We start from the raw sequence: 72,089 nt of genomic DNA, 5'->3' as shown, positions 1-72,089 counted from the left end.
AATGAAATAGAATATGAAAAAGTCCTCTGCAAAAAATAAATGGTGTGAATATATTAAACAATATGAAGAAAAGGAAGTAAGAAGAAGGAAGAAAAGGGCAGTAAGGAGGAATTGGTCTTCATCTGAGGGTATATGATATGGTAAATTCTTTTCCCAAGAGCCCAGAGGAAGAAGAATTGCAGAAGTCAGGTGAAATACATTTATTGTCATCAATGATGGATTTAATTATATAGATTTCATTATATTTGTGTATAATAAGTACAATATAACTATAGCGTGATTATCTTATTCAGCAGTGTCAGTGCTAACCCAAAGGCTGTCATCACCTTTAATGTTTAGAGTAGGCAGATTTTACCTACATATAAGTGCTTTGGGAGAAAGGGTAATACTGGGCTCTACATGATGTGATTTAGTCTCCTGGATGGCCTGACACTTTACTGTGGTTTCCATAAGGATGGATGGATGGATGGATAATGAATGAATGATAGAAGGAAGGAAGGGAGGGAGGGAGGGAGGGAGGAAGGAAGGGAGGGAAGAAGGAAGGGAGGAAGAAAGAAATAACATTTTCCAGTACACTAATGGCCTTATTTGCTGAGTGCTTTTAATAGAAGAAGGGGTTCACATTTTTAAAAGTACAAGATCCTCCGAGTGTATCATCTCCTTTATCCTCACACAAACCTTTATTTTACAAAGACCAAAAGTGACATCCTGGGATGGTTAAACAACTTGTCCAAAATCACATAAGCTGTTGGCAAAGTTGGGATTTGCAAGTAGGACTTAAAATCTGAAAATGTATCCCCATAATGTGCTTCTTCATAATTGCCTAAAAATCGGGGGGGAGCAGACTTCTCAAATTCAGTTAGCATTTTTCAAGTTCCCATGGTGCTTGGTGTGAAAACTAGGTGTTAGGGAAAGCAGAGGAAAAACAACTAAAAATAAGATGACCATATTTCCTAGTTGTCTGGGGCATTCTGTCTGGGACAGTCCCTAAGTCATCTTGGCAATATTATTAATAATATCCATTTTCAGTCTCAAAATATCTTGGTTTGGACCCTACATAAAAACCACTAATTATGAGCTGGACAGTTTATAATCCAACTAGGGGTAATAGACCAGATATCCCTAAAAAGATAAATAGATAGATAGATAGATAGATAGATAGATAGATAGATAGATAGATAGATAGATAGATAGAAGATACATACATACATACAAATATAGATATTGTAGACATATATATGTATTTTATATCTAATATATATTAGAAATATATTTTTATAAAATTATGTATCATATATAACCATATATAATATATATCGTAGGAAGGAAGGTTATATATATTTTATTTTTATACAATTTTATTTAATTTTATATAATTGTTGTATGTATACAATTTTTTTTCCAGTTGAGTCCTTCTCCTAAGTCACTGATTAGTCAAATTTAAATGGGTATGTCTCCTGCAAGAAAAGGGGTTTCTGGGGACTTCCCTGGTGGCGCAGTGGTTGAGAATCTGCCTGCCAATGCAGGGGACACGGGTTCGAGCCCTGGTCTGGGAAGATCCCACATGCCGCGAAGCAACTGGGCCCGTGAGCCACAATTACTGAGCCTGCGCATCTGGAGCCTGTGCTCCGCAACAAGAGGCCGCAATAGTGAGAGGCCCGCGCACCGCGATGAAGAGTGGCCCCCACTTGCCGCAACTAGAGAAAGCCCTCGCACAGAAACGAAGACCCAACACAGCCATAAATAAATAAATAAATAAATAAAAATTAAAAAAAAAAAGAAAGAAAAGGGGTTTCTGAAGAATTTGTCAGTTCACACATCCTTCCCAAGCTCACCAAATATCCCCATACCTGCTCACACTTTCTCATACGATAGTGACAAGGGAAGAAAATAGTGTGACTTGAGACAGCACCACGACAAGGAAGGCAAAGGATCTGGATTTTTACCTTTTAGCTTAAAACCCCTCTTTGCCTGTAACTGGACTGCAGCCTTAGCCATAGACCTGGGTGTCTGGAGGATGGCTGTGCACATGCAGGCTTTTCTCCCGTGTGCCTTGACCTCCACCCAGGCTGCCCACCTGGCCTTCCTGGGTCTTCATCGTCTTCCTGACCACCGGAATTAATTCCGCACAAAGCATCACTTAACGCTGCCCCATTTTTCTGTTCAAAAGCCTTTTGTATTTCCTCACTGCTTCTAGCTAAAACCGCAGTTTCCCAGCGTGAGCTCTACCATATGCACTCATAGAAGACGAGGATGAACGGAAGGAGAGCACGGCTTAGGTACTAAGTGACTGTGTGAATTTGCCTAAGGTATTAACACCTCTAGGTCTCAGCTTCCCAGGTCTAAGTGTGAGGTTGGAATAAATGGATTCTAAGAAGATTTCCAATACTAACACATTGTTCAGGATGTGCCCTGCTTCTCCTTGGCGTCTCTGATCTAAATAAAAGTTGTTTTCTTTCTATCCCACAGAATATTTTAGTAAATCCCTCCTCTCTGTTTTTGCTCAGGCTGATGTCCCTGTTGGGGATGCCCTTTCCCTTACTGCCTCCTGTTCTGTTACCTCCCCTGCTCCAAAATGCGCTCAGCACCTAGATCTGTGGTGCCAACCTCATCGGAGGATGTGAACCATTTTTGCCAATCTCCACTTGACTAAAACCCTTGTGTATCCCTGTGTACCCTAGCAGATGCTGAGCTGCCTCAGCCCCTGATTTAGACTGAAGATAGCTCACCCCAAAGCTAGCTCCATTCCATGTATCTCTTACTCCATATTTCTTGGCTGATCCTTCCACCGTGGTCTGCCCATGAGTATATTTCCAGCACCGCCTCTCCCATGAGTGGTGCGGTCCCAAGTCCAACAGTCTGTTCTACATCTACCTGGGTATCTAAGAGATGCCTCAGACCAACACGCCTCCCCCAACTTCCCCCAACCCCGCTCCTCCTTGAGATTCTCCCAAACTTATAGGTAGGCTCTTACCTACCTCATGCCGCAGATTCCTAAATCCCTCTTTCCCTCACCCTTGGCATCTATCTACTCCACAAGCAAATTCTGTTGGAGAATACTTCGAAAAGATATTGCAAATGTAATCACTTCTCACCATCTCCACTGCTACCACCTGAAGCCAAAACACCAAAATCTCTTGCCTGGACAGTTGGTTACCCTGTGCCTGTTTTGTTTTGCAACAGTGCAATTTCCACATAACAGTTATAGGTGATCTTTTAAAATTTTCAGCGCGGTCCACAAAGAGCCTATCAGCCCTATAAGGTGTGTGCCTGGTTGTTTCTGCCACCTCGTGCTTGACCACTAATCCCCTTGTCCACTCTGCCACCAACAACCTGCCCTTCTTTCTGCTCCTTAAACGCTGCAAGCACATTACTGCCTCAGGGCTTTTGCACTTGCCGTATGTGCTGTTCCTATGGCTACCCCCTTCTCAGTTATGTGAATACTTAGCTGTCTCAGCATTCCTGGCTACACTGAAAACTCCTTCTTGAAGACCACCTTCCCGTTGGCTTAATTTGAAGTGGTCTCAACCCCTTCCTGTATCTCCTGATCACATTACCCTGTTTTATTTCCTTCATAAGCTTATTCATATCTGGATTTTTGGTGGTTGTTCTTTATTTTTTTCTCTTTTCTCTAATGCAAGTTTTATGAAGATAGGGACCTATTCCGTCATATTCATCCTTGTATTTCCAGTGTTTCACAGAGCCCTTGACATCTAGCAGGTGTTTAAGTAATTATTGGGTGAATAAATGAATGATGAATGAATGACCCACAGTGGAATCTGTCCAAGCTATAATGAAACTATCAGATCACTTGTTTGTCCACGGAGCCTTGCCTGACCAATGAGCCCAGAGTCATTTCATCATATCTAAAGTGCCCTAAACAGTTTCTCTCTGTGCCTCTTATAAGGTATTCTCTTGGTTATCGAGCTACTGTCTCCTATCTTACCCTCTTCACTCTGTTTTGGGGATGCTAGGGCTGGGACTCTGAAAACCACATTTCTGCTTTGCCAGGGGCCCTCTGCTCAGTTCTGCCAACAGTGGGCCCTAGAGGGAGACTGGGAGGATGGAGTAGATGGAAGGAACTGCTTTCTTCTGACTTGCTTCCCATTGCTCTCAACTTCACCCCAGTGATGGTTTTCCACCCTTGCAGAAGCAGTTGATTCCATTATCAGTACCCCTTCCCTCCCTCATACCCCCTACACATTGCTAGGATTGGCGTCCTTGTGCCTTCTCCTTAGAGGTCTGAATCTCAGCTCTTTGCAGGGCCTTCTCTGAATCCCATAGCACCCCTGTTAGCTGGGCTGCCCTCCCTCCTCAGAGGGCCCTACTCTGCAAGGCCCCTCTTCCACACTCCTGGGTTCTAACAGCCCCTTTCTCTTTCTTTAGTTTCCCCAGCCTGGAGGGGTGGGGAGTGGTATTTGCTTCCTGAAGTTAGAATCTCTAACTTAACTCAGCAGCCACTTTTGCCTTCGTTATTCAATTCCTGTCTCACTAAGTCCCTATATTAAATTCCGAATGCTAAAATAACTGCTGTGTTTTTTTATTTTCCTGAGTGGATACTGGCTGATAGAGGGCTATACGATCCATTGCCTTGCACCATTTCAATATTCATTCAGGGCATGTTGGCTCAGAGGGATTAGAATCTTTTTGCGGGGCAGGAATCCTCCCTCACTTAGCCCTGTACCTACCACCTATGAGCCATGGTGTCTTACACATTGCAAAGGGCCAATGCATGTTTGATAATTGACCCGTGGTAGTTTCAGAGGTAGATGAGTTCATCCTTCTGTTTTAAGAAGTAACATTTTTAAACCTTCTGGAGAGAAGATATCTTAATCTTCAAGCCCTCCAGGATAGGAAATTCTTCAAATGTTTATTTTCATTGTAAAATGTGTGCTTGTTAAACCCTGCCAGAATATATTTGCCGTCAAGAAGTACTTCCCACGTAGGCCCAGCAGTAAGGACTCAGACAAAGGAGAAATGCTTGGATCTGAGAAAAATGGTGATTTTGAAAATAGATGATGGCACTTGTCCCCCAAATAGGTCTTTGCTGTTTTCCAAATAACCCAATTATTTGACTGATCTCAAGTTTAGTTCTCTCTTTCTCTTCTCCACCCGCTTTCTTTGTGTGTGTAGAGAAAGCCTACTTGTTCAATACATGTGAAATATTTCTTATAAATACACCTGACTGAAATTAGCTCTCCCGGCCAAAATTAAAGGTGTATTAAAATATTTTTAACAAGGCATACTATTCGGGAACTGTGCGGTGTGCCATTCCTGCCTACGTTAGCTCTGAACAGCTAGCGTCCCTCAAGCCTGGCACTCAAACAGCAAGTGGCTTAGCGACACCAGCAGGCGGGGGTTGGCATTTAGCATCTGGTATGGAAAGTGCCAGAAGCGAGCTCTCTGCAGTGTGGACCCAATGCTGCAGCTCCCCCGTAATGTGCATGTGGTCCAGCCTCAATGACTAGACTGTTTTCTTCCTTCCCCTTGTTAGCACTTAGTCTTATGCTTGATCTAGTAGAGCCACATCCTGAACCACAGCCCTCTTGGCTATATCCCTGAATGCCTACTAGTTATTATAATCCCCATACTTTGGTACAAGATAGCATCCCCTTCAGCCCCTGTGCACCCTCTCCTCACTACCACCCCCAGACTGGCCTCCATCCTCCCAGAATTTTCTATGACATGCTGAATACTGACACATGGGCTCTTGGCTACTTCCTTTTTGCCTGGTGTGTTCCTGGGGCTCTGTTTCTGATTCTGACCTTCTTGCTTTCCTCTTCTTCTCCTAATGTCTCTGTAAGGTCCAATTGCCAAGCTCATGCCGGGAAAGCTCCTATAGATCACCACACTAATTAGAAAAAAGCTCCCCACTCTCTCTACCATCTCACAGGGAGTGCTGGATTCTTCTAGTGGCCTCGAACAGACTCCCTGCCCTGAAATGCACTAGCCGCTTCCTCCAAGAAATTTTGGTCTCACAATTTTGTTTAGAATGATTAGTTATTTTGTCTTCCAAAATTTTATTTTCTATCAAAGAATTGCCCCATTCTTACTTTAAAGTAACAGCACTTATTTCTATATATGATGTATGAAATTGGCATCTTATTTTATCATTATATCTTAATAAATAAGAATACAACAAAGTATTCTTCTTTCCTAGGTTGTAGCGTTTTATTATAGGTCTATCATTTTGTGGCTGTTTTCCAATAATGACAACAACAATAATTTTAATGTAAACATTTATGTCATTACATGAAGTGCTATTACATCTTTAGTGCTCTTTACATATTAACTCATATAATTCACAAAAAAATCATATGGAATAGGTTTTATTATTTTTTATCTTTTTATTTTTAATTTAATTTATTATTTTATACAGCAGGTTCTTATTAGTCATCCATTTTATACACATCAGTGTATACATGTCAATCCCAATCTCCCAATTCATCACACCACCACCCTCCGCCGCTTTCCCACTTTGGTGTCCATATGTTTTTTCTCTGCATCTGTGTATCTATTTCTGCCCTGCAAACTGGTTCATCTGTACCATTTTTCTAGGTTCCACATATATGCGTTAATATACGATATTTGTTTTTCCCTTTCTGACTTACTTCACTCTGTATGACAGTCTCTAGATCCATCCACATCTCTACAAATGACCCAATTTCGTTCCTTTTTATGGCTGAGTAATATTCCATTGTATACATGTACCACTTCTTCTTTATCCATTCGTCTGTCGATGGGCATTTAGGTTGCTTCCATGACCTGGCTATTGTAAATAGTGCTGCAGTGAACATTGGGATGCATGTGTCTTGTTGAATTATGGTTTTCTCTGGGTATATGCCCAGTAGTGGGATTGCTGGGTCATATGATAATTCTATTTTTAGTTTCTTAAGGAACCTCCATACTGTTCTCCATAGTTGCTGTATCAATTTACATTCCCACCAACAGTGCAAGAGGGTGCCCTTTTCTCCACACCCTCTCCAGAATTTGTTGTTTGTAGATTTTCTGATGATACCCATTCTAACCGGTGTGAGGTGATACCTCATTGTAGTTTTTTTTTTTTTTTTTAAACATCTTTATTGAAGTATAATTGCCTTACAATAGTGTGTTAGCTTCTGCTTTATAACAAAGTGAATCAGTTATACATATACAATATGTTCCCATTTCTCTTCCCTCTTGCATCTCCCTCCCTCCCACCCTCCCCATCCCACCCCTCTAGGTGGTCACAAAGCACCAAGCTGATCTCCCTGTGCTATGTGGCTGCTTCCCACTAGTTATCTATTTTACAATTGGTAGTGTACATATGTCCATGACACTCTCTTACCCTGTCCCATCTCACCCCACCCCCTCCCCATATCCTCAAGTCCATTCTCTAGTAGGTCTGTGTCTTTATTCCCGTCTTGCCACTAGGTTCTTCATGGCCTTTTTTTTTTTCCTTAGATTCCGTATATATGTGTTAGCATACTGTATTTGTTTTTCTCTTTCTGACTTACTTCTAGGTCAAAAAGTGTCATGTACCACAATGTTCATTGCAGCTCTATTTACAATAGCCAGGACCTGGAAGCAACCTAAATGTCCATCGACAGATGAATGGATAAAGAAGATGTGGCTCATTGTAGTTTTGATTTGCATTTCTCGAACAATTAGTGATGTTCAGCAGCTTTTCATGTGCCTCTTGGCCACCTGTATGTGTTCTTTGGAGAAATGTCTATTTAGGTCTTCTGTCCATTTTTGGATTGGGTTGTTTGTTTTTTTAATATTGAGCTGCATGAGTTGTTTATATATTTTGGAGATTAATCCTTTGTCCGTTGATTCTTTTGCAAATATTTTCTCCCATTCTGAGGGTTGTCTTTTCGTCTTGTTTATGGTTTCCTTTGCTGTGCAAAAGCTTTTAAGTTTCATTAGGTCCCATTTGTTTATTTTTGTTTTTATTTCCATTACTCTAGGAGATGGATCAAAAAAGATCTTGCTGTGATTTATGTCAAAGAGTGTTCTTCCTATGTTTTCCTCTAAGAGTTTTATAGTGTCCAGTCTTACATTTAGGTCTCTAATCCATTTTGAGTTAATTTTTGTGTATGGTGTTAGGAAGTGTTCTAATTTCATTCTTCTACATGTAGCTGTCCAGTTTTCCCAGCACCACTTATTGAAGAGACTGTCTTTTCTCCATTGTATATCCTTGCCTCCTTTGTCATAGATTAGTTGACCATAGATGCGTGGGTTTATCTCTGGGCTTTCTATCCTGTTCCATTGATCTATATTTCTGTTTTTGTGCCAGTACCATATAGTCTTCATTAGTGTAGCTTTGTAGTATAGTCTGAAGTCAGGGAGTCTGATTCCTCCAGCTACGTTTTTTTCCCTCAAGACTGCTTTGGCTATTCGGGGTCTTTTGTGTCTCCATACAAATTTTAAGATTTTCTGTTCTAGTTTTGTAAAAAATGCAATTGGTAATTTGACAGGGATTGCATTGAATCTGTAGATTGCTTTGGGTAGTATAGTCATTTCCACAATATTGATTCTTCCAATCCAAGAACATGTTGTATCTCTCCATCTGTTGGAATCATCTTTAATTCCTTTCATCAGTGTCTTATAGTTTTCTGCATACAGGTCTTTTGTCTCTCTAGGTAGGTTTATTCCTAGGTATTTTATTCTTTTAGTTGCAATGGTAAATGAGAGTGTTTCTTTAATTTCTCTTTCAGATTTTTCCTCATTCGTGTATAGGAATGTAAGAGATTTCTGTGCATTGATTTTGTATCCTGCTACTTTACCAGATTCATTGATTAGCTCTAGTAGCTTTCTGGTGGCATCTTTAGGATTCTCTATGTATAGTATCATGTCATCTGCAAACAGTGACAGCTTTACTTCTTCTTTTCCAATTTGTATTCCTTTTATTTCTTTTTCTTCTCTGATTGCCGTGGCTAGGACTTCCTAAACTATGTTGAATAATAGTGGTGAGAGCGGACATCCTTGTCCTCTTCCTGATCTTAGAGGAAACGCTTTCAGTTTTTCACCGTTGAGAATGATGTTTGCTGTGGGTTTGTCATATATGGCCTTTATTATGTTGAGGTAGGTTCCCTCTATGCCCACTTTCTGGAGTTTCTATCATAAATGGGTGTTGAATTTTGTCAAAAGCTTTTTCTGCATCTATTGAGATGATCATATGGTTTTTATTCTTCCATTTGTTAATATGGTGTATCACATTGATTGATTTGCATATACTGAGGAATCCCTGCATCCCTGGGATAAATCCCACTTGATCATGGTGTATGATCCTTTTAATGTGTTGTTGCATTCTGTTTGCTAGTATTTTGTTGAGGATTTTTGCATCTATATTCATCAGTGACATTGATCTGTAATTTTCTTTATTTGTAGTATCTTTGTCTGGTTTTGGTATCAGGGTGATGGTGACCTCATAGAATGAGTTTGGGAGTGTTCCTTCCTCTGCAATTTTTTGGATGAGTTTGAGAAGGATGGGTGTTAGCTCTTCTCTAAATGTTTGATAGAATTCGCCTGTGAAGCCATCTGGTTCTGGACTTTTGTTTGTTGGAAGATTTTTAACCACAGTTTCAATTTCATTACTTCTGATTGGTCTGTTCATATTTTCTATTTCTTCCTGGTTCAGTCTTGGAAGGTTACACCTTTCTAAGAATTTGTCCATTTCTTCAAGGTTGTCCATTTTATTGGCATAGAGTTGCTTGTAGTAGTCTCTTAGGATGCTTTGTATTTCTGTGGTGTCTGTTGTAACTTCTGCTTTTTCATTTCTAATTTTATTGATTTGAGTCATCTCCCTCTTATTCTTGATGAGTCTGGTGAATGGTTTATCTATTTTGTTTATCTTCTCTAAGAACCAGCTTTTAGTTTTATTGATCTTTGCTATTGTTTTCTTTGTTTCTATTTCATTTATTTCTGCTCTGATCTTGATGATTTCTTTCCTTCTGCTAACTTTGAGTTTTGTTTGTTCTTCCTTCTCTAGTTCCTTTAGGTGTAATGTTAGATTGTGTATTTGAGATTTTTCTTGTTTCTTGAGGTAAGCTTGTATAGCTATAAATTTCCCTCTTAGAACTCCTTTTGCTGCATTCCATAGGTTTTGGATCATCGTGTTTTCATTGTCATTTGTCTCTAGGTATTTTTTGATTTCCTCTTTGATTTCTTCAGGGATCTCTTGCTTACTTAGTAATGTATTGTTTAGCCTCCATGTGTTTGTGTTTTCTACATTTTTTTCCCTGTAATTGATTTCTAATCTCATAGCATTGTGGTCAGAAAAGATGCTTGATATGATTTCAATTTTCTTAAATTTACTGAGGCTTGATTTGTGACCTAAGATATGATCTATCCTGGAGAATGTTCTGTGTGCACTTGAGAAGTATAATATGCTGTTTTTGGATGGAATGTCCTATAAATATCAATTAAATCTATCTGGTCTATTGTGTCATTTAAAGCTTGTGTTTCCTTATTAATTTTCTGTTTGGATGATCTGTCCATTGGTGTAAGTGAGGTGTTAAAGTCCCCCAGTATTATTGTGTTACTGTCGATTTCCTCTTTTATAGCTGTTTGCAGTTGCTTTATGTATTGAGGTGCTCCTATGTTGGGTGCATATATATTTATAATTGTTATATCTTCCTCTTGGATTGATCCCTTGATCATTATGTAGTGTCCTTGCTTGTCTCTTGTAATTCTTTATTTTAACGTCTATTTTATCTGATATGAGTATTGCTACTCCAGCTCTCTTTTGATTTCCATTTGCATGGAATATCTTTTTCCATCCCTTCACTTTCAGTCTGTATGTGTCCCTATGCCTGAAGTGGGTCTCTTGTAGACAGCATATATATGGATCTTGTTTTTGTATCCATTCAGTGAGGCTGTGTCTTTTGGTTGGAGCATTTAATCCATTCACGTTTAAGGTAATTATCGATATGTATGTTCCTATTACCATTTTCTTAATTGTTTTGGGTTTGTTTTTGTAGGTCCTTTTCTTCTCTTGTGTTTCCCACTTAGAGAAGTTCCTTTAGCATTTGTTGTAGAGCTGGTTTGGTGATGCTGAATTCTCTTAGCTTTAGCTTGTCTGTAAAACTTTTGATTTCTCCATCGAATCTGAATGAGATCCTTGCTGGGTAGAGTAATCTTGGTTGTAGGTTCTTCCCTTTCATCACTTTAAGTATATCATGTCACTCCCTTCTGGCTTGTAGAGTTTCTGCTGAGAAATCAGTTGTTAACCTTATGGGAGTTCCCTGGTATGTTGTCGTTTTTCCCTTGCTGCTTTCAATAATTTTTCTTTGTCTTTAATTTTTGCCAATTTGATTACTACGTGTCTCGGCGTGTTTCTCCTTGGGTTTATCCTGTATGGGACTCTCTGCGTTTCCTGGACTTGGGTGGCTATTTCCTGTCCCATCTTAGGGAAGTTTTCGACTATAATCTCTTCAAATATTTTCTTGGGTCCTTTCTCTCTCTCTTCTCCTTCTGGGACCCCTATAATGTGAATGTTGCTGCATTTAATGTTGTCCCAGAGGTCTCTTAGGCTGTCTTCATTTCTTTTCATTCTTTTTTCTTTATTCTGTTCCACAGCAGTGAATTCCACCATTCTGTCTTCCAGGTCACTTATCCGTTCTTCTGCCTCAGTTATTCTGCTATTGATTCCTTCTAGTGTATTTTTCATTTCAGTTATTGTATTGTTCATCTCTGTTTGTTTGTTCCTTAATTTTTCTAGATATTTGTTAAATATCTCTTGCATCTTCTCGATCTTTGCCTCCATTCTTTTTCCGAGGTCCTGGATCACCTTCAGTATCATTATTCTGAATTCTCTTTCTGGAAGATTGCCTATCTCCATTTCATTTAGTTGTTTTTCTGGGGTTTTATCTTGTTCCTTCATCTGGTATATAGCCCTCTGCCTTTTCATCTTGTCTATCTTTCTGTGAATGTGGTTTTTGTTCCACAGGCTGCAGAATTGTAGTTCTTCTTGCTTCTGCTGTCTGCCCTCTGGTGGATGAGGCTATAAGAGGCTTGTGGAAGTTTCCTGATGGGAGGGATTGGTGGTGGGTAAAGATGGCTGTTGCTCTGGTGGGCAGAGCTCAGTAAAACTTTAATCTGCTTGTCTGCTGATGGGTGGGACTGGGTTCCCTCCCTGTTGGTTGTTTGGCCTGAGGTGACCCAACACTGGGGCCTAGCTCGGCTCTTTGGTGGAGCTAATGGTGGACTCTGGGAGGGCTCACACCAAGGAGTACTTCCCAGAACGTCTGCTGCCAGTGTCCTTGTCCTCTTGGTGAGGCACAGCCACCCCCTGCCTCTGCAGGGGACCTTCCAACACTAGCAGGTAGGTCTGGTTCAGTCTTTTATGGGGTCACTGCTCCTTCCCTTGGGTCCCAATGCACACACTACTTTGTGTGTGCCCTTAAAGTGTGGAATCTCTCTTTCCCCCAGTCCTGTCAAAGTCCTGTAATCAAATCCTGCTAGCCTTCAAAGTCTGGTTCTCTAGGAATTCCTCCTCCCATTGCCAGGCCCCCAGGTTGGGAAGCCTGACGTGGGGCTCAGAACCTTCACTCCAGTGGGTGGACTTCTGTGGTATAAGTGTTCTCCAGTTTGTGAGTCACCCACCCAGCAGTTATGGGATTTGATTTTATTGTGATTGCGTCCCTCCTACCATCTCATTGGGGCCTTTCCTTTGTCTTTGCATGTGGGGTATCTTTTTTGGTGAGTTCCAGCGTCTTCATGTCGATGACTGTTCAGCATTTAGTTGTGATTCCGGTGCTCTCGCAAGAGGGAGTGAGAGCATGTCCTTCTACTCCACCATCTTGAACCAATCTCCCGGTTTTATTATTTTGCCATTTTACACATAAGGAAACTGAGGTACAAAGTTTAAACAACTTGTTAAGTTTGCTGGTAAAGTAATAGAGCTGGTAATTGAATCCAGGTACTCCAAGTCCAGAGCTCAAGTTTGAACTTGAGCTTCTTGAGATGGGTGCATTGACTGAAGAAAAATTCACAACGTAAAAGTTTCAGGTTATGTTTTATTTGGGGACTTTACTGAGGACTATAGCCCAGGAGACAACCTCTCAGAGAGCTCTGGAGAACTGCTCCAAAGAGATAAGGGATGAGCCAGGATATACAGGAGTTTTTGCCGAAAAAGATTACTACTAATCACAAAAAATACAGCTCAAGTTAATGATTTTAGTGCCTTTCTATGTATGGGAGGATGCAACAGTCTGGGCTTATTAAAATCATTCCTTAGATATGCATCGTAACTATCTAGGGCCAGGATTCTCTTTTTCTCCATCCTGAATTCCTCTCAGGGTGCAGCACTGGGGGCAGCTGCAGTGGCTGATGGCTTGATGGCAGGCAACATTCTTCGTTTCCTGGAATGGCAGGCAGAAATTTTTTGTCTGCGGATGCAATACCTCTCCATTCCTTCTTCTCTCTTGATTTCCAGCAGGTTCCACCAAACAGAATAGTGAGGCTCCCCCCTGAATCCTTCCAGCCTGGTTAACTGCAAGGTTCTGGTATCTTACAGACCTGGACTCCAATCCCAGCTCTTTCATATGCAAGCTGTGTGATCCCGATAAATGACTTCTCCTCTCTGAGTCTTAATTTTTTCAACTGTCCCCTTTTCTTTTTTCTGACACCACTTTTGACACCAAATTGGCATCCAACAATTCCCTTCAATTCTGACACTGACTGCTTGGAGTTAGTGCAGATGTCACTGAGTTAAGGACTGCTTCTACTTCAAACACCAGTCACAAGTCCTGGGGACCACCTATACCTCTGATGAAGGTTCCCACAACACCCTCCTCAACTTCTATAATTTGCTAAATCAACTCACAGAACTCAGGAAAACCCTTTACTTACATTTACCAGTTTATTATAGAATATACAACTCAGGAAAAGCCAAATGTCAGAGATGCATAAGGCAAGGTTTGGGGGTGAGGGAGGGAAGGGTGGCACAAAGATTTCAGTCCTCCTCTCTGGGATGTTACCTTCCCAGCACCTCAACATGTTCACTAACCCAGACCTCCAAAATTTGTCTTTTCAGGGTTTTATGGAGGTTTCATTCATCCCCAGAGGTCAAGACGTACACTGAAAGTTCCAAATCTCTATTCATGGCTTAGTCCTTCTAGCGTCCAGTACCCCCATCCTGAGGCTACCAAGACATCCCAGCCAGGAGTCAGCTCATTAACAAACCAAAGACACTTTATCATTCTGGAAATTCCAGAGCTTTAGGAGCACAGTGTCAAGAACCAGGAACAAAGACCAAACGTGTAATTTTTTTTTAATGTTAGCACAATTGCAAAAGAGACAAAAGAGTATCCATCTTATGGATTTAAATTAGGTAGACTGATATACAATTGATGCCTTTGGTACACTGAAAGCCTTTAAACAATGGGAATCATCCATATTTTTCCTCAAGTAGTCCTAAGGGCTGCTCCTTTTCTTTACTTTCCCTGTTGGACATGTTTTAGTGACTTATTTGAGAATCTTTAGTACATTGAGCATGACATGTTCAAATAGCCTGTGATTCCTTGTCAAAGGTAATATGTCTCTCAAGCAGGAAAATCAAAATAGTTGTGAGCTTTTATTGAGTACTTATTGCATGGATCTTACTGTAGATATCAAGAGGTTCAAAATAAAAGGCACTTTGGTAAGTTCTCTTTCCATCACCCAGATATTGCAAGTGACTCAATGTTTGTATCCCCTCATAAATTCATATGTTGAAATCCTAACCCTCCATGTAATAGTATTAGGAAAATGGGCCTTCGGGAGGTAATTAGGTCATGAGGGTGGAGACCTCATGAAAAGGATTAGTGCCCTTATAAAAGGAACCCCAGAGAGCACGCTCACCCTCTTTGAGCCATGTGAGGATGCAAGGAGAAGTTGGCAGTCTGCAACATGGAAGAAGGTCCTCACCACAACCTAATCATGGTTGCATCCTGATCTTGAACTCCCAGCCTCCAGAGCTGAGAAATACATTTTTGTTGTTTATAAGCCACCCTGTCTGTGGTTGTCATAGCAGCCTGAACTGATTAAGGCACTAAATGATCTCCAGTTCACCACCACATTCCATTGAAAACACATCCCTATTATTCATGTTCTAACTTCTATCTGTAATGCCATCCACACCCTATTATCTGTCTGTGGAAATACCCATTACTGTTTAAGTGCCAGTTCCAATGTCACCCCCTCCGGGATGTCTACCTCTCAAGGACAGTCCCCTCAGCAGAATTAGTCATTGTTTTCTACATGATCATGCAGCACCTTGATCTCCTCTGGCATCAATTATTTGAGGATTAGTGTGCAAGCTTTACAGAGCTTCTGGACTGAAAGTTCCTGGAAGGCAACTGCATCATCCCACTCATCTTCCAAGTAACCCACTCTTCTGCACAAAATGGGCTGGGAATGGATGTTCATTGCATTAAATAGTTTCAAATCTAATCAAGCATGACCAGCTATGATCAACTGTAGTTATGAACTCCTCCTGCAGGCTTCACCCGGCTAGTTCCAGAGTCAGTATTGACCAGGAAGGCCTCCCTGAGGTACTTCACCCCTCCAACAATTGAAGTCTCCTATTGGTTCAGCTGCTGAGTCCCATTACTAAGATCAGAGCAGCTGTTAGAAATATCCCTTGGCCTTGAAAGTTAAAATTGTGTCACTGTTTTGCTTGGAAGAACAGCAAATAATATTAGATTGTCTCTGAGGGAAAGAATATTTCATCATCTTAGTTCTATCCCTCTAGTACCCTGAATATCCTTGCATTTTGGATTCAACTTATTTTCATTTTCTGACTTTCTTTCTGTTCCATTGTGTCTCTCCATCTCTCTACCTTTATCTCTCTCTTCTTCCTTCTCTGTTTTCCTGCCTCTGTTTCCCTGCCTTTCCTTTCTTGCCTCTGTCTCTCTTCTTTCCCCCCTCTTCCAGGATGCTGAATGAAAACTAGCAAAACCTTGATCTTTGACCCTTTCTTTTTCTAGAGTCTATCAATTCTCTTGAGACATTCTTTCCTCAGTTATGCTAATATAATTGATTGGAGTCCAGGGTTGATTTTTGTTTTTGGTTTTTTTTTTTAATCAATCACATTCCAGCTGGGCCTTGTAATGTAATACCTCTGCCTGCTTGATTGGACTTGGGTGATTCCCAAATCTCTGCAGCCACACAGACATGCAGACCATTTGAGGAGAGCTTAATTCCACAGATGGTTAATCTCATTTTTTATGTGTTGATTTTTCCTAGTTTCTCTCACAGAGGGTAATTTATTTCTAAGTTCCAGGAGCACTTTATTGTAACCTCTCGTTTACTGACTATAATAATAATAATAATAACCATCATTTATTGGGTCCTTATTATGCATCAGTCATAGTGTTAAGTGCTTTGTGTAAGTTCACTGATTTAATTTCCACAATAACCCTAAGAGACGTAGGTTTGGTTTGTTTTTTAAATTAAAAAAAAATTTTTTTTTGCCTAACTTTACAGATGAGAAAAGCAAGGCCTAGGGCTTCCCTGGTGGCGCAGTGGTTGAGAATCTGCCTGCCAATGCAGGGGACACGGGTTCGAGCCCTGGTCTGGGAAAATCCCACATGCCGCGGAGCAACTAAGCCCGTGTGCCACAACTACTGAGCCTGCGCGTCTGGAGCCTGTGCTCCGCAACAAGAGAGGCCGCGATAGTGAGAGGCCCGCGCACCGCGATGAAGAGTGGCGCCCGCTTGCCGCAACTAGAGAAAGCCCTCGCACAGAAACGAAGACCCAACACAGCCAAAAATAAATAAATAAATTAATTAATTAAAAAAAAAAAAAAGAAAAAAAAGAAAAGCAAGGCCTAGAGAGATTAATGAAATTTCCAAAGATCCTAATAGGAACTTGACTCTTAATTTCCATTTCTGCCCTTATCCTTTTGAGCATATTGGACTGGATAGCACTTGCCTCAAAGGCCAGTCCTGCAGCCAGAAAAGGTTCCATGATCTTCCCACCCAAAGCTCCACCCATTCCCAGCTATTTCTCCTCCATTGTCCCAGGACAGGTAGACATCATCACAGCTTCAGACGTACCCTGCTCAAGTTATAACAAAAATGTGTTCATAAAGAGAGACACATTTTTGTAAAGCAGTTTAGATTAACTCCCAACCAAATGATACCAATAATACATTCAAAAGGAGTACAGAGGATGTTCAGATGGAAAAGGTTGGGGCATCCGATGCCACTGTCACATAAGAGATGCACCCTGAAGAAAGAATATAATCCCCATAGAGAAGAGTTAGAAGGATGGGAAATGGCCTGAGCCCAGTTTCAGAGGCAGGAATGCACCTGCCACCACTGCGGACACATGAGAACAGTGTTTTCATAGAAGAATCAGGAGAAGATACTATTTGAAGAATGTGATGTTACATTATAAAGGTGCCTGGAGTGTCAAGATGAGAAATCTGGTATGCAGCGTCTGTATCCAGAAGTTCATTTCCCACCAATAGGATTTTCACATATGAAGAGCCCAGAGGTTAAAATATGTTCCAGTATCAGGGATCAGGGAGCCTCAGGCATGGTTTATAGTTCATCTAATGTCACTTAGAGGCCATTCTTATAAGGTGAAGAGAAAGGCAATACTTTTCCTGAAAAGTTCCTAAACACTAAAAACTAAAGGTATATTATTCTATTCAAAAATAATATGTATTCAATTTTCTAAGCCTGAAGCAGTATTCGCCAGCACACATGACCATGCACAAGCCAATCAATCATTTCTTATTTTGTCAACCATGATGCTTTAGTAGTAAATACCTGTTGGATCAGCAAATTAATTTATCTTAAATTAGACAGCAAACTACATGAAGGTGAAGGACGTTTCTCAAATGTTGGCACTTACAAACAGTTCCATGCTACTACCAAAGTGTCCTTTCTAGTCTGCAAGGAATGAACCATGTCCCTCCCCAACTTAAAATTCTCCAGTGAGTTGACCCAGGTGTAGGGTCCAAGCTCCACAACATGGCACACACTCCTTTCCATAGCTGACTACAATCAACCTTGAACCCAAAAGTCCAGCTCTGTTCATTCTTTGCAATTCACCCCATCTCTATAGATTTGCATATGCCATAAATTCTGCCCAGAAATACCCTCTCCTGAAAGTGTGTGGCAGAGTTTCAAAAATAATTCAGTAATTTATTTAAAGTTTATATAATTTTTGTACTTTATTACATTTATTAAGCATTTATTTTTTGCCCAGCATTGGGTTTGTATAAGCCTCAAAAGAGTTTGTTAAGGGAGCTATTATAAGTATCCCCATTTTATAGATGAGAAAACTGAGATCTAAAGATCTTAAGATACCTTCTCAAAAGCAAAATCCACGAAGTACAGAATCAGAATTGGAACCCGGGTTCCTGTGTGTGCTCTCAACTTCTAAACCACGTCACCTGTTGTACAGACATGGGAGGCCCCTGGGAGAGGTTCTGGGCATAAAACACAAACACCATCTTGCTGCAAAATGCAGACATCACCACTGCCTGGGGACCTATAATAAAAAATAACATATGTCCAGGAAGATGAGTCCAGAAAAACTCTCTCCCTGGGGAAGGAGCAGTTGCATTTTCTCACCTGAAAATTCCATTCTCGGAGGTGCCTGTTGCCATTTATTTGGTAGATTCTGATCCAAGTGTGGCCTCTCAGTGCCCACTAGGTCTTGCTGAATGTTGGGCCCATTACCTCATCTGCGGTAGGCTCATAGATTTCCTTTCCTCCTTCCTGTCTCCTGGAGATAGCTCTATTCATACAGTTATATGCCTCATCTCTTCCTGCCTCAGTGTTTTAAATGGGGATGTCAGTATCACTGCACAAAGCCTCATGGGTCACCAGGGAATTGGCAATTCCATCTGTAATGGGCTCATTACACTGAGGAGACTGAATAGCTAGGGTGTGATATACTAAAGTGAAAAAAATGGAGCCTAGAGTGAAATCATTGTTTACAGCAGTATTTCCAAAAATGTGCTCCACAGGATAGACTCCTGTGAGATGCTCGTGATAAAATGTTTGCAATTGCTAAACCCTGTGTTTTATTAGTTTTGTAAATACTACTCACTACATCCCTATCACTCAACACTTGAATACTGAAGGCTCTGAGAAGTCCTGCAAGGTGGACCTTAACCCAAATTTCTGAATTCATTTCGGCACAGAATATGTCTTTCCTCACCTTTGATTTGTATAAGATCTATTATTAACACACAGAATTAGCATTTCATGAATCACAGTTTGGGGAACATTGATTTAAAGCACCTACTTTAATTGCTTATTTTTAGACTGTCAGGGGAAGTCTAAAATTGTACATCTGGGAAGAGGGAAATGTTCAATTCACAAGTCCTTATTAGTCATAAAATGGTTATTAGATCAACTGGCTCTTTCTTTCTCAACTTTTCTTAAATTGCATGCAATCCAAGCAGCTACCAGCACTAGCAGCCCTCGGACAGGGAGAAGTAAGAATGTGTCCCAAACCCATCTCTGGCTACCATCTTTCTTCTTATAAGAAAGTTTCCGGGCTTCCTTGGTGGTGCAGTGGTTGAGAGTCTGCCTGCCAATGCAGGGGACACGGGTTCGAGCCCTGGTCTGGGAAGATCCCACATGCCGCGGAGCGGCTGGGCCCCGTGAGCCACAATTACTGAGCCTGCGCGTCTGGAGCCTGTGCTCCGCAACAAGAGAGGCCGCGATAGTGAGAGGCCCGCGCACCGCGATGAAGAGTGGCCCCCGCTTGCCGCAACTGGAGAAAGCCCTCACACAGAAACGAAGACCCGACCCAGCCAAAAATAAATAAATAAATAATTAAAAACTTAAAAAAAAAAAAAGTTTCCTTGTTGATGCCTCAACTATATACCCCTTCTTTTCACTAGTTTAATTCAAGTCATTGCACTAAGACTACTGCAGCAATCACTTAACTAGTTTATCTGCTCTCAGTTTCACCCCACTCCAATCCAAATGGAATGTACAACACAGATTTATTTGTTTTCCTAAAATACTACTCTGATCAAAGATGCCAACAAGGATCAGGTTCTCTCATTGTTCAACCACTTTCTGTTTCTTGGTCTGCTAACTGTATTGCCTTCTCATGGTTACAATGTAGCTGCTACAGCTCCAGGCATCCTTAATCTTGAAGAAAAGTTGTTTCCTCCTTGTTATTAGTTGAATTGTGCCCCTTCAGAATCTTTATGTTGAAGTCTTAATCCCCAGTACCTCAGAGTGTGACCTTATTTAGAGATAGAGTCATTACCTTTAGCCCTAATATGACTGATGTCCTCATAAAAAGGGGAAATGTAGATACAGAGACATACATACAGGGAGAATATTAAGTGACCCTGAAGATGACCATCTAAGAGCTAAGGAGAGAAGCTTACAAGAGATCCTTTGCGTCCTTCAGAAGGAACCAAACTTGCCGACACTTTGATTTCAGCCTTCTAACCTCCAGAACTGCAAAACAATACATTTCTGTTGTTTAAGCCACCCAGTTTGTGCTGCTTTGTTACAGCAGCCCTAACAAACTAATCCATTCCCTTTTCTTATTAGTTCTGAAAATCTACCCCCAAAGTCCCTTAGAAGCTTTCTCCCTATTGCATGTGATTGAATCATGAATCCATGCTTAAATCAATTAGTGGGAAGGGGAAATTACATGATTCAATTAAACAAATCATTATCCACCCCTGGGACTGGAAAAGGAGTCACCTTCCCTTAGCATATAGGACAATGAACTCCTGAAAAAGAGCTGCGTCAACATGACCCAGGACAGAGGGATGTCTATTGAAGGGGTAATCACATCCATCAGGTACCAGACACTGTGCAAGACACTGGGACTTTAAAGATAAATAAAGAAGGATCCCTCTTCTCTGAGTTCTCAGAAAATATCACTGAGATTATTAAGAAACCAAGGAAGCGGGAAAAGAACTAGGAGAGACATGTATAATGAAAGCCAATGGAAGAGAGAGTTTCAGAAGGGAGGGAACCTGTCAAGTGTGGCAGACAGCACAGGTGACAGGAGGACTGGCAAGGAAACATTAGATTTTGCAATTAAGGCTTCAAGAATAATTTCAATGGAGATTTGATGCAGACAATGTGCCTACTACAATAGATTGTTGAGCAAATGGGAGGCAAGGAATTAGGGTGACATTTTTTGAGTCCTTCCTACCAATAAGTTGCAGGTCACTTTGCAATAAAGGTACACTTATGGTGAAAAAAGTGCCAAAACAAGAAACAGCACTCGGGACGATGTTGCTTTTGCTGCCACTGCTGCTACTGAGGTTTTTTAAATGGGAAATATGTTATAAGGTTTATGGGGTAAAGAAAAGAATCCAGTGGAAGAGGATTGTGGACAATATATTTTAGGTCCCATCCCTAAGAAGCAAAAATTTACTATTAATTCACACCACTAAGGGCAAGCACCTCTTTCCCATTCTCTGCATTTATTTCTTTGTAAAAGGAGCTCAGTTAGTGCCATAGCCCTGGCCTCTTGCCACTTCTTCCTTTATTCCATTTTAGCAGAGCTAGAATGCATGATCTGAATAGTCATTCTTGCTTCGTCAGTTTTTCCCTTCATTTTCCTCTTGAGAACACACCAACCCATGGAAATCAGGAGTTTTCCAGTGTCCATGTAGGTCCCTCATGTACAGGGCTTGCTCTGCTTCAGAACTGTCTGTGATTCAGTAGATCTATCCTTCTGCTGTGGGTGTTGGCTTTATAGGCTGATGTAACTCATATGAAACTGTCTTCTGACTTAGCCGCTACTGATAATGAAGTGATCACTGGCCTCCATCTGTCTTGCATTCTTTCTTTCTTTCAACAGGTTCTTTTTCATGGGCTTTCTCATTCCCATAAAGATACACATAGCCAGAGAGATTGAACATTTTTTTTTAATTAATTTATTTATTTATCTTTGGCTGTGTTGGGTCTTTGTTTCTGTGCGAGGGCCCTCCCTAGTTGCGGCAAGCGGGGGCCACTCTTCATCGCGGTGCGCGGGCCTCTCACTATCGCGGCCTCTCTTGTTGCGGAGCACAGGCTCTAGAAGCGCAGGCTCAGTAGTTGTGGCTCACGGGCCTAGTTGCTCCGCAGCATGTGGGATTCTCCCACACCAGGGCTCGAACCCGTGTCCCCTGCATTGGCAGGCAGACTCTTAACCACTGCGCCACCAGGGAAGCCCCTGAACATTCTTCTGGAAACCATCTTCTACAAAGAATAGCTCAGACAGCAATCTAGGTATCAAAACAAAACATCTAACATTGCTTTCCCCGTCCCATAAAATGGTAAAAATGGTCTGGGAAGTCCACGGTTCATGAAAAATATATGATGCCATATGGACAATCTCTCTACCCTTCTACCCCGCTTCCTTATAAAGCATAAACCACAGATTTACAAGGCAGGTAGTTATTACTATGCCTCTAATTAATAGCTGTTGAATAAGTAGTTCTTTTATAATATTTTTTAAGTCAGTTTATTTACTAACAGTACTGCTTCTATTTATCTGCATATATCTTTTCCAATACTTCAAATCTGAGCTGGGCTCTTGGTTGTCTTAAACAGATTAATAGGCACTATATAAAGATAGACTAGACGGATTGATGGAAAAGATAAATACATCAATGATTTCAGACTTCCTGAAGAAAAGCAGCTGCAGTTAAGCATCATCAGCTTCTGACTCATGAATCATGAATACATGTTCTTTCTAAGAACTCATCTCACTCAAATTGGATTCTGCTATTTAGGTACTTACAGAATTCATACATATCTCCGCATGAGCATTTCTAAAATTCCAGCCTACCCTCCAGCTTCCCAACCCTGAGTGCAGGCATTTACATTACTGGAACAACTGGAAGCTACACATATTCCCAAAACAAATGGTTTTCCTAGGAAAATGTAGCCTAACCCTAACAAAGACTAAATCAAGACTTCTCAGTTTATCTCAGCTCAGGGACCAATCTCTAGGGGATGTTCCAAGAAGCATCCTGATACTGATACCTCTGTATCAGTCAGGACTTGATCACAGAAGTGGAACCTCTGTGAGTGATGTAGAATACAGAGTTACTATAGGGGTTAGACCTTAACCTATGTGAAAGCTGGTAGAAGAGGCTGCACATCTGGAGTTGAGTCTAAGTTGAGATAGGTCAGCCAGCCCTGAGGTTGGAAAGGAACGATGAATGTAGGCAAAAGCAAAGGCAAACTGGGACACTTGAAGATGAACTGGAATCCACATGGAAAACAAGAACTCATAAAAAAAACCCATAAGGACAACCTGGAATCGACATCTTTCTATTAGCACCTGAAACCTGGATTCTGTGGGTGACATGCAGGAGAAACTGGCCGTTTTTGCCCTGGAGTTGCAGGCACACTTGGTCGAGCACTTTGACAAGCTGAAGGAGACAAGCTGAAGTGGCTGGAACTCAGGAGCTGCTCCAGAACAACAAGGTGAGTCAACGGACAAGATGCAATGTGCATGATCTGCCCCTGTGCCTAATGCCTTGTAACAACCTTCGAAGAATCACAAACATACTGTCTCATATCTACTTCCCAAATCTTTCTTGTGACTGTTAAGGGAAGAGGATCACGGGAAATAATTTTTGTTTCAATGTCTACTGTTGCATGACAAATCACCCCAAATCTTAGTGTTTTAAAACAAGAACAATTAGTTCCTTGTATCTCAATTTCTATGAGTCAGGGATTTGGGAAGCACTTGGCTGGATGTTTCTGACTTGGGATCTTTCCTGCAGTTACAGTAAAAGAGTGGCTAGATTTGGAAAAGCAGGAACGGGGAACAGCAGGGGGTTGCAGTTTTAGGACCTCTCTGTGTGGCCTCTCGGGGGGTGGGGGGGCTAGTTTTGGTCTCCTCATAACAGTTGGGCTGCTAACAACTTCTACCCTGTTGTGTGGTTTGAAACAGTCCATCAAGACTCAAGGGGAGGGGAATGAGGGTTCATCTCTTGACGGAGGGATGTCAAGGTTCTAAAAGACCACGTGGGATGGGAGATGTTGTCACACTTCTTTCTTTCATTATGTTCAACCAAAAGACTCAAGTGGAAATCAGCTCTTGATGTTTTTCCACCTTGTTCATTCTCCAGTAGTACCTGAAGTCAAACAATAACTACAACAAACATCAGCTAAGTTCTGTTTTAGTTCTTAGCATAATTGTGATGGATCTCTAAGTGTGGTCATGGTAATTCCTACTAAAAATATTTTTCTTAATATTGAGACAATGCATATCTAGGGCATGAGACTTCAGAGAAAACTGAAGCCCACATTAAAATTATTATAAATACTTTTAAAGTCGTTATTGTTTTAACCTCTCTGGGCCTTGATTTTTCTCATTTGTGAAATGAAGGCTCTCTCCTTGAATGACTTTATTTGATTTTCCATATATTTATTGAATCTACAATAAATAAGATCCTATTAAAACACTCTCTAAAAGATGCAGAACTATTAACTATTTCCTTACCAAATGACAAAATCAGTCTTTAGGTGTGGTATCTTTGCTTAGTCTTTTGTGGATTTACGCATGAGAAGTAAAGATTTAGATTAAGAAGTAAATATTAAGAAATATAGCTCTTTGAATCTCCTTCCAATCTTTTTTGATTTCAGACATGTACAGTGCTTTTTATCTAAAGCAAAGTAATACATGATTCAAAGAGAAACCAATTTTAGAAATGGAGATGGATTACTAAAATATTTAGTGTTCAAAAAAGAAAAGAAAGCTGCTATAATTCTCCTATATTTTTCTTCATTATAACCCTCCAGAATGTTTGCTCATATGGATCACAAATGAATCTTGGGAAGAATCTAGTAGAGGATTTTGATTAAATGGTATGTTGAATAAACAATACTGAGACATTTTAATGAAGTCAGATAAAAGGGTTGTGCTAGAAAGAAATATTTTAAATCACTTTGAGGATCTATCCTTAAACCATTTCCTGGAGACTTGGGCTCTATTTCTTCTTGTTGGGTCATTATTCAAAGACTTTAAAAACTCTCACTGGTTTTGCTACCATGAATGATCCATGATTCCTTAGCACAGAGATTTTCATTGCTGGATTTCTGAAAACACTGAGGCTCATTCTAATGAAATCCACATACATAAACACTGTGTTCAAAGTCAATGGCATTTAGTCACTTTTTCACATGAGGCAAAAGCACAGTTAATAATATGCCTATACCTTCTTATGAAGCAATGCCAAGTTATTGTTTCTTGCTTATGATGGCTGCTGGTAGCCACAGAATCATAGGGCGTACAAAGGTCAATTAGAGATTTTTGAGACCAAGAAGAGAAGACTTGCAGAGTGAACTGTATAGACCAAACTTATAACCAATTATCAACTGTTGCTAAAGCTGACCTTCTTAGAAATGGAGTGAAGCTTACAGGAGGAAGGGTCCTTGTCTATAGCAAGCATGGCAACAAAGGAAACAGGAGTCAGAAGCAGATGGAAGGCAGAACTGCTCAGTATGGTCACCAAATAGGATATCGGCACTGCAGATTTAAGAGGTGGACTAGTTTGAGTTGATATAAAGGTCCAGGAGATTGGTGACCTAAGCAGAATGAGAAGGAACTGAGACAGGCAAAGGTGTTGATTGGGACATTGACATACACACTAAAAACCCCAGATGATGACAACAGTCAGTGGAGAGAAAGGTTGTAAGATTTCAAAGGATAAATGACTTAGGGACTGAAGAGAAGGTCATTCGATGACAAGGACAATGAGGGGATGACCATATTATAGATCTCAAGGGACCTAGGGCTTTCTTGGGGGATTGGAGACATAATGGTTGGAAAAGGGCCTGGGAAGGCTAAAGTGGGCTACCTTCTGGCCCTGAAATATCTGGATCTTGGGAAAATGAGTTTTTATGCTTATGTGAGCCACAGAGAAACCTGACCTCTGAAACAAGCAAGATTCAATGAAGACATCAGGGTAGAGCAAATGTGCATGGAAGAGATGAGGATGCAAAGGAGTTTGCTTAACTCTTGGGGGAAATCTCCAAAGGGCAAAAGAGAAAGGTTTAGGGAAGGTGGGTTATAGTAGAAACTTGGTTCTGAGGAATGGAACCTGGGAGCTGTATGGGGATGTTACTATCCCTCAGCCAGAAACATAAAGGATAAAAATACATTGGCACTTCCCACAAAAAGCACGCAGTCTATTTGAGATTACCCTAGCAAATGTAGCTATCGTTCATCTTCAAATAGTGTAACTATTTTGTATATATGTCCATATAGCAATAATACACATATACACTTTTAAAATTCGTTTGCTGCTTATTCGGAGATAAATCTTATCTTCCCATATAAATTGCAAGGTACTAAATAAGGGTCTATGTTGTGTACCAGCATTATTAGCATTGATTGATGTCAAACTTAGGTCAAATCAAATTAAGATTACCTAAGAATGCTAACTTTCTTTCTTTTTTTTTCATTTGCTGAAAGAAAATTAATATCTTTTCTCATCTGAGACTCCTACGAATCTGTCAGTGTGGTCCAACATGTTGATAAATGAAGCTGAGGACAGCCGGGACATAGCTTAGAAATGATCCATATCTCTTTCATTTAAATTGCTGCCCTCTCGTTCCTGATCTCAGATGGAGGTCAGCTTCTGAAGCTTCTGCTTCCACACCATAGCTCCTTGTCAACCTGCAGGGTCCCAAAAGGTTGTCTCTTGCTAATTCCCTCTACATTTCACCACACCAGCCCTCTGGACCCTGAAAATGCCATAAAGCAAAATTATGGTATAAATTCAGGAAAGGCTTGTCTTTTATTTCCAACAGACCTCAGAAACTGGACAAGGAAAATGAGTCAGCCTATGAAGCTTCCTTAGAAGTAGTGAATCTAGAGTCACTGGGATTCAGGTCCATATATGTAGTTTATTTTGATGGGAAGTCTGGTGTCACAGAAGTGACTCCATCATTGGCATCGCTTATTGGTTAAAACTGTGAAAGACAGTTGTGAACACACCCCCTAGAAAAGGTGATAATAGTCAAGGCAAGTGGATTTACTCATAATAGGTCATTGTTCTCTCTCTGCTATGTAAGAAAATTACATTAGACACTGCTTCCTTTGCAGTGCATGGGTCTATTTCCAGCTTCTGGCTGAATGATGTTTCTACGCCTACTAAGAAAAGAGAGTGACTTAAAGAAAGTCTTTCCTTTTGTTCCATTCAAATCTCTAAATTCACAAGTTAAACCTGTTCCTCTCATTTTTATCTTCAGTGCATATCTCTAGCAAGAGTGGTGTTTATAAATTTTATACGTATCCCTGGAGCCCTAAAGACTATATTCTTTTCAATCCATCAGACAGTCATATAGACTGAATCTAAAATAAGTTACTTTGATTTATTTGTTTTTCATTTTGCATCAAAGCACATGCAACACGACAATGGGTTTTTTTGCTCCTATGACTACTGTATCATACGGAATTCTTGCTTCCTGGTCACACTCAGCTGATAAGCCATGTGGCACCAATGTATTGGAAAGAGTCTGAGCAAGCTTTTCCAAATACAAATTACTATTCATATTTCTCTAAATTATGCAAATGATACCATTCATTTTCCTACCTAATCCTCTCTGGAGATGCTCCAAGGTTTGAAATGAAAGAAGTTCTTCCTTCAAATATATGTAATCCACATTAATTGCTTTTGACAGTAAAGGGTGGGGTGGTTAGATATTGCTGTAGCTAATACATTAATCGTATCATCTCTGTAACAGACTTCGCACAGTGCAGCCCAGCACTTGGAAAAACAACCATGCCAATGTGTCCTCATTGTAGAATCAAAATGCAGGCAGCTCATACTTCTTGATTGCATTTTAATGTAAGTGAACTTACAGCAGGTGAAAGAGGAAAGAGGATCAGAAGTGAGGAAGAGGTTAAAAAAAAAAAAAGGACCTATCCAACATCTCCGGGACAGAAACACTAATCCTGCCATTTAGTAGCTTCCTATGGCTTAAAGGTCAGTTTCTTGAACATGACAATGAGACTTTCAATAGACCAGCCTGCCTTTCCTCTCTAGCTGCTCTTAGTCCCCAAAGCAGTCTTATTCTCCCCATTCTCCAAATCCTGGCTCCTCGCCCCTACCTCTACTTTTGCTTTTCAAGTTCTCTCTATTCATCTTTCAAGACTTAACTCAAATGTCACCAGGTTCATGGAATTTTTCTTCCTTCCCCAGCTAGAAATTATCCTTCTCTTCTCTGTAATGTCATAACTCATGCAGCCTCTGCCATAGCATTTATCTAGACAGACCCTGTAATTTAGTAATTGGTATGTATGCCTTACTTTCCTGAGGTTTATGTCTAGGGATCAGGGGAAAGAAAAGAAAAACCATGGTTTGACAAAAGCAAAAACAAAAATTAAAAAATACCACTTAGCACAGGTACGTGGTAGATGCACATTTTTAAATCAATGAATGCATTAATAAGTGAATGGATAAATATCTAGTCTGATAAATTATAAACTCCAAGAAGGAGGGGACTGTGTCTTCAAAGTATAGATGGTATTTTCCAAACTCCATGCCCATAAAAAAATCTAGCAAGGTATCTTATTCATGATAGAGCTTAATGAACGTAAGAGGGAATTACATTGAACTGAGATGGCCATGATGGGTGTTTGTGATGAGTCAGATATGATAGGTAGTTATGACTATGGACCTTAGACTTTATGGCTCTGAGTTTAAGAACAGTGAGAGTTATCAAGTTCTCCTAAAAAAAATTATCTGACTAGGGTAGACCTAAGATGAAAATCCTCTCTATTAAGACACCTATATTTTAAATCAATGGTTATTTTATTTTATGAAATGTGTAAGTATTCTCCCAACAAAATGAGTGGCAACGGTTAAAAAAGGTAAGCAGTCATGAATTTTATTTAAACTATTCATAAATAAAAGAACTGACTACAATGCAGTTAGAAAAAAAAATAGAACGTTTTTTAGTTCCTAAGGTAAATTCAAGTTGTTTGTTTACAATTCCTTTTCATTTCTACCAATGGATGTGAGGTATCACAATCTGTAGGTAAAGCCATTAAATAGAAGTAGTAAGTGAATCTTCCAAACGAGGTGCCATACTTTCAGTCGGATCTATTCAATAGTCAGTATGAATACTGAGACGGTGTCTTGACAAAAGCCACAATAAAGCAGCATGATGGGTCATAAAGCAAAAGAAGGTTCTCAGTAAGTATTTCTCATTGCCATGAAATATTAACTACCTTAGAATCCTATATGCCCTCTTCACCATTTATGCACATTTATGACAACATGGAACTCAAAAGTAAAAAAACAGCTTTCAATCCTATTGCCTATCAAAACTCCATTCCTCTCAATGCACAGGAGTCTACTTCTGGTTGACTCATTTAAACAACTAGGACACTCTTAATCTACAAGTCATTGTGTCATAATCATTAACATTTTCTAGTCAGTGGAGCCATAGTGCACCCCAAAGGACCTCTCTGAAGTCAGCAAAAAAACAGTATCTCAGGATGTTTGGCTGTTTCTTTGACACATCACCTTAACCAATCTTTCTACCCTGATTTCTGTGAAAGCCTGGCCTTAGCAGGCCTTAGCAGACATTGATCTGGCTATGCCGGGCCAATCTGAAAACCTGGAAATTGCCTTCCTCTTCTGTATTCATGATCTCCTTGAGTAAAGAGAGCTCAGGAGTCTCTCCAGCTCTCTTTGCAGAGTATCAGTGATATATACATCGGCCCACCTTTCCAGGAGTTTTGGGAAGATTAGTGGGATAAGAAATGTAAAACAGTTGGAGATGTTTGAGAATAAAGTAATTTTTAAAATGCTATGATTTTATGGTTACTTTGTATATTTTAATTACACACATAACTTCTAGAACACAAACAGAAAAAAAAGTGTCAATTGTAATGAGCAAAACATGAAAGAATTTAGCTCTGTTGCTATGGCAAGTCCCATCAACCCAATATGATGGGCATTTTGGCTTTGTTCACTTCCCTAATGGGTGAGGGTTGAGTCAAGAGTTATTTTTCTCTGGTCATTAAGATGACCAATTCTTCAAAGACCATTTAATCAAGGTGTTGCCTCACGATGTCCTAGAATTAAATTCTAAACCTGAAAGCAGATATTTCCATCTACCCTCTGTGAATTATTATTCCTTCAGCGTAGGAACTTCTTAAATCATCATTTCTGGAACTTAAGTCTTTCTTGTACCACTTTCCAATTTTCGTCATGTTTATAATACCACCTGTAATGTAATTACTTAAAATATTTCTTTAAATCCTAAGCAATATGACCTACAAAATAAGTTTTGATGTGCTGGTTATAATTTCATAAATAATGAAATAGGAACTTTACTATAAAAATTAAAAAGTGCTACCTGGTATTATTTCACATAACACCAGGATTATATATGCCATATTCTGAGGAATATTGTCTGAATATATTACTGAAAACCAAACTACTCAAAAAGAGGCTCAGGATTTGTGCTGACATTACATTCATCTGAAACCTGTAGCGTCTTAAGACATATTTATTGAGCACATGATGCTTTAAAAATATAAGCCCAATAAATAAACAAATGTAGGCATAATCATTAACTCTTATGTTTTATCCACTCTTTCTCTGTACCTGTTCTAAAAGATACAGGTTGATCATTGTCAAATGCTTGTTAATCTCTTTTCCAAAATGTGCTTATATGGATCGTTAGCGACTTTTGACTCAGGTATTAACAACAGCAGACACCAGTTTTTCTGGGGAAATGTGAAGAGAAAAGTAGTTGATTTTATTTATTAATTTTTTCACCTTAAGAAAAAAAATTTTTTAAAGTAAAGAGCACAGATCTGGGAGTTTAGGTATAGCTCTGTCTTTGTGTTCTTGTGTTTGTGTGAGTCATTTGTCTACCTTCAGTTTCCCAATCTGAAAAATAAGGTTCTTAAACTAAATATAATCCATAAGGTCTTTTTCAGCTCTATTTCTTTTGGGCCTTGATTAATCCACCCTAGGGAGCTAATGCAAAGAAATATTAGAGGCTGGTCCCATAAGCTTCCTCAAAGGTGTTTCACAAGTGCTATGTAAACTACATTCCAATTTACTTCTTTGGATGTATAATGTTAATGTTGTACTTGGGAAATGCATACTCCCATAATAATACAATGAATAAATAATTTTATACCACAGAACAATCTCGAGGTTTAACTTTGAGAAAAATAGCTGACCTCATTCTTCTCCTGGGCACACACATTGGGACTTTATATAAGAGGACAATAGGTGTGGTTTTTAATGTTCCCTGAGAAGGCAAACTAAATCTAGGATGCATTACATCCCCTGCCAGAGAAATTCTACCCAGCGGTGAGTGAGTTAAAACAATTCTAGGAGCAGCAAACTTTAGGGAGATTCACATTCATTCTTTGTAATATTTTCACATTTGTTGCTTATCTTTTAATTTTGGTTATATTTACTTACATGCAGACTTTTGAATTAATTTCACAGCCAAATCTTTTTTTGTTTCTTTCATTGCTTGAAAGCCTAGAGAAGTTCCTCTAGAGAAATGATAAATATTAACTTCTATATTTTTTTATTTTTTTCTTAGCCAGTGTCACTATAACCATTTGTTCTCAGCCCAATACATTTATTTTTTCATTTGCTCACGGAGATGAGCAGGAAGGTCTTTCAAGGCTCTTTGGCTCTCAGTGACACTTTCCATCCAGAGAGTAAAGTGTCCATCTGGCATCCCTCAAACCTCTGAAAGTATAGGGATGGATTCCTACTACTGTGTTAGCAAGTGCTAGAGGGAATTATTTTGAGTAAGTTTTTATTTTTCCCATTATACATGGTAATTAGAAAAAATATAAATAATACACAAAAGGTGATAGTAGGGAAAAAAACCGGCAATCAAAGCCGCTCAACTACAAACCAATCCATGAGATACTATACTGCTGTAATTCTACATAAAGATCCTGGCCTTTCTTTTCTATTTTGTGTGGGGGGGTAGAGGGTTAAATTTAATCATAACTACATATGATGTGTTTCCTATAATGTGATTTATATTATTATAAGTTATTTGCATATATTTTTAACATAGTCACATAACATTTCACTGGGTGAGTGAATCACAATTAACTTAATATTATCCATTTTTAGACTCTTAGCTTGTTTCCAAGTTTTTATACTATTGCAATGAATATATATTGCAACGAATATAGCTTCTCTTGCAAATCTGAGTTTTATTTCTTGTTACTGTCTTCATTATTTTTCTTTCTTTTTTTCTATTTTTTTCATTAGGATCATTTTCCAGAAGTAGAATTATTAGTTCAGTAGGTATGATCATTTTTATATCACTTGATAAATATTATTAAATGTCTTTCTATGCAAGCTTGTATAAATTTACCCTCACATAGGTACAGTATAAGTCCTTTTTCCCCTTTCAGAGGGTACTTTATATTTTTTTAATCTAAGTTTTGTTAATTTGATAGAAAAATTGAAATGAAATCTCATTTTTGATTTGTATTTTTTGTTTACTAACTGAATTTTTTGCACATGATGCATATTGATTTTCTTCTTTTATGAATTAACTGAGACTATCTTTTGCCTATTTATTTATAGAATGTCTCATTTTTATAACAATTTGTATAATCTTTTTATATATAAAATATTCACTCTTTCTGTCATATATTCTGGGAATATTTTCCCCTGTTTGTTTTTTACTCTTTAATTTATAATTATTTGCTTATATCTTTGTAGTCATATCTTCGTGAGTTCTTTCACTGCTTGAAAGCTAAAAACTCTCCCCTAGAGAGCTAATAAATATTAATTTCCATTTTCTCTATTTTTCTAGTTTTCTAATACTTGATAATTTATTTTAAAATTTCTCACTCCTCAACAGGGACAAAACTTTGACTGAAATATCTAAAATTGCTATAGAGGGAAAGGTCAGCTGTTGGCTAGAAGATTTAAGCAGCAGTGTCCGAGGTGCTCTTAGGTATTTTGGTAGCCCTTGAATTGTTAAACCTGGCCATTTTGACATCACTCTATGAACTGCTACGTACTACTACTGCTTTCATTATTCAAACTCTTCTCCCTGCAATGTGGGAATAAGACATGGAAGGAGGAGCTAAGAGCACTACCTCATGTCACCAACCCTACATATTATATGCAACGCCTTCTGTACAGTGATGACAAAAATGGCATGGCAGTCCTTGCTCTAGGGAAATGTGGGAGACAGCCATGAAACACCACGTTTATTACTGTTTTAAGTATGTAACATAAGGAAGACTCTAAGTGATGGCTTGTATGTTATAAGGAATGAAGTTTACTCTGTATCACATTATAAAATATAGCCAAATCAATTTTACTTTAAAGCATTTTAAGGTTCTTTATAATAGGCTTTTCTCTAATTAGGCCAGCCATAATTAGCCAGATAATCCATCTTCTGAATGGTCAGTTTGAATAACACCAGAATCAATGCCATCACTCATGGGTGATAGAGGAGATTTGTTTAGGATTCATTCAACAGAACTCACTGGGTACTTTCTTTGTGCCTTTCACTGAGCACTTGCCTTGTACCAGACCCCTTTCTAGGGATTAAGAATCCAAAATATAAGTAGACATTGTCCCTGCTCCCTAGGACAATGATTCTTGGACTTGATGGAGGACTGATTGAAGTAGGTATTCCTGGACTCCACCACAGATCCTCTAAATCAGGGTGGAGTCTATACAATTTGTGTTTCAAATTTCCCAGGATGATACTGACGATTCATCAGAATGGAGGACCACTTTTGAGCTCAGAGAACAGTGGATCTCTATTCCTCCAGATCTTAAAAGGTAATAGGAAAAAACCTTCCATTTATTGGGTCATTCACCTAAGACCAGGAACTTTACATATAGAATTTCACAATCCTCATAACATATCTGAAAATCAGTCAATGCTGTCCCCATCTTACAGGTGAAGAAACTGATCTTAAGAGTTTGCCAAGGTGACACATCTATAGTCAGTAGGCTTGTGATGCTAACTCAGAGCTCTCTAACATGAAAGAAAAAACAACCATTTGGTTAATGGGGTTGGACATTCTTGAGAATTAAATCAGGAAGTTTAAGTACTTTGGTCAATAAACTGCATATTTGAAAACCAACCCATATGTCAGAGTGTGATGACTGTTGGATGGTGGTGAGTCTGTGTCTCCACACTCTTTTGCTGAGGTTTCCAGTTGTATTTGTGCTGAAGTTTTATATACCTATTATGTCCTTCTTGGCTGAGATTATTCTTATCTTCCCAACTACATTTTGAACTGTAGGTTATATTTGCTTTCTTGATTGGTCCTTCAGGAAACTTGCAGGGAAGAAAAAAAATGCAACTACTTTTCATCTACAACTATTTCCAGAAGGAAATCATGCCTTATTCACTTCAGCAAAGAAAAAAGCACATGAAAAACTGTAGTTGTGTAGCCAATATCTCATTGTCGGCAGCGTGAAGCACCATGACTTACAACCACTGAAAAGAGATTCATCCCTCCCCTCTTTTATAAAACAAAGGATGTGGAGCCATGGTTCCTCTCAATGGGCACAATCACTAGATTTGTCTTTATCTTTGCTTGAAATGTTTCTCATAACCAGATTTATCCTTAGCATGGACATGATCTGCTTTTTTTTGCAAATTGTTTAGAATGTCAGAGTAGGCACGGAATGTATAAGCCAAGTATTAACGGATCAGCTTCATGTTACATATGAAAAACTGAAGTTCTGAGAGCTTTAGCTTTCAGAAAGAGTACATCAGTACAATCACAGTCATCAATAAATTTTATTGAGCAATGGTTATATGTAAGACACCCAGCTAGCTGCTGTGAGAGACACAGAAAACAGATATAATCTCTGATCTCTAAGAACTGACAACAGTGTTGAAAAAAAGACATGTTTCTATGAACAAATGGTAAGCATTCAATGCTAAGCCACAGTTTTTCAAAACTGAATGGTATTCCACATCATTTTAAAAAAAATTGTCAGAGATTCCTCAACATTGACATAAAATGCTATGTTATGCTGTAATACTTATGTTGTTTAAATATGTGCAAACCTAAAATTATATCTAAATAACTGATGTTTATTGCACTTATAAAACTATAACACCAAATCAAATTTAGCAATTGAACCCAAACAAAACTACAAAAACCAGTAACATTAAATCAACAATGCTAATTTAGTCAGATGGATGGTGTTACTCTCTTGAAACTAAATTTCTACTTTCAATGTGAGTATAGTGCTGAGGACCACTGAGTAAGTTCTTTTCAATCCTTCCTGCCATATCGTTGGGCCATACAATCACTCACGTCCCCCCAGGTTTTCTTCTGTAGGAAAGTCATCTTTCTCACAGCATATCCTAAATTATTTGGCTTTCACTTGTCATGAATCTGTAATTTACATATTTAGTTCATCTCTGCCCTAGTATTCTTAGAGAACTCCTGGTGCCAATGTGATTGAAAACTCACATGCAAACTTGCTTGTGAGTTTGTGATAGGGAGGAAATGACATGGAGTTAGTCATTTTGGGGTCATCCAGATGATTTTATTACGTTTTTAGATAATCTTCAGGGTAAAAACATTCCAACTCCTCGCTCTTCGGCCAAATAAACACAAAACAATAAAAATAAGCACGGACACTTTGGAGAATATGTCATCAAACACCTAGGATGTGCACATCCATTCTGAGAATCACTCAGCAACAACTCAAGAAAATACATTGTCCAGAAAGGAAAGCAGAGTAGAGAAGTCCCCATAGCAGGACAGAGAAGGTGGGCTCCAAATTGACTTTCCAGTAGTGGGTGGGATTTTGTTAAGTAGACATAGGAAAGGAGAGCTTCCCAGGGTAGAGGTGAAGAAAAGCAGAGAGGGAAGCAGCTTTCAGACAGGCTTAGGATGGTGAGCAGAGCAGTTCGCTAGAGTATTCTAAAGGGGACATAGGGAATGAAATTTGTTTAGAAAGTCAGTGTGCACCCAAAGTATAATCCTAAATAACACTTAGACAGAAACATAAACAGGGTTGGTGAATAGGGATTTAAAGTATTTTAATCCCTCGTAATGAAGAATGTCAGCTTAACTTTTACAACATGATACCAAAACCCACTGGTACTCTCTAGCTGGGGGACAGAGCATTTCCTGCTAATTTGGGTAGGAAAGCAGAGATGGCATATATCTTTCTTTGTTTATACTACAATTTAACTTCTTAATCCATAGAAATTTTTATTTTTCCCTTAGAGTTACCCCCCACTGATTTCAGAGATATGATTTTCAATATGTTTCATTACTTTGATTTACTAGCTGTTTTCTATTTTTCTTGGTATGCTTTAGGCATCAGGGGAGTGGCGAAGAGCCCTCTTAAGTGCTAATGTGCATTTAATTGGACATATGCCACCTTTTGCAAATGTTATTTTGCAGTTTGGTGACTTAATAAGTGTACTAGGATTCTGAAAGGGAATTCTCTGTTCCTGGACCAGGGTACAAAGCTAGGACATACAAAAGTCAAGTATTCCACTTTCTATAATGAGATTCAGACATTTAGGGGACAAAAATCCTTTCCAAGGCGTCATAGTGTGTGTGAGTTTGTGTGTGAGTGTGTGTGTGTGTGTGTGTGTGTGTTGGGGAAGGGGAACAAATTATTCTGCTATGTCAGTACAACTGAGCCACCGTCACCACCCAAGTCTATGTAAATTAAAGTCTTGGGAGGGGGAGGTCACGGTTGAGAATTGGAGAATTGTCAAAGAGACATGAGTTACTAACCTGGGAGAGTAAGTGTCCACATTTGCCTCCCTTCCATGGGGAGAGTGGATGCTTTTCTCACCCATGCCAAGAAAAGCAAGAGGATCTCCAGGAGAACACTTTGTAGAAATTATGAGGTTAGTGCTGCAGGAAAGGAAAAATTTCATTTCATCTTATTTGTTTACTAGGGTATCTGCTTATGTGGTGGACCTGCTGTTTTTTTTCTCTCAAACTATTTGTACAAAAGCACACAAGGAATATAAGAGAGGCAGAAGACAAAGGAGGTGTGGCGCCAGAGCAGCCTGGGCTCCCACTGTTTCTTATGGCCTGAGTTTCCAGTGAATGGGCTAACTGAACACCATGTAGGCAGCCGGACCTGAGCTGGCTTGCTGGAATCCCACCCAAGAAGGCTGGCACACTGGGCAGAGGAACACAGCAGCCAGAGGCTGTTAGGTGGACGCCCCTGGGGAAGAAGCTGAGGAGTCGGGGAAATGATAGGGTGAAGCTAGGACAGATCTTTCAGTAAGGGGATCTTAGCAGTGTGGAGGTCTGTTAGGTGATCTGGATAACTTACACATGCACTCCACGAGAGAGCCAACATTTAGATACCTGTAGCATTAGACAAAGAAGCCAAAAATAGGACCACCAACAGGATGCTAGTTACATAAGATCATGTCTTTTCTCTCTCACGTTCCCTGTTCCCAAGCTGACATCGCAGGAGCTGAAACCAGAGGAGAAAAGAATGGAGAAGAGATCCCACATGCCACTCATGACCTCTCTCATGGGCTGCAAATCTCTTGGGCTGAAATCTGGTAGATATCAGAGAAAGGGGAGATGATAAATGTTTACTGAGGGTATGAGGCTTGGGCTTGAAACCAGATGAAACTGGATTAAAATGACCTTTTTAATGATAATATTTGATAGATGCCTATGGGCTCTGTCATCTTTAAGAGATGGGAAAGCAGATTCAACGTAAGTGCAGTGAGTAGAAAAAAAATCATCACCTCATTTGGTATCTCACTGCTCAGACTTTATTGAGTTGGTAACCAAAGAAAAGAAATAGAAAACTATTAAATTCTATTTCACTGGACTATGGATCAATGAATTCGGGCATCAACAAAGCTGAGGCTGAATCTTGTCTTTGCCTTTATCAGTTGGGTATCCTTAAACAAATTATATTAATTTTTCTGTATATTAATTTTTCATCTATAAAGTTGAGATAATATTACCAACTTCACCAAGTTACTCATGGTGTTATAAGAACATAATTGGCAGGGAATCTGGCAAGCATATTTGTTCTTTCTTTCTATATTCCTTATTTTTCCCCTTAATAAAACATACATATAGTCTTTTTGAATATATAAAATTTAGTAATCAGTTGACATGTAATTTTATGTTTTGTTAACTCACTTCATGGTTTAGAGCTTTTCATATATTGAAATTGTCATGTATTACCATTTTAATATGTTTAAAGGAGCCATCATTTGTGAGGCAGTTTGTTTAGCTGGTTCCCTTTTGTGGGTAATTTGGATTGTTTCCAAGCTCCTCCCCCCCAACATAAAATGTGATATTGCTAACATTGAAAAGAAATCACTTTAACACTTCCCCAGACCTAAGGAGAAAAAAGGTTTAGGCAGGCATTATTACCTTGGAATATCATTTCCCAAATGGAATTATTTATTCTGTCAATTAATATTTTGGGGGGAATCTCTTGAAACTGTCAATATCCCTAGAATACCTGAACTTCTAATTAAACAAACAAACAAACAAAAGCTTCCTCTTGACTTGTGTGTCTTAACTTTCCCTATAGAGGCCACTGATTTACTGAATTTTTCCTGGTGAAGGGGCAACTCCCCATGAGTCCTCACTGGGATTTTCCAAGACACTTCCAATTTAGATTTGGGGTCTTGGAAAATCCCAGTGAGGACTCATACCAGATAATGTCATGTCAGAGTATAACAGACCATACTAATTTAGTTCCATTAGCCCTTTTCTTAACTACATTTCAGCTTTCTCCTCCCCAACAGGCTAGAATGCAGTTTCTTTATCTTTCCCAAGGCTGTACTTCCTCCTATCTGCCATCTGTTTTAGTGCTGTCTTTTGTCCCAAACCTCTGTTCCTCGGGTTCTAATTATTATCAACTTGCACATTCAGGTAGCTGAAAGTCTTGTGAATAAATTACACACTACCGTATTTACTACAAAAGCACATCAAGAAAATCCACTATTTTCTATCATGTGAAGGGAATCTGTGGGCTCCAATCATCTCTATTTCCTTTTGCCACTGAAATCAATGCAGTTTTGCTGCAACAGTTTCTTTTTTATTGAAATATAATTCACATACTGGAAAATTTATTCCTTTTTGTGGCTGAATAATGTACCATTGTATAGATACATCACATTTTGTTTATCCATTTGTCATTGATGGACACTGGGATTGTTCCCACCTTTTGGCTTCTATGTATAATGCTGCTATGTACATATAAGTTTTTTGATGGGTATTGTCTGTCTTTTTGATGATAGTCCTCCCAGTGGGTGTTAAGTGGTATCTAACTGAGGTTTTAATATTGATTTACCTAATGGCTAATGATGTTGAGCATATTTTCATATGGTGATTACCATTTCCACATCTTCTTTGGAGAAATGGATATTCAAATAATTTGTCCATTTTTAAAATTTATCTTTTTATTCTTGATGTTTGTGTATTCTAGACACTAGCCCCTTTTCAGATATATGATTTGCAAATATTTTTCCCATTTGGTGATTTGTCTTTGAAGAAATGTCCTTCACAGTACAAAACATTTTATTTTTGGTTAATCCCCATTTATCTATTTTTTTGTTTACTTGTGCTTATGGTATCATATTTAAGAAACCATTGCCTAATCCAGACATAAAGATATATTCCTAAGTTTTCTTCTAAGAGTTTTACACGTCTAGTTTTTTTTCATTGATTTATTTTAAGTTTTGTATGTAGACTAACGTATGGTTCCAAATTCATTACTTTGCATGTGGATATCCAGTCATTTCAACACCTTTGTGAAAAGACTTGCTCTTTCCCCTATTGAATTGTCTTGGCACTTTGTTAAAAATAAATTGAACTTAAATGTGTAGGTTTGTTTCTGAACTCTCAATTCTGTTTCATTCATCTATACGTATATCTTTATGCCAGGACTATACTATACCACCTTGTTTACTCTAGCTTTGCAGTGAATTTTTTGAAATGGGCAAGTGTGAGTCCTTCAAATTTGTTCTTCTTTTTCAAGCTTCCTTTAGCTATTCTGGGTGCCTTGTATTTCCATATGAATTTATTATCAGCTTTTTAGAATGTGTAAAAAAGGCAGTTAGAATTTTGATAGGTATTGTATTAAATATGCAGACCAATTTAGGGAGCACTGCCTTCTTAACAATACTAGGTTTTCTAACCCATGGACACAAAATGTATATCCATTTAAGTCTTCTTTAATTTCTTTCAATGATGATTTTTGTACTTTTAAGTATAGAAATCTTGCACTTCTTCTGTTAAATTTATTCCTAAATATTTAATTCTTTTGATAGTATTTTAAATAAAATTGTTTTCTTAATTTTATTTTTGTATGGTACACTGATAGTATATAAAACACAATTTGTCTTTCTATATCGATCTTGTATCCTGCAACCTTGTTGAACTCACTTATAAGTTCCAATATTGTGTGTGTGTGTGTGTGTGTGTAACTTAGAATTCTTATGTACAATATCATCCAATCTGCAAATAGAGATTTTATTTCTTCCTGTCAAATCTGGATGCCTTTTATTTCTTTTTATTTCTTAACTGCCTTGGCTAAAATGTTCATTACAATGTTGAAAAGTGTCAAGAGTAGACATCCTCTTCTTGTTTCTGCTCTTAGAGGGAAGCTTTCAACCTTTTAGCATTAAGTATGATATGGCCTGTGGCTTTTGCATAGATGCACTTTCTCAGATTGAGGAAGTTCCTCCATATCCTTAGTTTGTTGAATGCTTTTATGATGAAAATATGTTGCATTGTGTAAAGTGCTTTCTCTGTGGAGACGATCATGTGATTTTTGCTCTTTATTCTATTATTATAGTTATCACAGTGATCTGGTTTTGTTGTTGAACCAACTTTGCATTCCTGGGATAAATCCCACTTGATCATAACATATAATCCTTCTTATATGCTGTTAGATGCAGTTTGCTAGTATTTGGATGTGGATTTTTATCTCTATATTCATGAAAGATATTGGTCTGTAGTTTTCTTTTCTTGTGATGTCTTTGCTGGTTTCGGTATCAGGGCCTCATAGAAAGAGTTGGGAAGTGTTTCTTCTTCCTTTTTTTAGAACAGTTTGTGAAGGATTCATATTTATTCTTTTAGGTTTGGTAGAATTTACCAATAAAGTCATCTGGTCCTGAACTTTTTCTTTGTGAGAAGTTTGATTTTAATTATTATTATTCATTCAGTTTCTTTACTTGTTACAGATCTATTCAGATTTTCTATTCCTTCCTGATTTAGTTTTGGTAATTTGAGTGTTTTTAGAAACTTGCTTATTTCATCTATCCAATTTGTTGGCATAAAATTATTTACAGTATTCTCTTCTGATCCCCTTTATTCCTGTAAAATCAGTAGTAATGTCTACACTTTTCTTCTTGACTTAGTAATTAGAGGTTTTTCTCTTTGTCAAACTAGTTAAAATTTTCCAATTTTGTTAATATTTTCAAAAAACCAACTTTGTTTTACTTATTCTATTGTTTTTCTGTTCTCTATTTCATTTATCTCCACTCTAATCTTTATTATTTCCTTCTTTCTGCTTGTTTTGAGATTAGTTTGCTCTTCTTTTCTTAGTTTCTTAGGGTTGGTTTACTGATTTAATATTTTTCTTTGAAAATGTAGGTATCCCTTTAAGCACTGCTTTCACTGTATCACATGTTGTGTTTTTTTTTATTCCTCATAAAATATTTTCTAATTTCCTCATGATTTCTCTTTTACCCATTGATTATTTAAGAGTGTAATTTCCACAGATTTCTAACTATACCAAATTTCCTTTTGTCATTGTTTCTAATACCATTATATTGTGGTCAAAGAACACACTTTGTATGATAACAACACTTTTACATTTATTGAGATTTGTTTGGTGGCCTTAACTATTGTTTATCCTAAGGAATGTTCCACGTGCATTTAAGAAGAATGTGTTTTCTGGTGTTGTCAGGTGTCATGCTCTATAGATGTGTTTCAGCTCTAGTTTTTCACAGTATCGTTCAAGTCACATTTCTTTGTTGATCTACTGTCTAGTGTTTTCTCAGTACTGAAAATCAAATATTGAAGTATTTAAATATAAGTTGAATTGTTTATTTTTCCCTTTACTTGTGTCAGTTTTTGCTTCCTTTATTTTGGGGTCTGCTTTTACATGCATGTATGTTTATAATCGTTATACCTTGCTATGGATAATACTTTATCATAGTTAAAATCTCCTTCTTTGTCTCTAGTAACAATTTTTCTTATAAAGTCTATTTTCTGGTAATATTACCACTCCAGGTCCCTTTTGGTTAATGATCGTATGGTGTATTGTTTTCATACTTTTAATCTATTTGTGTTTTTTAATCTAACACGTGTCTACTTCAGGCAGCGAATAGTTGGATAATGTTTTTTGTTTTTTTTTTTTTACTCTTTAACACATTCCACCAATTTTGTCTTTTAACTGGAATGTTTCAATATTTACTTTAATATAATTACCAAAAAGGCGGGGATGCTGTCTGCCATCGTGTTGTTTTTCATACATCTTATCTCTTTGTTATTCCCCTAATCCATCAATATAACTTCTTTTATGTTAAATAGATATTGTCTAGTGTTCCATTTCAATTCTTTTACTATTTCTTTTGCCATATATTTTGAGTTATTTTCTTAGTGCTTTCCATGGGTATTAAAATGAACAATTTAATTTTTAACAGTCTAATTAAGACTAATACAAATTTAATTTCAATAGTCTACAAAAATTTTGCTCCTTCATAGTGTCTCTAGGAAATTTCAGTGTCTCTAGGAAAAGTCTATAAAATGGAAAAATACATTTTTTTTCCTTCCTATGTAAGGAAAAACCCAGTTCTTCTGTACTCTGTGTTTCTTTCCTGTGAGTCTCCTTTACTACTCACACAAAACACTTTCAACACTTCTGGTCACCAAATGGGTGGAGGATTTTCCCTACAATAAGCAATTCTCTGGACACCAGCAGGGTGTCTTAAATTTAATTCAATTCTTACACGATCTACCTGGAGATAGATAGATAGATAGATACATAGATACACAGATAGATAGATAGATAGATCTGTGGGACATAGATCCCACAGCTTAAGGGCTCAAACCCACAATACTGCCCCCCCCTTCAGATGCCAGTTGCCAGCCCAAGTTGTTACCTGTACTTCTGAATTACTAGCTACAAACTGAAGGTACCAATAACCCCCTCTTCAGGTTAGATTAATATGCTTCAGTGGCTCACAGAACTCAGGAAAACCAGTTTACTCACTAGATTACCAGTTTATTGTAAAAAGATATAACTCAGGAACAAGCAGATGGAAGAGATGAACAAGGCAAGGCATGGGAAAGGGTGTCCCTCCTGGCATGCCACTGTCCTAGCAACTCCACATGTTCATTAACCTGGAAGTTCTCCAAACCCTCTCCTTTTAGGTTTTTATGGAAGTTCATTACCTAGGCATCACTGATTAACCCATTGGCCATCGGCAATTGATTTTCAATCTCCAGTCCCTCTCTTCTTTCTGGAGATCTGGAGCTAGAACTGAAAGTCTCAACCCTCTAATAACATGGTTGGTTCCACTGGCAACCAGCCCCATCCTTAAGTGCTTTCCAAATGTCATCTCATTAACATAGAAAGAGACACCTTTATTTCTCTCTTCACTTAGGAAATTCCAAGAGTTTTAGGAGCTCTATGCCAGAAATGGGGACAAAAACTAAATATATATTTCTTATTATAAATCACAATATTACAATCTAGTATAAAATTACTGCATTGTTTCATAAAAATTGCATGAAAATAAGAAACGGTCATAGTCAATCTCCAACACCGTTCATGGTAGGCTGGTGCTTGGCCTTTGGGAGTGTCTGAAAGTAGTATGTAATTTGGTGTTTGACTTTGAGGAGCTTACAGTCATATCAGATTAATAGACCTAAAAATGTAGCTAAATGTCAGAAAAGAAATTAGCAGTGTATAATATGTTAGTATTTTACTACAGGCAGAGGAGAGATGTCAGGAAGTCTTCTGTGAATGGGGGATTTGAATAAGGCTTTGCAGGGTTTGGAGAGACAGGAAAGAGAAAGGGTTTTCAGGATAACACATAGGAGTGTATATGAGGTACATTATTCAAAATCTGAAAAACTGACCTTTCCATTTAATAACAGCACAAGTTTAAAAGAAAGTGATCATGATTATTAATTACAAAGGTTCTCAGCCTTAACATTTTTGGTATCTTGGGCCCAATAATTCTGTGTTATGGTTGGGGAGGGGGGGTGTCCTGTGTATTATGGGATATTTAGCAGCATCCATGGCCTCTACCCACTAAATGACATTAACACTCCCCCTCCCCAGTATGAAAGCCAAAAATGTCTCCAGACATCTTCAAATGTCCCCTGGGGGGCAAAATCATCCCCAGTTGAAAACCATTCCCAAAACTTCGTGGCTTAAAACAGCAATTTATTATTATCTCTCATAATTCTATGGGTTGACAGGGCTCAGGAAGATGACTTATGTCAATTTGTTAGCAGAAATCTAAAGAAATAAGGTTCAAATGCCAAATTTAGAAAATATGAGACCGAATTTATTTCCGGATTGGAAAGCCAAGCATTTGAAGCTAGGGAAAGGTCGGCTGAAGATCAAGTTGTATGCAAGCAAATGACAGTGGAGGGTCTAGAATTTCTGTGAGCATCTCTGAATGGATGTGGCCAGATTCAGCAGACTGACAGGTGTATCAGTCAGATGGACAGATTTGTTTGGCTTAATGCTGAGGTCAAAGTAGATAGTTATATGCTTCCCCAAAACTCCAAGAGATCTGGGAAAGGACCTCAACACTCTAAGCTGCAACTTTTCAAATATAACAGCCTTTCCAACAAAAAGCTCCCTGAACACCTAGATGCTATGATCTTTTAACATTTTCACCTGTTGCTTTTGTTCAGTTGCTTTATCTTATAAGTTGTTACATTTTGACTTATTTTATAAGCATTTGTAATAAAAAGGTTTCCATTTTTCTCTTTGGGTTTTAGGAAAATCAAGAGGAACTCTTGCATCTCTACCATTTAGCCTGATTTCTTAGATCCATATAAAATGTAACACAGCATATAACTAACACTTGTTTGAAAAGCTTGCTCTCAGGAGATGTCCCATATTATTTTTCATTCTATCTTCACAAAGATTCTTTAATGTATGCATAGTATCTCCCCCATAAGAATGTGTGTTCATGGGTATCTTGTTCATTTTTTTGTAAACCCAACATAGAACTTGTTCCATCAGTTCTCATGTGTTACATACCTGCGTAATAAGTGAGGAAATGAGGCTCTGAGTTAAGTGGTTGGATGGTTAACTGAAAGAATAATGACCGTGAAAAGACATGGAAGAACTTAAATGTATATTACTAAGTGAAAGAAGCCAGTATGAAAAGGCTACGTACTGTATGATTCCAACTGTATGACATTCTGGGAAAGGTGAAACAATGGAGACAGTATAAAGATCAGTAGTTTCCAGGGGCTTGGGTGGAGGGGAGGGATGAAAAGGTGGAGCACAGATTTTTAGCGGAGTGAAAATACTCTGTATTATACTATAATGATGGATACATATCATTATACATTTATCCAAACCCATAGAATGAACAACACCAACAGTGAATTATAATGTAAACTACAAACTGGGCAAATATGATGTGTCAATGTAGGTTCATTCATTGTAATAAATGTACCACTCTTATGAGGGTGTTAATAATGGGGGAGGCTATGAATGTGAGGGGCTAAGGGGTATATGGGAAATCTCTTTATTTTACTTTCTCTTAATTTTACTATGAATTTAAAACTACTCTTTAAAAAAGGTGTTTCTGTTTTGTTTTGTTTTTGTTTTTTGGGTTTTTTTTTTTAAGCAAAATGTATTGATAGTAGAGAGTCATGAATTTCCATTCTAGCTCTAGCTGAAAAAAAAAAAAGGTATGGTTTTATGCTAGATATTCCACCCTCTATGTCTCATTTTTCTTGTTTATAAAAAGGAGGATATGCTTATGTATCAAGGGCACAGGTTCTATCTCAATCATGCTTGCTGCATGGAAGATTTCAAAACCTATTACTTGAAGGACTGAATCAGCAAATGAATAATTGGACTAGATGAACTCTAAAACCCTTGTCAGCTCAAACATTCCAAGATCCCATGACTTTGTGGCTTGCACAACCAGCTAGTATCCCGTACTCTCCACCTGTGTTCTAGATTTTAGCTATACACTCTTTCTTGAGGGCTTTGTCAGTGCAACTAGATACTACCTTCAGCAGCATTAATTTCTTCTTTTTCACTGGAGCATCTCATACGCAAACAAACATGCCCTACTAACTCCTACCTTAAAACACAACAAAACGAAATAAAAAACTTTTGATTTCAGAGTATTTATACCTACATCCCATGTTTCTTCTGTCTCTTCATAGAAAAGCTATTCTAGTCACTATCCCACTGTCTTGTAACCCACTGTAATCAGACCTTTCTCACAACAACCTCACTGAAACCAAGCAACCCCGTATTATAAAGTTCAAAGGTCACATCTCAGTCCTTAATTTTCTGTACTATTGTGTAACACTGGCAAGTAGACAGCTCCCCCTATTTTAAAACACCCACTTCTCTTGGATTCTAAAACATAACACACTGTTCTAGTTTCCCCTCATTCTCACAGGTTACTCTGCTTACCACATGAAATGCAAAAAATTCTCAACAAAATTTTAGGTAATTGAATTCAACAGCCATGAAAAGAATCATATATCATGATCAAGTGGGACTTATCCCTGGGATGTGAGGATGTTTCAACATATGGAAATCAATAAATATGATGCACCATGTTAATGGAATAAAAACTAAAAATCATATGATCCTCTCAACAGATGCAGAAAAAGCATTTGACAATATTCAACACCTTTGCATGATAAAAGCTCTCAACAAATTGAGAACACAAGGAACATACCTCAAAATAATAAAGACTATATATGACAAACCCATAGCTAACATCATATTCAACAGCAAAAAGCTGAAAGCTTTTTCTCTAAAATTAGGAACAAGGCAAGAATGCCCACTCTCATCATTCCTATTCAGGATAGTACTGGAAATCCTACCCAAAACATTAAGAAAGAAACAGAAAAAAAAAAAAAAGGCATCCAAATAGGAAAAGAAGAATCAAAATTGTCTGTGTTTGCAGATGACATGGTTGTACATACAGAAAACACTAAAGACTCCACCCAAAAAAAAAATTAAATTAAAAAAAACTGTTAGAATTAATAAAAAGCTACAGGAGAAAAAAATCAACCTACAAAAATCAGTTGCATCTCTACATTAACAATGAAATTTCTAACAAGTGCATATCTATACACTAACAATGAAAAAGAGAAATTAAGAAAGCAATCTTACTTACAGTAGCATTGAAAACAAGAAAATACTTAGCAATAAACTTCAGCCAGGAGGTAAAAGATCTGTACACTGAAAACTATGAGACATTGATGAAAGAAATTTAAAAAGACACAAATAAATGGAAAGGTATCCTGGGCTCATGAATCAGACAAATTAATATTGTTAAAATGTTCATACTACCCAGAGCCATCTACAGATTCAGTGAAATCACTATCAAAATTCCAAGGCATTTTTTTAACGAAAATAGAAAAAAATCATTCTAAAATTTGTACGGAACCACAGAAGACCTCGAAGAGTCAAAGCAATCTTGAGAAAGAGCAAAGCTGGAGGCATCACACTTCCTAATTTCAACCTGTACTACATAGTTATAGTAATCAAAATAGTTTGCTACTCACATAAAAACAAACACAAAGATCAACAGAATAGAATATAGAGCCCAGAAATAAACCCATGCATAAAGTCAGCTAATATTTGACAAGGAAGCCAAGAATACTCAAAAGGAAAAAGTTAGTCTTTTCAATGAATGGTGTTTGGAAAACTAGATACTCACAAGCAAAAGAATGAAATTGGACCCTTATTTTATACCACTTACCAAAATTAACTCAAAATGGATTAAAGACTTAAACATAAGACCTGAAGCCATAAAACTCCATAGGGAAAAAAATCTCCTTAATATTGGTCTTGGCATTGATAGTTTGGATATGACACCAAAAATACATGCAACAAAAGCAGAAATCAACAAGTGGAAATACATCAAAATAAAAAGCTTTTGCAAAGCCAAAAAAAAATTTTTTTAAACATGGAAAGGCAGTCTACAGAATGGAAAAAAATTTGCAAACCATATATCAGATAGGAGGTTAATATCCAAAATATATAAGAAACTCTTATAACTCAATACCAAAAAAACCCAAAAAACCTGATAAAACATGGGCAGAACCCCCAAATAGGAATTTTTCCAAAGAAATATACAAATGGCCAACAGGTACATAAAAAAAGCACTCAACTTTACTAATCTTCAGGGAAATGTATTTGAAACCTACAAGGAGATATCACCTCCAACCTGTTAAGAATGGCTATTATCAAAAAGACAAGTGATAAAAAATGTTGGCAAGCACGCTGGGAAAAAAAGGAACCCCTGTGCCCTGTTGGTGGGACTGTAAATTGTAGCAGCCACTATGGAAAAGGGTATGGAGGTTCCTCAAAAAATTAAAACTGCAACTACCATACGATCCATTCATACCACTGCTGGGTATAAGTCTGAAGGAGCTGAAATCACTATCTCAAAGAGATCTCTGCAGTCTCATGTTTATTTCAGAACTCTTAACATTAGCCAAGACATGGAAACAACCTAAGTGTCCATAAAAAGATGAATAAATAAAGATGTGATATACAAATACACACACACACACACACACACAGAGTGGAATATTATCCAGCCATGTAAAACAAGGAAATCCTGTTTTTTGAAACAACATGGATGGGCTTTGAGGGCATTATGCTAAGTGAGACAAGCCAGACAGAGAAAGACAAATACTGTATTATCTCCCTTATATGTGGACTCTTAAAAAAAAAAAAAAAAAGCCAAACTGATAGAAACAGAGAGTAGAATATGGTTGCCAGGGGCTAGGGGTGGGGAATGGAGAATATTGGCCAAAGAGTACAAACTTCCATAGTGATAACAGTTTAAAATACTGTTTTATATGCTTGCAAGTTGCTAAGATCCATAATGTTCTCACCACACACACGCAAAAATTATAATTACGTGAGGTGGTACATGTGCTAATTAACCTTATTGAGGTAATCATTTGCAATATATATGTGTATCAAATCATCATGCTGTGCACCTTAAAATTATACAATGTTATATGTCAATTATATCTCAATAAAGCTGGGGAAAATATAAATCAATCAATCAAGCAAGCAAGCAAGCCAGCCAGCCAACACCCAACACTGCCAAGCAGGTACTAACACACAAAACATTGAGAGGGGAATGTAAGTATAAATGATAATCCCAATTTTACTCTGAAAGGCCCTTCCCAGAAAAGCACTTTACTCTGTTGAACTTCATGTCCTTGAACTCTGTGGTCTAATTCAGTTGTTAACAAATGTAACGTAGGTATTACAAAGTATTGAGGATGCTATATTTTACTAATACTAATAATAGCCTCTAGCTCTTTTATTCTAAAATTGTATAACTAACACCCCTATTGAGTCCATTGTTAACCCAGTAGTTGATTTGATGAATAAAACGAAGCCACAAACCATAATATGCATGGCAAGTTCCTCGAGGGCAGGTGTGATCTCAGTCATCTCTGAGTTCCTAGGGTCAGAGCGGGATTCAATAAAAATTTGTTTTTATTGAATACTGCCACCCACTATTCAATAAAATAGTGGGAATAGTGCCACCCGAGGCCTATCAGACACTTCAGGTTTGAACTTGTTTCTTCCAGCTTGTGTCCTTTTCTGATGACTATTTCTGCCGGCATTGCCTCCGTTTTCTAATTACAACTCTGTCTGAGGGAGGATAATCTTCATTCCTTGCATCTTCCCTCGCTCTTAATTTAACACTTAGCATAGGAGGAAATTACACAATAAACACAAGATGACAATAATGACAAGGAAGCAATGGCTTTGAATGCAATCACAGAAGCAAGTTCAAGTGTCTCCTTTCCTGCCACAGCTGTCAGATCCCCGTGATGTGCCACTGTCACTCGGCTGGGAGTTGGTGTTCAATACATTTTAAACTGAGTCAGAGTCGTGCTGCTCATAATTGGATCCCATTGATTTTTAATGAGTATAATTGTCTCAAGGGTGACTGAAGCTACTTTTTTTCCTCCCCCCTTCTGTGAATTAGCTTGGTTACTAACACTGGGAGCAGACACAATGTTAACCATAAGCTAACGCTAGTTAGCTGCAAATTGAAAGGCAGCAGAGTTGAGGAGGACTAGAAAGAGAGACCTCTGGCAGAAGCAGTGACTCATCATGGCAAACAATGTATTTGCTTCAAAGCTCATTGCAAAGGGCAATAATTGTTTTAAGTAGAAAAGCTGTTGAATTATAATTAGGAGTAACTGAAACTCACCAAAATATTGAATAAAACATTGGATATTTTAACCTGTGTTATCTTCATCATTATCGTCAGGAGTCATAGCAGTGAAGCCCGTGAGCTGCTGGAAGACTCACCCAAACCCCAAGTCTTTGGCAATCATTTCTTCTAAGTGTTTATTAGCAAGAGCCATGGCTAAGTAGATACCAGGTCCAGCTGGTCGACTCTGCATGGCATCCCCTGAATGCATCACTGGGCAAGGACCAGCACAGATTCAGTTTCCGAAAGAGTGGGTTTTGCAAATGTGACAAAGATGTGCACTGGGCTGGGTGTCTTGCAAAGGCCTCCGTGGGCTCTGAGCAGTGTTTCCACAAGCCTTTATGACGTCTCTCAGTATGCCATCTCCCTGAGCACAGCCTGGCCAGGGGCTATTAACTGCTATTTTCCAGCTGTCACCCACACCATGTCTACTGTCACATCATTTGTTCGACAGATTCCGGCTTTGTGGCACATTCCCTTCTTCCTCTCCTCACCCCACACCCACAGACAGCCTCTTCTTGTATTCCATCTGCCTGTGACACCAAAATGACAGTCAGAGGGATGAGGGCGGGAGGCTTCAGTGGCTGAGACAAGAAAGTTGAACTGATCTGGCAGACGGGGAAGACAGTCTCAGATGACAAAGATGACACTGGAAGGACACACAAGGAAGCATATTTTATGTCGCCTCATTAGATTGTGAGGCTTGATGACATTGTGTCCTCTTATTCCGTCTCAGTGTCCCCAGGACCTAGCCCAGTGCCTGTTCAATAGATGAATAATACCAGCTTGTTGAATGAACCCAATGTAAGTCTACAGAGCATAGTGTCATGATTGACAGCTAGGGCGCGGGAGTTAGACAGTGCTGGGTTCAAGGTCTGCCTCCACGTGTGCCCCAGGTAAGATGGTAAGACAGTCTGAAAAATCTGGACAGGTACTTACTGCTGTACACCTCATGTTCTGGGAGTGAGAGGGCTCCCCAACTCATAGATGAAATAATGCAGGGAGATCACCGAGTACAGAGTCTGACACACAGGGAGCCGTCATCAAGAACACTGGAAGATAGCCACCATCGTACACAGCCATGGTAGGTGCTCAAAGGACATGCACAATGGTCAAAGTGCCTCCTTTGGTGAAATACTTAGCACTTCACTGAAAGCATTCTTTGCTACCAAATTGGAAACAATTCTCTACTGGAGGCGAGCTGAGCTAGTCTAGGGCAACCCTGAAAGCCTCCCTAGCATTTTCAACTTGAGACCGAGACCAGAAGAAGGCTGAGGAGCTGGTTTCCAGACACCCTTCCCCAAAGTCCCAATGTGACCTTTGCCCTCTGAACATCACCTCTCCAAAGGAGGGGAGGAGGAAATAAGCAAGGACAAGAGGAAAGAGGTTTTCTTCCTTAAAGCCTGTGACTATCAGACCCCCACCACGAGGGCTTCCTTTCCACCCACCAGGCTGCCCCAGGAGCAGGGCTGCCCCCAGCACAACAGCTCTACGGGGGAGGCGTTGCCCCTCTAAACTAAAAACCCTAACCCTCATGGTCACAACCTACTTGTGTGACCCCAAGGACTTCATCTTGTCCTTGACCCATTCGAGTATTTTCCTCTCAGACAAGTGGAGGAGCTGGAAAGTTAGTGAGTGTGTGGGATTGACATCAGGAAGTTGCAAGGGATTTGGTTAAAATTTGATGTTGGGAAGACCTTGGGAGGCTACCCAAGCAGAGCTGTCTGAGAAAGCTGACTTAGAGGGAGGGCTGGATCAGATGACTGGCTGACCATAAAAAGCATGAAACCTGATGGAAAAGGGTAAGATATTCAGAACTGCTCACAAAGTTGAGGTCAAATATTAAGGCTTGACTGGAGATACAGCACATGCATAAGGGTTGGCACTGGGTCGGTTCAGATGTGGTCCAGATGTAGTCAGATGACTGCTAATTTTGTAGGTTCGTGACCTACATCCTTAGGCTGTATCTGATGGGCTAAGAAACATGGTCATGTTACAAGGATGCTATTCATGTAATCTTAAGTGAGCATCTCCTAAAGAAAGTCTTAGGCACTGCACCCTTAGAGAGATCATCCATGGAAAAGAAATGATGCTGTCAGAAGAAGAAACATACAAGAAATCGACAAATATGATCCTAGAAGGAAAGCAAGATTCCGTTCACTTTCCAGCTTTTCAATGGCTGACAATGCACAATAGAAAGTAAAAACTTCTTGTCTCAAGCTCTCCTTCGCATGCTCGCTCTCTTGCTCTTTCTCCAACAAAGAGATTTAAGGAGTCGGTATGATTCTTAGAGTTCTTTCAGAATGGACAGCCCTTGAGTGTAAACGTCCTCATTAGCAAGTGATGAAAAGAAGAATAAGATCCTCCTTTTAGCCTATTTTTCCTCCCTGTCCAGCTTCATTTGTGGCAACCTCTTGAATAAACAGAATTGTTGCTGTCCAACAATCCGACTTAGTGTAGGCAGGAGCTCCAGACCCTAAGGGAATTTCCATGCTAAGATTGGGCTGAGTTAACCTGCCTTTCTGCAAACAGGAGATGAAGAGGAATCGGAAAGTCCCCTGACCAGTGTCTCAATTAAGGCAGGAGGCAGACACAGGAGGGCAGCGGGCAGAACACTGCTGCAAAGTGGGCCAGTACTAGGGAGCATCGCTTTATCTTATTTACAGGAAAAGTGTGTAGTTTTATTTATTTTTAAATAAATTCCACTGAATGGCTGATACTAGCTCAGACATAAGAAGGAAGGGTCTCAGATGTGCCTTTGGGATCAGCTTTGTCCTGTGGGCTCTGAAATGCGGTCTTGTTGGAAGTATGCTATTCACGTAGTCTTCCGTGGGCTCTGCTTGCTTTCCCGAGATATTAAACACAGTGGCCACCTAAAGGCTCTGAAAGGGCTGAACCCAGCCTGGCTCTCTCTAGAGGGATGGAATCAGAGTTCGTGGCACGCTCATTTCAAGCTGTTTACAATTAAAAATAAATGAAAATCCAGCATGTTTTCTCCCCAAATCCCTCTTCCACCTAAAGACAGCTAGTACTTCTGAGAGAGTACACGTCATCCCACTGTGGTCTCTGTAAACTGCAATGGCCAGCTGAGTGGACGGCAGAAAACCAGGGAAGACAGTAAGAAGCCAACACAGGGAGAAGATAGAATGTTTCCTGGAGAGGAATGGGGTGTTTGGGGCTCAGTGCCAGGAGACGGCTCAAGGTCAGGAAGGACCGTTCAGTATTTGACTTTGCTTCCTCTGAGAACTGCCTTCAAAGCACATCATAGGGGGTGAGACCCCTCTGGGCATTGGCTTGTTCAGCCATTTACCACTTTGTCATCTTGGCAGACGTGGCGTGTCCTGCACACATGCTGCTTTTAAGTTCTTGAAGGAGATTCAAATTGAAGAAGAATTCAGCCAGAGGTCAGGATAGATCTAATGGATAAGAGTTATGGGGAGAAGGAATTGGACTGAGTTGCAGTGACTTCTCTGCCCTACAAAGGGTTTAACCCAGTGGGCATATTGCTTAAACAAATGTAAGGCGGCACTGCCTTGGGATCAGGGTATAATAACAACTTCCTTTACTCTATGGAGACGATGTCTGATCAAGAACACTGGTGTGAAAACTGGTCCCTGGGAAGAAGATGGATTAACTCTCATAAAGATTCTGGGAGCAGCGGATCTGTTCTCCCAAAACTGGCTTCTGAGACTTGAAGCAAGAGTATAGATTGGAGTGGGCCATGCAAGAAACAGGACTCCAAAAATAAAATGACCACACTGAAAGTCTAGGCTGGTGATCCAAGTTCATGGCAAGGTACTCAAAATTGGTGTAGCTGGCAGCTTGTGACTACTGCTGAACATTATTAGAGACCTGGCCTCCTGGGCACACCCCTGTGCTCTGGAATCAATGTTTCAACATGATGTCTGAAAAGGAACTGAGGGGACTTCCCTGGCGGTCCAATGGTTAAGACCCTGCGCTTCCACTACAGGGGTCACGGGTTCGATCCCTGGTTGGGGAACTAAGATCCCCACATGTGGCACAGCCAAAAAAAAAAAAAAGATTCAGGTTTGAAAAGGAACTGAAATGGGGATGCCCTACACATAGGAGCTGTCTGTGCAGGGACTGGCAGAAGAGAGCCGGGTTCAACACACGGGACAGTGAGAAACAAGGGCAGGGGCAGCTCATGCCAGTGCTAGGGAAGCCCCCATTCAGGGCTGGAACTTGGAGAGACCCTCCTACCATGGGAAGTATAAGCTTGAGCTTTTGGTGAAGGAGAGACCCAATACTTCCTATGAACGTGATACACCATCCTGGAGCCAAGATTTAAAAAACATATTATTGATTTAATCTTTTCAAAATGTTAGAGCAACTATGCCAACTTACAAGTATTACCATATACTGGGTTCTTCCCAGGATCGGCTACATAGTTTGCAGGGCCCAGTGCAAAAGGAAAATGTGAGGTCTCTTGCTCAAAAATTATTAAGAATTTCAAGATGGAGACAGCAGAGAATTAAAACAAACAAAGGGCCCTTCTGAGCACAGCCAACCCTGGCTGTTCTGACATGCCAGCTACCATTGTAAATGCTCTACATGTGTTAACTAACTAAAACTTTCCAAAACAGCCCTACAAGGTAGGAGCTGTTATTATCTCCAGGTGACGGTTAAAGAAATCCTGAGACAGAGAGAGGAAGGTAAGAGCCCGAGAGATGTCAGCGCTCCACACACCTTTCCTGCAGAATGGCACTTCTGCTCTCAAGGTGTGTGCCATCCTGTGCTTTAGGGCAGGGAGGACCACTCAACCTAAGTCAACACATGAGAACAGAATGAGCCTGCCTTTGAGAGAATGAGCTTTCTGTCCTTGGAGGTATCCAAAGTAAAGCTGGGAGACCAGGCTCAGGCATCTAATGGAGTTGATGCATTTCCTGGGAAACAAGCAAGGAGAGGAGAAATGGAGTCTTTACTTAATGAAGTAGAGCAGTAGTTCAAAACTTTACTTGTGTAAAAATCACGTGGTGGGAAATTGTAGACTCCTGGTACATTGAGGCCAGGGAATCTGAATTTGTCATATTGACAGATTCTGATATATAGAGTTGGCCAATAATTTCCAATTTCCCTAACTCTAAGTTCTCTGTTTGGTTTTAAGTCTGTGAAATGATTGCATGTTGAAAACACCACTGCTCTCCATCTCTCTCTGTCTCTGCCTCATTTGTATTTATCCCTTCCTTCCTCTTTTGTCCAGATAATACGGTCCATTCCTACCACCAAGCAGGGGGTCTGCTGTCTTCCACTCATTAACATCTTGCACTTTCTTTTGCTGTCTTTTCTGGATTTGTCTTCATATTTTTGCCAAACCTCATGCCTCACCTTCCTCAATACTTTTTCTTGAATGTCCAGGGATTTATAAATTCTCCCTTGAACTTGAATAAGTTATTTTCCTTGTCAATTTCTGCATCCCAATCCATAAAATAACGGACTACATCAGCTCCGTGATCCCCTCCAGCCCTAGCGTGATATGTCTTTAAAATTGGTGGCTGTGAGTAATGTCATTCCAGTAATCTCCACTGGTTCCCTCAATCCACAGCAAGGATGCTTAGAATAAGATTTTATCTCCAGAGGTGGAAGAGAAGACTGGAACCTCACTGCAACCAGGCTCCAGTATGGAACCCCGTTTACATGGATCCGTTGTCCAAGAGACATCCTTATACAAACCCTACAACAAATTCACAAGTTTTTTTCCAAGGGAATTACTCCGAGGCTTATGTAACAAGCCTCCGGTGTATGTCTATGTTTCTGTCACTTATAAGTTGTTATTGTATGTTTGAAGATTCCCATTAGATTGTAACTATCCTAGAGACCAAGCAAGTATGTCTTCTTTCTTCAGTAAGATCCAAGGATGATGAGAATTCTGTATCATATGCAAACTGGTTAGAGTCAGGTTCTTCTTCACCCCTGCTAGTTTCTTTCCTCTTTGCTAGCTTTTTGCTTTTCATAGCTTCATTTCTGGGTGACACAATCTAAAGCAAATAATGTCTCAGGTAAGTAGTTTTTAAATGCTACTGTTCATAAGAATCGCTCAGGGGGTGATTTTCAAAGTACAAACCCTGGAACAGCATCATCTGGGAACTCCATTAGAAATGCAGATTCAAAAAACCTCTGAATCAGAAACTGTGCTGGGGCCCAGCAGCCTGTGTTTTCACAGACCCTCCAGGAGATTCTGATGCAAATAAAGCTGGAGAACCACTGATGCAGCGAAACAGGCGAAAAAATGCAGATTATCAGGCCCCAGCTAGAGATTCTAGGTCAGTTGTTTTGGGGAGTGGGGCCCAATAGTCTACATTTTAACCTCATCTCTCAGGGGAGACATACTGTTTTACATTCATTTAGTGCTCTGCATATTACTAAGTGCTTTCACAGGCTTTAAGTTCAGACTTTCCTCTTCAGAGAACTGAGGGCAGTTTCAGGTGGCTATTTTGTTATGGTCTCCTGGTTCACTTTTCATCCAATAACTATCTTCCTGGTATTAGAGTTATTTACATGAGCTCTGTCACTGCTACTAAGTTGTGAACACCTGGAGGAGAGAGACGTCATTTTCATCAGCTTTGCATGGGACTAGAGCTTTTCTTATCAAAGAGGATCAATAACTAGTTGAATTTTCTCCAGATAGACATCTGGATGTTGTTATCTGCCCAGACTTTGGGGGACCAGATGACTGGGTGAGACCTGCAGTCTAAGCTTTCCTGCAACTAATCTGGCTGTGTGACCTTCAGAGCAGCCACTCAGACAATGTCTATAAACACAAAATGGAAAGAAAGAAGAGAATTTGTTTTGCTGATAATTAAGCTCAGAAATACACATGCATCAATTATTCAGTTCCTACAAGTCTTCATTAATATAGGCTTCTCAAGTGCAGACAGCAAAATAATTCAAATGAGGACTGGCCTCAAGCTTATCTTTGCATGTTCAATGAAAGAAAAATAAAATATGTTGGCAGCAGGGCTGGGGGGAGTGTTAAGACATAGGTTAAGCAAGCTAAAAATGAAAGTGAGGTGACTGGCAAAGCATAACTGAGTATTTACAATTTCAGCAAAGCCCAGAAGAGAGAGGCTCCAGCCACAGACAACCTTCCTGGAATGCTATGCTTGTAGTTAACCCTCACATATACCCAAAATCAAGGGATTTGGAATAGTTGAGACCCAGCAACTTAACATTTATTTTCCTTTGCTATTGGTTTAAACTGCTGCAATTAAAAATAGACTCTAATTTGGTTTTTCTGCTTTTTTACTGCTTTGTATGCATTTTAAGGAGAGCTCAATAGATGAGGTTTTATTGTGTTTTTAGAACACTTTCTTGCAGACCTGAATTCCCTAGGTTTAAATTCATCTCACTCCTTTATTTTGTGGGTTGACCACTTAAGCCTAGGTCCTTCTAGGAAAATTTTGTGAAAGGAAGAGTCTGATCCCCTCCCAACTCTAGTTGGATAAGAGACTGCAATTGTGCTTGTAGAAATTTATATAGTTTGGCAATACTAAGTTTTGGTGGGTCATAGGAAACGGTAGCTCTCACACATTGGTATAAGCACTGAGTAGAGAAATTTGTCAGTGTCTGCCCAAACCTAACTCAAAACGTACATAGTCTAAGACTCAGCAAGTCCTCCTCTAGGTATTAACCCAAAAGAAGCCTCAGCACCTGTGTACATGGAGGAAACATGAACAGTTGCAGTCAGGTCACCAGATTATTGCATTAAATGGTGAAGCAATGGGGAGACCTAAACAGAGAAACAGCACGCGCAGATGAAGGAATACTCTATGGCAGCTAAGAGAAGTGGGTTTGACCTACAAGAGGCAAAGAAAGATAGATCTTAAAAATATAATGTTCAGAGCAAAAAGCAGGTTGAAGAATAATAATTAAGACTGCCAAATGATGAAGAATACTATTAGTATAAATTAGAAACAACTTAGAAAACAATTCAGGAAACAATATATGATGTTGCCTATGGATATGTATACATAGAAGATAAACAAAAAAAAATAGGGTTGAGACAAATATGCCAAGACATTAGTTTTGGGATGATGGTTGCTTCTGGGGAGCAGGAGAGGAGCATGAAGACGCGGAGGAGAGATTTCTACAGTATCTGTGATGCTTTATTTAAAAGCCAGTTGCTTTGAGGCAAATCAATAAATAAAAGTTACTCTTGTTCTGTGGTGTCAGAAGAAATTCTTTCAAACTCTGGACATGGTTTGAGCTTCTTAATTGGAAATAGATGAGATGTAGGGAAAGCTCCCTCAATGAAGCTCAGTGTTCTAAGCTTATTATTGAAACTTGAGGTTTTAGGTGGATGACAATTCACAGGACTTCAGAGAGCTGATGACAGAGCACATTTGCTTTAGGAAGTCTAGCTGGGAGCGAGGCTGGGAGAGAAGTGAGAATGAGGGCAAAGTGGGGTGAAAAGGATATTTACAGAATGCCTTGTCTGAAAAAATAATTTGAGATTTAAGCAAATAATGAAACAAAAATGCATGCAAATGCAACCAAAATACATGTGAGTGTGTGCGTGTATGCATACAGACACACGTACATACACACAGGACTACAAACCTAACTACAAGCACCAAGAAGGAAATCCAGAAGAGCAGAGTAAACTTTTACTCCTGCCTTTTGATGCAGGCTAGCTGAAGCATCCCTGAAGTGATCGATCCAGAAGGCACCAGGCCTCCAGGACCCTCACGCTGGTATCCAACTGTATGGTAAAGAGTGGGGACACGTAAAACGCATGCTGATTGTTGCCTGGGCTTTGCCACAAGACACCTGGTGGCGAAGGTGTCCAGATCAGGTCTGCGGCTGGGGAGTCTATTCTGATCTAAACACTAACTCTTTGGAGTCCCTGCAGTAGAATCACCTGGAAGATCTGCTCAACAGGCAGATTCCTAAGCCCCACCCCAGACCTCCTAAGGCCAAGTCTTTGGGTTGGGACTGGAGACTCCGCTGGCCTGACAAGCTCCCCGGTGACGCGGACGCACGCTAACACTGTGAAACAGCCAGCATTCTGTGGCACACCAGTCATGAGTTGATGCTCTCAGGGAGTGCGGCATCCGGGAGAGAACCCCTGATGTCTCGTTGGGAACACAGGGAAGGCGGCCTCCAGTTACAGTCTCAGGATGAATTCGTAATGTGTGACATTTCTTTAGGCACTGTCATCACAGAGGAGGGTGGCTCTGGCACCGTAGGTGTTCCTGGTGGAAATTCCTTGGAGTCTTTGCCTCTCCAAACAATACTAGATTGGGCGAGGCTGTGAGGCCATAAAAGGAATTCTCCTGGCAGTGTTGCTGGAAGGTAGAAAAACAGGAGGAGCTCCCCTCCTGCCCTCCCCCTGCCGGAAGCCTTCTGCCATCTCTTAAAAAGTTTTCCCTGCACAGCAGTCTCTCCATTCAGAGCCCAGGGATTCAAGAAGCTACAAAGTGATAAATCAATTATGAAATGGAAACCTCAATTACAGCCTGTCTGCTTAATTGTTTGACAAGTTAATTAATCTCCCAAGCAACCCCGCTCCAGTTCTCCCTGTAAATTGTGGGGAAATAGCTATCGCAGGTCCCCGGGGTCTTGGCAGTCCTGCGGTATCAATGAGGCTCTTGGAAAACGACGCACCATAAGCATTTAGTGGGGTCAGTGCCTCCACATAGGGATGAAGAGGTCTGCTCCAGCTCCTGCCCGGCGGCGGTTTTGTCACTAATTATTTTGCTACTAACTAATTACAATCTGTACTTGTCTGTTTATTTATTTGTTTGTTTTCATTTCTCTTCCAAGAGACACATTTCTTTCCTTTCAAATCAGATCCTGTGATTCAAAGAGCCAAGGCTTCCAGACTGTGAAAAACATAAGGGTCGTGTCAGTCTCCTCCATCCCCGGAGACTGCGTCATCATAGCTGCCACAATAAATGAGGCCGGACCTTCCGAGCAGAGAAGATGGATATGTGTGATGGGCCTATCTGTCTGGCTCCATGAAGTGGCTACTGCTGTCTCAGTCTTGTGACCTGTCATCTGCGGCCTTTAGAAATTCCAAATGAGAGAGTGAAGTTGAGAAGCTGGAATATGCCCAATGTGGTATATCGGATGTATACAAAGATATTCCGGCACCAGACTCACCTGGAGTGCTTGATTAGATGGATAGATACCAACTAGACCTACCTGAATCAGAATTATTAGAGAATAATTAGAGATGGAATTATTAGAGATGGAACTTGGCAACTTTTAATAAGTTCCCTGAGACCCACTTGGATCAGAGTGGGTGGGAATCAGTTGCCGATGGTTGGACCAAACAATTCAAAAATATACTCCTTAACTATTACCATACCTCCTCATCCTTTTACTCTTTACTGTTACTTTGCTCATTTCTTATACCCTGCCCCTGGACCTTTGCACAGTCTTGCAGGGTTTCTTCTCTGCCTTGAAGGCTCTTCTCCACGTAACCAAGTGCAGCCCTATTGATTCAATCAGGACACCTGCTCAGAGTCTTTTTTGATCTATACAAAATAACACTCCTACTAAATGGAATGATGGAACTTATAAGTTTCTTTGTAGCACATATGACTACCTAAAACTGTATTATATCTTTGTTTATTATCTATCTTCCCACTAAGATGCAATCTCCAAAAAGGCAGAAATTCTCGTAAGTTTTGTTCAGTGCTGTATCTGCAGGGCTTAGAACAGTGCCCAAATTATAGTAAACACTCAATAAATATCTATCGAGTGAATGAAGATAGTGAATGAATGACAAGGCATAAACCTGCCAGTAGTAGCAAATGCCAATATCATGTGCATTGGCAAAATCACAGTTTCAGACTCCACTATGGATTCTAGTAGTCTGTGGAAAACAGGACATGAAAATCCATAAAGAACAAAACTGAAAATGCAGCGTATCAAACAATGTGGGATTTACCTAAAGCAGTGCTTACAGGGAAATTTATAGCACTAAGTGCTTATTTTAAAAAAGGAAGAATGGACTCAAAACAATAAGTTAAGCTTCCACATTACAAAACTAGAAGAAGAGACAATTAAACCCAGGCAAGTAGGAAGAGGAAAATACTAAAGATAAAAACAGAAGTCAATGAAATTGAAAACATAAAAACAATAGAGAATATAAACGAAACCAAAAGCTGATTTCTTAAAAAGATCAATGAAACAATAAAACTCGAGCAAGACTTCCAAAGAAAGAAAGAGGAAAGACGCAAATCACCGACGAATTGGAAATGAAAGAGCTCATATCACCACAGACACTGCAGACATTAAAAGAAAAATTAATAAGGGAATCATAATCTATAATCAACTCTATGCACATACATTTGAGAAATTAGATAAAATGGACCAATTCCTCAGAAAGTATAAAGTACCAAAGCCCACCCAAGATAATACAGATAACCTGAATATTTCTATACTATTAAATCATTTGAATTTGTAGTTAAAAGCCTTCTAAAAAAATCTCCTGTCCCAAATGGTTACTAGAAAATTCTACCAAATATTTAAAGACGATATGACACCATTTCTATACAACCTAATCCAGACAATAGAAGAGAACATTTTACACCTCATTTTATTATAAGGCAAGCATTATTCTGAAACAAAAAACAAAGACAATGCCAAAAATGAAATATATCAATATCCCTCATGGACATGAACACAAAAAATTGTCAACAAAATATAAGCAAATCATTTTGGGGTTGGTAGATGCAAACTATTACATTTAGAATGGATAAACAACAAGGTCCTAATGTATAGCACAGGGAACTATATTTAATATCCTGTGATAAACCATAATGGAAAAGAATATTAAAAAAAGAATGTCTATATGTGTATAACTGAGTCACTTTGCTGTACAGCAGAGAACGGCACAACACTGTAAATCACTTATTAGTTCTAGGAGGTTTCAATAACAAAAAAAATACACGCAAATCAATAGATCAAAATATACAAACGATAATATATCACAACCAAGTAGAGCTTATCCCAAGAATGCAAAGCTAGATCAATATTTTGAAACCTATGAAGGTAATTCACTTTTTACTGTATGAACAGTCTGAAGAAGCTAAACCATAGGGTCAGGTCAACTGATGCAGAAAAAGCAAAAATTTGTTAATAAAATACAACATCCACTCATGATTAAAAAAAAAAAAACCTAAGCAGATTAGGAATAGAAAGAAACTGTCTTAACCTAATAAAAAGCATTCACAAATGTTAAAAAAAAAAGCATTCACAAAAACCTGTAATTATCATCATCCTTATTGGTAAAGATAGAATACTTTCCTCCTAAGACTGAGAAGAGAAATCTCAATCCCATTGGTCTTATTCAACATAGTACTGGAATTCGTAACTAGTGCAATGGAAAAAATAAAATAAAAGGCCTACAGATGAGAAATTAAGAAATAAAACTGTCCCTATTAAAATTGAACATGTTTATCTATTTACAAATCTCTGTAGAATCTACAGAAAATGAAAACAAAAAACAACAGCAACAACAACAAAAACCTCTCAGAACAAATAAGTGAATCTAGCAAGGTCACAGAATACAAGATCACCACATAAAAATCATCCATGAGTCAATATACTAGCAATATAAATATGAAACTAAATTTTTAAAATGCTATTATGATAGTTCCAAAAAATGAAAATAAATGTATTCAAGATCCATGGCCAGAAAATTACAAGTGTACTGGTCAAATAAATCAAAAATCTAAATAAATGGAGTGACATACCACATTCATGGGTCAAAAGATTCAAAGTAGTAAAGATGTTAATTCTTCCCAGATTTATTTACAGAGTTAATGAAATTCCAATCAAAATCCCAGTAAAACTTTTTATACATATAGAGAAGTTGATTTTTAAATTTATATGGAAAGACAAAGAAACTAAAATAGCTCAAATAATTTTAAAAGGTAAAAATAAAATTGTGGGAGTCATTTTATACAATTTTAAGAGTTCTTATAAAGCTGCAGTAATTAAGAGAGCGTGTTATCAGTGAAAGGATAGACACATGGACACGCAGACCAATGGATGATGCAGAATCCAGAAAGAGGCCCACAGAAATATAGCCAGTTGATTTTTAATTAAGGTGCAAAAGTACTTCAATGGAGAAAGAATAGTCGTTTTTTTTAATGATGTGGTAACAATTGGACATTATATGCAAACAAACAAACAAAAAACCTTTAACCTAAACCTCACATTTTAATGTATCATAGATCTAAATGTAAAACACAAATGTATAAAAGTTTTAGAAGAAAACAGAGGAGAAAATCTTCATGACCTGAAGTTAAGCAAAAATTCATAGATATGACAACAAAAACATAACTCATGTAAGACAAATTGATAAATTGGTCTTCCTCAAAATTAAAAAATCTTACTGATGAGAGACACTATTGAGAAAATGAAAAGATAAGCTACAGACTGGGAGAAAAAATTTGCAATGATATATCAAAAGGCTTGTATCTAGAATGTATAAAGAACTTTCAAAATTCAGTAGTAAGAAAACAAAGTCAACTTCTAAAATGTTCCAAAGACCTGAACAGAGATTTCACCAAAGATTATTTAAGCCTAACACAAGCACATGAAAAGATTTTCAACATCTTTAGCCATTAGGAAAATGCCAATTAAAACCACAGTGAGATAGCCGTATCTACCTATCAGAATTGCTAACACAAAACTAAGATAGCAAGTGTTGGTGAAGATGTGAAACAAATACAACTCTCATGCCTTGTTAGTGTGAATACCAAATGGTACAGCCACTCTGGAAAACTGTGAGTTTTTTATAAAGTTAAACACACACATATGACCCTAGAAAATGAAAATTTATGTTTCCACAAAAACTTGCACACAAAGGTTTATAGCAACTCTATTCATAATTGCCCAAAATTGGAAATACCTTAAATGCCCTTCAATTTATGAATGGATAAACAAAATGCAGTACATCCATATAATGGAATACTACTCAGCAATAAAAAGGAATAAACCATTGATATACACAACAATTTGGATGAATCACAAAGACATTGTACTGAGTGTGGGAAGCCAGTCTCAAAAGGTTACAGACATTGTAATTACATTTAAATGACATCCTCAAAAAGACAAAGCTATAGTGATGGAGAGCATATCAGTGATTGCCAGGGTTGGGGTTTGGAAAGGATGCAACTACACAGTTGGCCCTTTGTACCTGCGTGACATGATGGGTTGAATACGTAGATGCAGAACCTGTGGATACAGAGGGCTGACTGTACTACACCATTTAATATAAGGGACTTGAGCATCTGAGGATTTTGGTATCTGCAGGGGATCCTGGAACCAATGCCCTGAGGATACAGAGGGACGACTATCAAAGGACATCACAAGGGAGTTTTTTAGGGTGACCATTCTGTATTCCAATTATGGCAGTTACATGAATTTGTACACATGTTCAGATTGTTGGAATGAACAACACAAAAGTCAATTTTACTATACGATCATTTTAAAACTAAAATTAATTTTTAAAAATCTACATAGGAAATAGGAAAACAAAAAAAGGAAAAACTAGGTCAAAAAGAGAAAAGAAAATTGAGAATGCAATGTCTTGGGTTTGTCCTTGGCAGTATTGGACTCTTCTCCAGTTCTCAGCCCCTGATCTGGCCCCGGGAGGTGGCAACATAGCTTTTACCTGGATCAGGGACTTATTGATCTTCCCATATATAGACTCAACTTAAGTCAATTTCTAGACCACTGGTTATGAGCCCTCCTGGAATAGTGAAATATTATAATAACAAACATAAGCAGTTTTAAAAAATACCAACTACTTGGATCCTCATCTCCTGGACTGAGCTGCCAGCATCCTTATTTTTAAAGTGTTTCCCAGGTGAGCCTAATGGGGAAAACACCATGAAACAATGAAGATGATTCAGGTTCTTCTATAAAGTTTAGTAGCCAGTCAACTTCACTGCCATTCTGCCCTCCGAAGTGCTGATGCTAAGTGCAAAGAAAGGCTGGAGGTCTAGTTCAGTTCTAGTCCTGACTGGGGCAAGGGGCACAGATCCAGGGACCAGAGGGGTCATGGTTTCACAAGATTTCACGGAGGTTGGAGAGAGGCTCCTGTCTGGTTTCAGCTGTGAAGCACTCAACAATCTAGATCACAGAGATGGGGAAAAGGACAGATTTCCGATAACTGAAAAATTATTTATGATCCAGGGCTCTCCACGTGGGAAATCTCAGGGAATTCTCACAAAATCCCTATAAGAAAATGGCAATCATCGAATCAAGTAATTCGCCCAAGGCTCTACATTTTGTAAGTATAAGTGATAAGACTGAGATTTGAACCCGTGCAGGACATTTGGTTTCTGTCCAAAATTAGGTCCATAAGACATTTGGTCCATGCCAAAAGTCCTTGAAATTTGGTCCCATCCAAAACATTCATGAACATATTTGGTCTATGCCAAATGGTTTTGGACAGAACTAAATATCAAGTACCTTTCTGGTGTGGACCAAATGTCTTATGGACCTAATGTTTTACAGACATTTTGGACAGGACCAAATGTCTGCTAGCCATCTGAACTGCTCTTAACCACTAGACAGTTCCAAATGCCATGGAAGGATCATCAGATTTAGAATTACATGGATCTAGAGTCCAATTATCTTTCTAGCACTTTTTAGATATAGACTGTGGACAACTACATTTAATCTCTCTGAGCCTCAGTTTCCTAATCTGAGAAAATGGGGACAATGATAACTGTCACTTATGAAGAATGTATACGTGGTATACATGACAGAAATGCCAATCAATAAATGTCTCCCGAGCTCTAAGATATGACACGGGCTTCCAGCAGGTCCTGACAATTTATCCTGAAGTTTCTGCATGAAGTGTGATGCTTTATTAATTACTCTGTAATCCTAGGGGGTTTCTTGCATTAACTTTTGCTATTTTTGCCCTCTCTCTCTCTCTTTCTCTGTCACACACACACACACACACACACACACACACGCCCCCACTCATCTACAGCTTTCAAAGAACTCTTACCTTCACTTCTGGTTTTAGACAGCACATATATTTATTTTGCTTTGAGCCATACCCAACTTGCTCATCTTCTTTCTGCTACAGCTGTTCGTCCCACATCTGTATTCACATCTGAAGCTGCAGCACTTTCCCCAAAATCAGTTCCCTACCTACCCCACCCCTATCAGAGAAAAGCCATAGTTCTCACCTGCACCAGGTTTTGTGAAATAGCCTCCTAGAAAGCTGTTGTCTTCAGTTAGTGAGGATAATGGGATTATTCTATCTGTGTAATAAAAACATGTTCAATTTAAAGAAAAAAAAAATCTGAAGCCACTTAAAAGCTGCTGTTTGGTACGGATACATTATTTCAGTAATGAATAATCACTAAAGATATTATTCTGGATGCAGTTATCAGGCAGTGATGTGAATAAAATGCATTAGATGGAAAATTGTATTTCAAGTAAATATATGCACTAGTAGAAATGTATTACCACCCATTAATGTGCATTAATTCCAAACCAAATGCCAATTGGAGTGCGCCTACATGGGTTTGAATGGCAGGCAGTGATTTGGAAGTGGGAGGAAATAGGTTTGGATTTGGTCAAATAGACTGAGAAATGATGGTGGGAGTTGGCAGTTGATGATTCAAAAACGAACAGGTGAAGGGACTAGCCCACCGACAGAGCAGGCAGGAAGGGCACCCCTCCCACACCTCCTTAAGACACTTTATCTGTGACTAAGGCCTACTGATAACTGTTGACATTTCTAAAGCAGGGGCTTTTTTCCCTCTCCCACAATCTGCATCTTCAAATATTCTTTTCAAAGGAAACAAAAAGGAAAACCTCTGTGTTTTTTGCTAAGGTAACTGCCTTGGCAACTTGCTTAATTTTTTCTGTGCGCTACAGGAGCAACTGTCAAGCTTGTCATTGTTAAGACAAGCTTGCCCAAATCTGAAATCTGCAGGGGTTTCCTCATTATCACAGGGTTCCAGACCTAAACAGCAAAGGTGGTTTCCCCATTCTTAAATGGGACCTCCTCAAGTTTCCCTCTTGCCTCATCTTAGGGTGATTCAGAGGATTCCAAAGCAAAAGGACTCCAAAGATATGGGCACCTTAAGTCTCAGAGGGACTTTCCCAGGCATGCATTTTCCTACCTTTTTGGCGCAATCGTAAAAGGTACAATTTTAAACCTCTCTTTTATTAAAAGACATCATAGAACAAGTGAAAATATAGAATAAAATTTCATAAAACACATAATCAACAAAGGCTTAGTTTCTAGAATCTATAAAGAATAGCCAAAAGTCAACATTAAAAAAAAGGCAGAAAACAATAGAAAAGCTGAAAAAGTCAAAACCAGGACTCTCACCAAAAAAGAAAAATAAAGAAAATCCAAGCAGCCAACAAATAAAAACTAGAGATTAGAAAATGAAAAATAGAGCCACAATAAAATATCTTTGTATACTCATCTGATGGCAAAATAAATTAATAACCTGTGAATACCAAGTGGGGTAAAAATGTGAAACAAGAGAAGTTTTCCTATACTGCTGGTGGAAGTATAAATTATTAGTCAAATTTCTTTCAAAACCGTTTGCCACTATCTCCTAAAATGGAAGGCATGTGTACTCTATGAAAGAGCAGTTCTAATCTTAGGCATATACTCTCAAGAGACACATGTACAGATACACGAATAGTCATAACAGCATTGCTCCAGATGGCCTCAAACTGGACTCACCAGTAGAATGGGTAGAGAATGTGGTACCTCCATACAACCAAATACATCAGTTAAGATGACCAAGCTGCAACTATCTGCGGGAAGATGAATATTCTAAATGTTAAGACTGAGGCAAAGAAGTGAGATTCCGAAACACATACAGTGTAATTACTTTTATGTCTTGTTCAAAATCAGGCAGAACGAAACTATATTGTTGAAGGATGCATATACACTGTGGGAAAAGTATAAAGCAAAGCGAGGAAATGACGATCCCTGAGTCAGGCGTGCAGATACTTCTAGGAATCGAGGGATTCTGAGGGCTGGTGCTGTTCTAGGTCTTGCCCTGTGTGAATGTGCGTCAGGTGTTTGCTTTATAATTATTTGTTTAAATGTATATAGCCATTTCCTGTTCTTTTCTCTGTGTGAGTATGTAATAGTTTGAAATAAAAATTAGTGTAGAAAAAAAAAATAATATACCCACATGCTGCGGAGCAGCTGGGCCCGTGAGACACAAGTACTGAGCCTGTGCGTTTGGAGCCTGTGCTCCGCAACAAGAGAGCCCGCGACGGTGAGAGGCCCGCGCACTGCGATGAGGAGTGGCCCCCACTCGCCGCAACCTGAGAAAGCCCACGCACAGAAACGAAGACCCAACACAGCCAAAAATAAATAAATAAATAAATGAAGTGTAAAAATTAAAAAAAATATATATATATATAGACTGGCACACTCCCCAGCTGATATATCAGGGACCGTGGTTCTAGTCTCACGTCTCTTTCCAAACTTTGATCTACAATTTCAGCTTGCTGGCCACCCGTCTACCTGGCCCGTCTCTGCTGAATACAGTAGCCTTTTTTCACTTTCCCAACAGCCAGCTTGCTAGCGGTTCTGAGAGCATCGCTGGAGGAAGCGGGCCACCTCCTCCTTCTTGACACGTGTCCTCCTGACTTTGGGGTGCCAGACTCTCCCAGGGCGAGTGTGTCACTGGCTGCCCCTTCTCATCTCCCTCATGGCACATTTTCCTCTACTTCATTCAGAATCTCGGAACGACCCAGGACTCAGTCTTGTCCCTCCCATATGCTCTCCCTTCCTTCCCTCTGCTCCTCACGTCTTCTCTCTATTCTCCTCTGACTCTCATCCTTGATGCGCACGTCTAGACCCATGGCTTTAAATATCCTCTTTAAGCGCACTGACCACCATCTCTTAGATGGCTTCGGAACCCCAGAGGTATATCCACTGTCACCTTGGCACCTAAATGCATATGCCCAACAAGATTATCAAACCTAACATGTTCCAAACAGGCATTCTGCCTCCGAGATCCACTGTCAAACCTGCCTCCAACCTTCTCATTCTAAGTAAGCAGCTACTTCATTAAACCAGTTCCATGGGGGAAAACACAACAGCCATGCCCAATTTTCCCTTTTCTCTCACTTCCCACGTTTCGTATATTACCATGTCCATCACTTTTGCCTGCAAGATTGTCTTTAGAATCCATTCTCTTCTTCCCATCTCAACTGCTCCCACTGTCATTCAGGCCACCATCACCTGGACTGAAACTATTGCCGTGTCCTCTTCACGAGCTTCCCAGCTTCTACCCAACCACCCACCTCCTGCAATCCATTCTCTGCCCAGCAGCTTCAGAGACCTTTAAAAAAATAATGTAATTAAAAAGGAACGAAATTGAGTCATTTGTTGAGATGTGGACGGATCTAGAGATTGTCACACAGAGTGAAGTAAGTCAGAAAGAGAAAAACAAATATCGTATATTAACGCATGTATGTGGAATCTAGAAAAATGGTACAGATGAACCGGTTTGCAGGGCAGAAGTTGAGACACAGATGTAGAGAACAAACGTATGGACACCAAGGGGGGAAAACCGCGGTGGGGTGGGGATGGTGGTGTGCTGAATTGGGCGATTGGGATTGACATGTATACACTGATGTGTATAAAATTGATGACTGATTAAAAATAAATAAATAAATTTTTTAAAAAATGTAATATTGTACTGTTAAAAACCAGCCAGTAGTCTCCTGTTACACTTAGAATGAAATCTATGCTCCTTGCAGTGAGTTACAAAGCCCCTTGTCCCCTTTCTTGCCCAGCACACTAACCTCACCTTCAGACACCGTCTGCCTTGCTCACTCTGCTGAAGGCACAAGGACCTTTTTTTCTGATCCACCAAAATTGAGAGTTTTCCCTGTGACCTGACCTCAAGGCCTTTGCATTTCCCATCTCCTCTTCTAGAATGCACTCTTTCCCAGGTCTTCACACACCTGGCCCCTTCTCATAATCTTCTCAAAGAGGCCCTCCCTGACCAGCCATTCTCCTGGGACCTCTCCATCCTGTCCCCTGACTTTATTTCACTTGGCCCTAATTGTTTTCTAAAATATCCTATTTGCCTAGTTGAGGTCATGTCCCTTGGGACTTATCTAACTATGCATCCTCGTCTTTTCAAGCATTTCCTGCACTTTTTTATGGTAGAAAGGAGTCAATTTTCATATTTTATGATACAAAGCTCTGCAAATATAACTGAATTTTTAAGGACTTCCTTGATTGTTAAAAGCATCTATATAATAGTATAACTGTGAGGGTGAATGAAAATTCTCATCTATTCCCAGTGTGTAACTCAGTAGAATTTGGAATTCTCTGGAATTAGTTGTCAGTATTTATCAAAAGCTTAAATAATATGCAGACACTCTGACCAGTATATCCACTTCTAAGATTTTAGCCTGAGGGGCATACATATGAATATGTATTTATAATAACAAAACAAAAACAAAATAAACAAAAAATTCTGAAAACAATTTAAATATGCAACATCTAGGGATCTGAAATAATAAGCTACCTATAAAGTTGAATACTCTGCAATCATTAAAATTATGTTGTAAAAGATTATTTAATGTCACAGAAATTTGATCTTTCAAGTTGTAAAAAGGTATTTACAATGTGATCATATTTTTATTGAAAAAAAACTCCATGGCATTTGAATATATGAAATTATGCATAATGAAAAGGTTGAACAAGCATATGATATAATGTAAGCAGTGGGTGGTAGAATCATGAGTATCTGTATTTTCAAAAGCTTCTACAATGAATTATATGTTTCAATTTATAAAAATAACTATTCATTAGTTTTTAAATATATATATAAAGGTATAAAATAAAAAATGGTACACATAACCACTAGACAATCCTTGCTGAGTTTTTAAATGAAAAATTTTCACAATGTAAGAAAAGTAAAACAAGTATAAAAGAACTAAAAAAGTATAAAAAGAAAAGTGAAAGCTTTCCTATATGCCCTTCTTCTGCCTTCATTCTCTGTTCCCACAATAACCTTTACTAACATTTTCTTTTGCACAGACATTTTTTCCCCAGATCTACTTTATTTTGTCAAAGGCTGAAGAATAGTCCATTGTAAAGATATGCCATAGTTTATTTAACCACTCTTATAATGAGGGACATTAGCATTGCTATCAGTTTTTTTTTTCACTATTATGAACGATGATGTGGGGTGTAGAGAAATCTCTAGAAGTTTAATTACTAAGTCGATGTATGTGTACCTTTTTCTGTTTTGATAAATATTGCTAAACTGCTCTCCCAAAACACAACTGTCAAATAATATTTGTTATTTGCTTTAAGGTTCACCTCTTACGTGACGATGGTGTGAGAAAATCTTTCATTCTTCCATTTAATTAATAATAATAATAAAACCTAAAGCCTCTACTTTCTCAGGATGGGGAATTTGGACTAGGTGATTTCCAATGCCACTTTTAGAACTTAACTTTCAGGGATTTCCCAAAGTCATGATCTACGTAGGAAGAAGAAACTACACAGGAAGAACTACATAGGAAGGAAGAAAATTTGGAGTAAGAGAAATTCACACTGGAATGATAGAGCCCAGACCATGGACCCTAGTTCTTTACCAGACATGTTAGTGACATGGGGTGTTCATGAGCCCTTGAATTTGGGAAAAGGCCTCAATCTCATTCAGGAATGACCTCTGAATCTAAGAAGTGTGCCCTGGGCAT

This window comes from Balaenoptera musculus, chromosome 2, assembly GCF_009873245.2.
Source record: "Balaenoptera musculus isolate JJ_BM4_2016_0621 chromosome 2, mBalMus1.pri.v3, whole genome shotgun sequence".
NCBI classification, from domain to species: Eukaryota; Metazoa; Chordata; class Mammalia; order Artiodactyla; family Balaenopteridae; genus Balaenoptera; species Balaenoptera musculus.
Note: the sequence above shows the minus strand (reverse complement) of the source record.